This window comes from Oncorhynchus nerka, linkage group LG10 (assembly GCF_034236695.1).
Source record: "Oncorhynchus nerka isolate Pitt River linkage group LG10, Oner_Uvic_2.0, whole genome shotgun sequence".
Classification (NCBI taxonomy): Eukaryota; Metazoa; Chordata; class Actinopteri; order Salmoniformes; family Salmonidae; genus Oncorhynchus; species Oncorhynchus nerka.
Window position 1 is genome coordinate 66,874,406 of NC_088405.1, and position 72,089 is coordinate 66,946,494.

The 72,089-nt window shown below is 41.2% G+C and overlaps 2 protein-coding genes across 5 annotated transcripts in view; both read left to right on the top strand.

The window, feature by feature from the left end:
* Positions 1–44, top strand: part of LOC115135890 (uncharacterized) — a 16,183-nt gene extending 16,139 nt beyond the window's left edge. For all 4 annotated transcript variants that reach the window (XM_029671057.2, XM_029671058.2, XM_029671059.2 and 1 more), the window contains exon 11: positions 1–44. This exon is cut by the window's left edge and continues 2,385 nt beyond it. The gene's annotated coding sequence lies outside the window, so the exon portion shown is untranslated.
* Positions 45–27,489: 27,445 nt separating this feature from the next.
* LOC115135892 (protein Wnt-11-like) lies at positions 27,490–55,403 on the top strand. Its single transcript, XM_029671061.2, has 6 exons — positions 27,490–27,686; positions 29,974–30,169; positions 32,466–32,710; positions 34,647–34,924; positions 36,850–37,142; positions 52,132–55,403. Exons 2-6 carry the CDS (start codon positions 30,087–30,089, stop codon positions 52,304–52,306), a joined length of 1,074 nt encoding a protein of 357 aa, XP_029526921.1. The 5' UTR covers positions 27,490–27,686; positions 29,974–30,086; the 3' UTR covers positions 52,307–55,403.
* The last annotated feature ends 16,686 nt before the right edge of the window (positions 55,404–72,089 follow it).

A 72,089-nucleotide genomic window follows, 5' to 3' on the forward strand; every position in this document is an offset into this window, starting at 1 on the left:
TCATATATATTTGTCCAAAAAAATAATAAAAAGTTATAAAAAGACCCAATGTTCTTATTGTATATAACTTATCACATTGCAGTGTTAGACCTACCATAATGCGTAAATTGATTTTCATGAGTCACAAGGGGGCGCTATAAGCCTTAATTATTTTGTGGACATTTTATTGGCATTTAATTTAGGCTATATTAAGAGTACCCTTGTCTTTATTTATATAGAAACTGTTTGATTATAAAGCATGTTTTAATGAAGTAAGTTGATGTTTTTTGTTGTTGTCAGACTTCAGCTGAATACAGCTGTCCGCTCTGTTGAGGATTGGAGAATGTAAGAATTGCCACACCTTTGATCTGGGATCCAAGGCCATATAAACCATAAAGCTTGCTGTATATCTTACCGGTTTACCATCTTTAATGGGAATATCACAATCTTAGTGTCATGAAGGTGTTCTATAGCTACTCATTGAGTGATGGTGTCTACTGCTTAATGGATATTATTAAAGACAAATCAATCAAACATAATGAACCGGTCTTGACAACTATACAGCAAAGGGAAATGTCTCCATTCTCACAATTGCTTATTGTACTGTAGGCCTATGCACTTCCATCTTCCAACTGTTTTATCCCAGTGGTCACTTTTATTTCTTCACTTCCTACATGGCGTTATTCCTCCTGTTTCAATAACATGGTTATTATGTAATGTCTTGAATATGTTGAGTAGTGCTGCCTGGCCTCGTAACCATACTATAGATATTTTTATGCACCTCCAAGACAAAATCAGCAAAAAAAAAGAAACGGCCCATTTTCAGGACCCTGTCTTTCAAAGATAATTTGTAAATGGTTTTAAACACCGTTTCCCATGCTTGTTCAATGAACCATAAACAATTAATGAACATGCACCTGTGGAACGGTGTTAAGACACTAACAGTTTACAGACGATAGGCAATTAAGGTCACAGTTATGAAAACTTAGGACACTAAAGAGGCCTTTCTACTGACTGTGAAAAACACCAAACGAAAGATGCCCATTATCCCTTCTCATCTGTGTGAACTTGCCTTAGGCATGCTGCAAGGAGGCATGAGGACTGCAGATGTGGTCAGGGCAATAAATTGCAATGTCCATACTGTGAGACGCCTAAGACAGCACGACAGGGAGACAGGATGGGCAGCTGATTGTCCTCGCAGTGGCAGACCACGTGTAACAACACCTGCACAGGATCGGTACATCCGAACATCACACATGCGGGACAGGTCAAGATGGCAACAACAAATGCCCAAGTTAAACCAGGAATGCACAATCCCTCCATCAGTGCTCAGACTGTCCGCAATAGGCTGAGAGGCTGGATTGAGGGCTTGTAGGCCTGTTGTAAGGCAGGTCCTCACCAGACATCACCGGCAACAACATGGCCTATGGGCACAAACCCACAGTCGCTGGACTAGACAGGACTGGCAAAAAGTGCTCTTCACTGTGGGTTTGTCTCACCAGGGGTGATGGTCGGATTTACATTTATCGTCGAAGGAATGAGCGTTACCCCGAGGCCTGTACTCTGGTGCGGGATCCATTTGGAGGTTGAGGGTCCGTCATCGTCTTGGGCAGTTTGTCACAGCATCATCGGACTGAGCTTGTTGTCATTGCAGGCAATCTCAACGCTGTGCGTTACAGGGAAGACATCCTCCCTCATGTGGTACCCTTCCTGCAGGCTCATCCTGACATGCCCTCCAACATGACAATGCCACCAGCCATACTGCTAGAAAGGAATGTAAGTGTTCTGCCATGGCCAGCGAAGAGCCCGGATCTCAATCCCATTGAGCACGGCTAGGACCTGTTGGATCGGAGGGTGAGGGCTAGGGCCATTCCCCCCAGAAATGTCCGGGAACTTGCAGGTGCCTTGGTGGAAGAGTGGGGTAACATCTCACAGCAAGAACTGGCAAATCTGGTGTCCATGAGGAGGAGATGCACTGCACTTAATGTACTTAATGCAGCTGGTGGCCACACCAGATACTGACTGTTACTTTTGATTTTGACCCCCCCTATTGTTCAGGGACATATTATTCAATGTCTGTTAGTCACATGTCTGTGGAACTTGTTCAGTTTACGGTTGATGTCGAAAGTTTACATACACTTAGGTTGGAGTCATTAAAACTAGTTTTTCAACCACTCCACTAATTTCTTGTTAACAAACTAGTTTCAGCAAGTTGGTTTGGACATCTACTTTGTGTATGACACTAGTAATTTCAAAGATTATTTCACTTATAATTCACTATCACATTTCCAGTGGGTCAGAAGTTACTTACACTAAGTTGACTGGGCCTTTAAACAGCTTGGAAGATTCCAGAAAATAATGTCATGGCTTTAGAAGCTTCTGATAGGCTAATTGACATCATTTGATTCATTTGGAGGTGTACCTGTGGATGTATTTCAAGGCCTACCTTCAAACTCAGTGCCTCTTTGCTTGACATCATGGGAAAATCAAAAGAAATCTGCCAAGACCTCAGGAAAAATAAATTGTAGACCTCCACAAGTCTGGTTCATCCTTGGGAGCAATTTCCAATCGCCTGAAGGTACCACGTTCATTTGTACAAACAATAGTATGCAAGTATAAACACCATGGGACCGTGCAGCCATCATACCGCTCAGGAAGGAGACGCGTTCTGTCTCCTAGAGATGAACGTACTTTGGTACGATAAGTGCAAATCAATCCCAGAACAACAGCAAAGGACCTTGTGAAGATGCTGGAGGAAGCAGCACAAATGTATCTATATCCACAGTAAAGCGAGTCCTATATCGACATAACCTGAAAGGCCGCTCAGCAAAGAAGAAGCCCCTGCTCCAAAACAGCCATAAAAAGCCAGACTACGGTTTGCAACTGCACATGGGGACAAAGACTGTACTTTTTGGAGAAATGTCCTTTGGTTTGATTAAACAAAAATATAACTGTTTGTCCATAATGACCATCGTTATGTTTGGAGGAAAAGGGGGGATGCTTGCAGGCCGGAGAACACCATCCCAACCGTAAAGCACGGGGGTGGCAGCATCATGTTGTGGGGGTGCTTTGCTGCAGGAAGGACTGGTGCACTTCACAAAATAGATGGCTTCATGAGGAATGAAAATTATGTGGATATATTGAAGCAACATTTCAAGACATCAGTCAGGAAGTTCAAGCTTGGTCGCAAATGGGTCTTCCAAATGGACAATGACCCCAAGCATATTTCCAAAGTTGTGGCAAAATGGCTTAAGGACAACAAAGTCAAGGTATTGGAGTGGTCATCACAAAGCCCTGACCTCAATCCTATAGAAAATGTGTGGGCAGAACTGAAAAAACGTGTGCGAGCAAGGAGGCCTACAAACCTGACTCAGTTACACCAGCTCTGTCAGGAGGAATGGGCCAAAATTCACCCAACTTATTGTGGGAAGCTTGTGGTCGGCTACCCAAAACAGTTGACCCAGGTTAAACAATTTAAAGGCAATGCTACCAAATATTAATTGAGTGTATGTAAATTTCTGACCCACTGGGAATGTGATGAAAGAAATAAAAGCTGAAATAAATCAATCTCTCTACTATTATTCTGACATTTCTTAAAATAAAGTAGTGATCCTAACTGACCTAAGATGGAATTTTTACTAGGATTAAATCTCAGGAATTGTGAAAATTTGAGTTTAAAATACTTGGCTAAGGTGTATGTAAACTTACGACTTCAACTGTATGTCTCAGTTGTTGAATCTTGTTATGTTCATACAAATTTTTACACATGTTAAGTTTGCTGAAAATAAACGCAGTTGACAGTGAGAGGACATTTCTTTTTTTGCTGAGTTTATGATATGCACTTATGGTTTAGTTACTTTAAGTAAGGAGCTTGGTGGGGGGGATGTGTGGGAGTATACCGCAACAGTCTCACAATCCAAAGGTTGCGTGTTCACGTAGAAGGTAACTAGTGTTTAGTTAACCCTTTCCCTAACCCTTTTTCTAACCTTAACCTAATTCTCCTTTAACGTACATTTTCCTAACCTTTGTCGTTTTAGTTCGCCTAACCTCTTACATAAAATCAATTTTCCCAAAATGTTTAGGCAATGAGCAAATTTCAGGTCTGCTGAGCACAAACTTGGTTGTGAAAATTCTGTACAACTTCCGGCAGGCGTTTACTGTGAACACTGAGGCTGCACCTGTTTTAAGTTGCAGTTTTAACAGTGGCCAAGTAAGCTGCTGTGGCTATTTGATCATAATGTAGGCCTACCAGAGTGCCCTACCAACAATGGAGAAAAAAGCATTCCATAACATTTTAACATGGAAATAGCTGTTCTATTATTCAGACTACAGTATCAGCCAATGTGTGGTGTTCAATGCTGACATTCCATCAGACTTTTGAGAAAACGGCTTTACATTAACCTGTTTATCCACTTGTCCTCCACTTGTTGTCTGATGCAAGAAACTACTTTACAAAATAAAATTCATTATTATTCCCATACCATGCTACTCTCTGCCTATTGGCTATTCAAGACAGTCTCAAAATACAACACTGCCCCTTTAAGACATAATAAAGCACTTTACCTGACTCGCTTTTCAAATATGGCTAGAAACAGCAGTTTTATCGTTGCAATGTGATACAAAAAGTGGCAACGGTGTGCTTAAGGGCCATGCGGATGTCTCCATGCAGTCAGGCAGGCTGTTTGGAGTTTTCAGCCTGCTGCATTTACAATCACTGGCTGGACCAGCACCGGAGAGTTGAGCATAGTTCAGTCTGTATGTGTTGCGTTCTTTCACCTAGTTGTAAACGCAAGCAGAGCAGAGCAGAAACTGGCTACTTTTTAGTTGACTGATGTAACTGTTATTTAACAGAACAAAAATAAACTAGTGTTTATTCGCGGTGTTGAGCTAGTATTGTAACTGACATGTAACGTTAGCTAATGTTTCATCCCCTGTCGACTGAGGTGAATGAATAAGCTACGCTAGATACCACAGCCAGGTCAGCTCTAGCCTCTAGTTATCTGTCAGATAAAGATATGAGGTGTCTATTATTACTATCTAATAGCTGTTGTTTGTACGGAAATGTTTTGTATTTGTAGCCTTTGTTTTGTCAGTTTCAGAAGTAAATTAACTTGGCCAGCTTTTGTCAGTTGATGTACCATTAGAGAGAGAGCTGGCCAAAAGTTAGCTAACGTTAGCTATTCCTTTCTTGCTTCAATCAGACTAGACCTGAATCAAACGATGAAACCACGGGCCATTGGATTGAATATTGATATTCTGACATTTTATCAGTGCAATGTGAGTTTTAGTCAGTGTGGCAATGTAACGTTATTGATCTGTCAGTTTCCCTAGCTAATTCCTTACTTTTCACACTGGCACAGTAATAAACAGCTCTAACATTACAAGCGCCACTGTCATGGTGCACACCAGAGGTCTGCGTAGGACCTATTTCTTCATGCTGCTCCCACTTTTGTCTGACTCCAACCCACTACCGCAAGAACTGGTCCCATACCCAACCGCTTTTAGGCTATGTGACGTATGTCACTTGCCAGCCATGGTCCCAGCAATTGTGCGTCCAATAGGCAATATAAAATGCACAAAAATAACAAATCTGTTCAATAACCACAGATTCTCACATGGTCCCTATATTGTATTACTGGGCTATATCAGCCAATATGCTAGATTTACTGTACCAGTCAAAAGTTTGGGCACACCTACTCATTCCAGGGGTTTTCTTTATTTTTACTATTTTCTACATTGTAGTATAATAGTGAAGACGTCAAAACTATGAAATAGCACACATGGAATCATACATCCACGGACCAGGATGTATACATCCATGGACCAGGATGTCTTGCTCCCAGGCAGACTAAATAACTTTTTTGCCCGCTTTGAGGACAATACAGTGCCACTGACACGGCCTGCAACCAAAACATGCGGCCTCTCCTTCACTGCAGCCGAGGTGAGTAAAACATTTAAACGTGTTAACCCTCGCAAGGCTGCAGGCCCAGACGGCATCCCCAGCCGCGCCCTCAGAGCATGCGCAGACCAGCTGGCTGGTGTGTTTACGGACATATTCAATCAATCGCTATCCCAGTCTGCTGTTCCCACATGCTTCAAGAGGGCCACCATTGTTCCTGTTCCCAAGAAAGCTAAGGTAACTGAGCTAAACGACTACTGCCCCGTAGCACTCACTTCCGTCATCATGAAGTGCTTTGAGAGACTAGTCAAGGTCCATATCACCTCCACCCTACCTGACACCCTAGACCCACTCCAATTTGCTTACCGGCCAAATAGGTCCACAGACGATGCAATCTCAACCACACTGCACACTGCCCTAACCCATCTGGACAAGAGGAATACCTATGTGAGAATGCTGTTCATCGACTACAGCTCGGCATTTAACATCATAGTACCCTCCAAGCTCGTCATCAAGCTTGAGACCCTGGGTCTCGACCCCGCCCTGTGCAACTGGGTACTGGACTTCCTGACGTGCCGCCCCCAGGTGGTGAGGGTAGGCAACGACATCTCCACCCCGCTGATCCTCAACACTGGGGCCCCACAAGGGTGCGTTCTGAGCCCTCTCCTGTACTCCCTGTTCACCCACGACTGCGTGGCCACGCACGCCTCCAACTCAATCATCAAGTTTGCGGACGACACAACAGTGGTAGGCTTGATTACCAACAACGACGAGACGGCCTACAGGGAGGAGGTGAGGGCCCTCGGAGTGTGGTGTCAGGAAAATAACCTCACACTCAACGTCAACAAAACTAAGGAGATGATTGTGGACTTCAGGAAACAGCAGAGAGAACACCTCCCTATCCACATCGATGGAACAGTAGTGGAGAGGGTAGCAAGTTTTAAGTTCCTCGGCATACACATCACAGACAAACTGAATTGGTCCACCCACACAGACAGCATCGTGAAGAAGGCGCAGCAGCGCCTCTTCAACCTCAGGAGGCTGAAGAAATTCGGCTTGTCACCAAAAGCACTCACAAACTTCTACAGATGCACAATCAAGAGCATCCTGGCGGGCTGTATCACCGCCTGGTACGGCAACTGCTCCGCCCACAACCGTAAGGTTCTCCAGAGGGTAGTGAGGTCTGCACAACGCATCACCGGGGGAAAACTACCTGCCCTCCAGGACACCTACACCACCCGATGTTACAGGAAGGCCATAAATATCATCAAGGACAACAACCACCCGAGCCACTGCCTGTTCACCCCGCTATCATCCAGAAGGCGAGGTCAGTACAGGTGCATCAAAGCTGGGACCGAGAGACTGAAGAACAGCTTCTATCTCAAGGCCATCAGACTGTTAAACAGTCACCACTAACATTGAGTGGCTGCTGCCAACACACTGACTCAACTCCAGCCACCTTAATAATGGGAATTGATGGGAAATTATGTAAAATATATCACTAGCCACTTTAAACAATGCTACCTAATATAATGTTTACATACCCTACATTACTCATCTCATATGTATATGTATATACTGTACTCTATATCATCTACTGCATCTTTATGTAATACAGGTATCACTAGCCACTTTAACTATGCCACTTTGTTTACATACTCATCTCATATATATATACTGTACTCGATACCATCTACTGTATCTTGCCTATGCCGCTCTGTACCATCACTCATTCATATATCTTTATGTACATATTCTTTATCCCCTTACACTTGTGTGTATAAGACAGTAGTTTTGGAATTGTTAGTTAGATTTCTTGTTGGTTATTACTGCACTGTCGGAACTAGAAGCACAAGCATTTCTCTACACTCGCATTAACATCTGCTAACCATGTGTATGTGACAAATAAAATTTGATTTTGATTTGAGTAACTAAAAAATTGTTAAACAAACCACCCTTTGCCTTGATGACTGCTTTGCACACTCTTGGCATTCTCTTAACCAGTTTCATGAGATAGTCACCGGGAATGCATTTCAATTAACAGGTGTGCCTTGTTAAAAGTGAATTTATGGAATTTCTTTATTTCCTTATTGTGTTTGAGCCAATCAGTTGTGTTGTTACAAGGTTGGTGTACAAAAGATAGCCCTATTTGGTAAAAGACCAAGTCCATATTATGGCAAGAACAGCTCAAATAAGCAAAGATAAATGACAGTCCATCATTACTTTAAGACATGAAGGTCAGTCAATCTGTAAGATTAAGAACTTTGAAAGTTTCTTCAGGTGCAGTCGCAAAAAACATTGAGTGCTATGATGAAACTGGCTCTCATGAGGACCGCCACAGGAAAGGAAGACCCAGAGTTACCTCTGCTGCAGAGGATAAGTTCATTAGCGTTAACTGCACCTCAGATTGCAGCCCGGATAAATGCTAAGTAACAGACACATCTCAACAACTGTTCAGAGGAGACTGTGTGAATCAGGCCTTCATGGTCAAATTGCTGCAAAGAAACCACCACTAAAGGACACCAATAATAATAATACGAGACTTGCTTGGGCCAAGAAGCACGAGCAATGGACATTAGACCGGTGGAAATCTGTCCTTTGGTCTGATAAGTCCAAATTCAAGATTTTTGGTTCCAACCCCTATGTCTTTGTGAGACGCAGAGTAGGTGAATGGATGATCTCCACGTGTGGTTCCCACCTTGAAGCATGTAGGAGGAGGTGTGATGGCGTGGGGGTGCATTGCTGGTGACACTGTCAATGATTTATTTAGAATTCAAGGCACACTTAACCAGCATGGCTACATCAGCATGGAATTCTGCAGCGATACGCAATCCCATCTGGTTGGCGCTTAGTGCGACTATCATTTGTATTTCAAAAGGACAATGACCCAACACACCTCCAGGCTGTGTAAGGGCTATTTGACCAAGAAGGAGAGTAATGAAGTGTTGCATCAGATGACCTGGCCTCCACAATCACCTGACCTCAACCCAATTAAAAATACATTTAAAAAAATGTACCCCCTTTTTTTCTCCCCAATTTCGTGGGATCCAATTGGTAGTCTTGTCTCATCGCTGCAACATCCTTATGGACTCGGGAGAGGCGAAGAGCCATGCATCCTCCAAAACACAACCCAACCTAGCCGCACTGCTTCTTGACACAATGCACATCCAACCCGGAATCCACCTGCACCAATGTGTCTGAGGAAACACTATACACCTGGTCAGCGTGCACTGTGCCCGGCCAACCACAGGAGTCGCGAGTGTGCGATGAAAAAGGATATCCCTGCCGGCCAAACCCTCCCTAACCCGGACGGCGCTGGGCCAATTGTGCGTCGCCCCATGGGCCTGCCAGTCGCAGCCAGCTGCGACAGAGCCTGGGCTCGAACCCAGAGTCACTAGACCACTGCACCACCCGGGAGGCCCTCAACCCAATTGAGATGGTTTGGGATGAGTTAGACCGCAGAGGGAAGGAAAAGCAGCCAACAAGTGCTCAGCATATGTGGGAACTCCTTCAAGACTGTTGGAAAAGCATTCCAGGTGAAACAGGTTAAGAGAATGCCAAGTGTGTGCAAAGCTGTCATCAAGGCAAAGAATTGCAATTTTGAAGAATTTCAAATGGTTGGTTACTACATGATTCCGTATGTGTTATTTCATAGATTTGTATTCATTTTTAATCTACAGTGTAGAAAATTGTAAAATGAAGAAAACCCTTGAGTTGGTGTGTCCAAACGTTTGACTGGTACTGTAGTTTGAAGAGAACAGGGTTGGAGAGACTTGCACTTTCTCTTGAGCTATTGTTATAGCCTACCTTTTAGGCGTGGGAAGATTTTCAGACAGAAATATGGGTAATCAATATTTAGGCCTATTTCTAGGCAATGTAGTAATCTATAGCCTAATCATGGGCCTATTTAGAAAGTACATTTCCCTGGAAAGTTAACTTCCCCATTCTTCTCTGCCCATGCATAGGCTATAGCCTACTCTATTTAATTGAGGTATGGCTACTGAACTTGAAGCACTTGATGACAGCGACACTTGCTACGTTTTACATAGGCCTATAGGATATAGCCTACCTTTTAGGAGGATGATTTGCAGGCAAAGAAATAAATGGGATATCAATATTTATTGAAAAGGAAAAGGTGCAATGCTCGCTCACCATAGTAGCCTAATCTATGCGTGCGTTGCGCCTTTTCCTTATCAATGTTGATGACATTTTTTGATTGTACTTTGACTCACGTTGGTTGAGCGCCCTCTACTTCTTTCCAGTATCAATATTTATTTACAGACTGTCATAACCTACAATCTAATCATATTTAAGTTAATAGCATATCGAAGTTAATTGCCACTTGATTCTCCCCCCATGTAGGCAGCCTACTCTATTTCAATGAGACCACACATACTAGGCACTTGAACTCTCACGCCCAACAAGGAGAGGAAGGCTACTGAAGTTGAAGCAGAAAATTGTAAATCATGTGAAAAATATGTGCTTTTAATACATTAGCCAGCTAGTTAACGTTACCCACCTAGCTAGAATTCGTAACACATCATATATTTTGCAAATTCGTAACATATTGTATGTTTTGTTATTAGTAACATATAATAAAAATTGTAATTCGTAACATACATTACAAAATGGGTAATGGACATCCACAAATGAATAAATACCATACATACCAGAAATTGTTGCCACCCCTATTACTAGCCTGTTCAACCTCTCTTTCGTGTCGTCTGAGATTCCCAAAGATTGGAAAGCAGCTGCGGTCATCCCCCTCTTCAAAGGGGGGGACACTCTTGACCCAAACTGCTACAGACCTATATCTATCCTACCATGCCTTTCTAAGGTCTTCGAAAGCCAAGTCAACAAACAGATTACCGACCATTTCGAATCTCACCATACATTCTCTGCTATGCAATCTGGTTTCAGAGCTGGTCATGGGTGCACCTCAGCCACGCTCAATGTCCTAAACGATATCTTAACCGCCATCGATAAGAAACATTACTGTGCAGCCGTATTCATTGATCTGGCCAAGGCTTTCGACTCTGTCAATCACCACATCCTCATCGGCAGACTCGACAGCCTTGGTTTCTCAAATGATTGCCTCGCCTGGTTCACCAACTACTTCTCTGATAGAGTTCAGTGTGTCAAATCGGAGGGTCTGCTGTCCGGACCTCAGGCAGTCTCTATGGGGGTGCCACAGGGTTCAATTCTTGGACCGACTCTCTTCTCTGTATACATCAATGAGGTCGCTCTTGCTGCTGGTGAGTCTCTGATCCACCTCTACGCAGACGGCACCATTCTGTATACTTCTGGCCCTTCTTTGGACACTGTGTTAACAACCCTCCAGGCAAGCTTCAATGCCATACAACTCTCCTTCCGTGGCCTCCAATTGCTCTTAAATACAAGTAAAACTAAATGCATGCTCTTCAACCGATCGCTACCTGCACCTACCCGCCTGTCCAACATCACTACTCTGGACGGCTCTGACTTAGAATACGTGGACAACTACAAATACTTAGGTGTCTGGTTAGACTGTAAACTCTCCTTCCAGACCCATATCAAACATCTCCAATCCAAAGTTAAATCTAGAATTGGCTTCCTATTTCGCAACAAAGCATCCTTCACTCATGCTGCCAAACATACCCTTGTAAAACTGACCATCCTACCAATCCTCGACTTTGGCGATGTCATTTACAAAATAGCCTCCAATACCCTACTCAACAAATTGGATGCAGTCTATCACAGTGCAATCCATTTTGTCACCAAAGCCCCATATACTACCCACCATTGCGACCTGTACGCTCTCGTTGGCTGGCCCTCGCTTCATACTCGTCGCCAAACCCACTGGCTCCATGTCATCTACAAGACCCTGCTAGGTAAAGTCCCCCCTTATCTCAGCTCGCTGGTCACCATAGCATCTCCCACCTGTAGCACACGCTCCAGTAGGTATATCTCTCTAGTCACCCCCAAAACCAATTCTTTCTTTGGCCGCCTCTCCTTCCAGTTCTCTGCTGCCAATGACTGGAACAAACTACAAAAATCTCTGAAACTGGAAACACTTATCTCCCTCACTAGCTTTAAGCACCAACTGTCAGAGCAGCTCACAGATTACTGCACCTGTACATAGTCCACCTATAATTTAGCCCAAACAACTACCTCTTTCCCAACTGTATTTAATTTATTTATTTATTTTGCTCCTTTGCACCCCATTATTTTTATTTCTACATTGCACATTCTTCCATTGCAAAACTACCATTCCAGTGTTTTACTTGCTATATTGTATTTACTTTGCCACCATGGCCTTTTTTGCCTTTACCTCCCTTCTCACCTCATTTGCTCACATTGTATATAGACCTGTTTATACTGTATTATTGACTGTATGCTTGTTTTACTCCATGTGTAACTCTGTGTCGTTGTATCTGTCGAACTGCTTTGCTTTATCTTGGCCAGGTCGCAATTGTAAATGAGAACTTGTTCTCAACTTGCCTACCTGGTTAAATAAAGGTGAAATAAAAAAATAGAAAATAAGAAAATATCATGCTAAATGGAGTGTCCCGGATTTACATACAGATTAATACAAAATTCTCTGAGACCAGGTTGGGCCACCAGGGTTGAGGTAATTTCGATTTCAATTCAGTCAATTCAAGATGTAAACCGAACATTAGAATCAGAACATGAGAAAATGAGAATTTAAGTGTACTTCCTGAATTGAAAAAGATTTGACCCCAACCCAGGTGGCCCCATCAAGGATGGGATAATGGTCCCAGCTGTAGACTGTAATCCCGGAGTCAAACAAGTCTCCTGGCTTGTCGGTGACGACCCACAGCACAGCAGAGACAGAGACTGATCTGTTTAATCAGCAGCTGACTGAGGATATGGAGATGTTCCTTTCACACTGAGCTGAGCACCAATAACCAACTCTTTGTCAGGGAGGGTTCTGCTGTTACAGCTCACAGGAAGAATACATTTCCCTTGTAGTCAGGAGCACCACTTTGGTTTTAGAAGTGGAGTGGGATATAACCTGTCGGGGGATCTGGGGGTTCTCCCCAGAATTTTTTGGGGCATCTAAAGCTAATTTCCTGCATTTTTACACAAGCCAATATGCCGTCTCCATTTAGAACAAAAAGTAAGCAGAAATGCCCAGTCATCAAGCTAGGTAAGAGATTGTTATTAAATATGTTTAAGTGTTTAGTAAGACTGAACTAGATCAAAGGTAATTCAATAATTAAATTCAAAAATTGTGTTGCATCTTTAATCAATAGCCTAACAAATGAACAACTCTTAAAGACTTTTGATTGTCTTTATTAAGACCTAAGTCCTCTATATCAAATTTCAGCCAGACCGACCAGCCAGCCCAAGCCGTCTGCACATTCACACCTTTCATATTTTTAATTCCCAATGGAAAGGTTTGGAAACAAAAAACTAAACCAAAGAAACCCACATACACCTCAAATATACATTAACACAGAAACAGCACATCCTCCATATACAGTTAATATCATAGGACTAATGGTACTGTAGAGCTCTGTTTTACTTTCACACAATACAGCTGGGTCACCCCTTCCTGTCCCTAGGGGTCCACCACCCTGTAGCGCCCCAAAACAACACACCCCACTCAGCTTTAGGATCTTAGTGAAACATTCATTACTGGTTTCGGGTGTGTTAGTCCAAGGCCAGAGTGACAACCCACAGGACGACAGACCCCCAGGACCAGGACTGATCAGCCCAGCCACTAGGGATTGCCTAAATAGGTCAAACTCAAATCAAATCTCATTTGTCACATACACATGTATGTGTAGCAGATGTTAATGTGACTGTAGCGAATTGCTTGTGCTTCTAGTTCCGACAGTGCAATAATATCTAACAAGTAATCTAACAATTCCCCAACAACTACCTAATACACACAAATCTAAAGGGGGGAATGAGAATATGTACATGTAAGTATATGGATGAGCGATGGCCGAGCGGCATAGGCAAAGTGTAATAGTTGGTATAAAGTACAGTATATACATGTGATATGATTAATGTAAAATATGTAAACATTATTCAAGTGGCATTATTTAGAGTGCATTGTATAAAGTCACTGGTGATCCATTTATTAAAATGGCCAGTGATTGGGTCTGTAAAAATAAACTCATTAAACTCAACTCAATGTAGGCAGTAGCCTCTCTGAGTTAGTGATTGCTGTTTAGCAGTTGAATGGCCTTGAGATAAAGCTGTTTTCCAGTCTCTCGGGTCCCAGCTTTGATGCACCTGTACTTACCTTGCCTTCTGGATTGTAGCGGTGTGAACAGGCAGTGGCTCGGGTGGTTGATGTCCTTGATGATCTTTTTGGCCTGCCTGTGACATCGGGTACTGTAGGTGTCATGGAAGGCAGGTGATGCATTGTGCAGACCGCACCACCCTCTGGAGAGCCTTGCGGTTGAGGGTGGTGCAGTTGCCATACCAGGCTGTGATACAGCCCGACAGGATGCTCTCGATTGTGCATCTGTAAAAGTTTGTCAGGGTTTTGGGTGTCAAGACAAATTTCTTCAGCTTCCTGAGGTTGAAGAGGATATGTTGCGCCTTCTTCACCACATTGTCTGTGTGAGTGGACCGTTTCAGTTTGTCTGTGATGTGTACACCGAGGAACTTAAAACGTTCCACCTTCTCCACTGCTGTCCTTCCGATGTGGATAGGGGGGTGCTCTCTCTGCTGTTTCCTGAAGTCCACGATCATCTCCTTTGTTTTGTTGACGTTAAGTGAGAGGTTGTTTTCCTGACACCACACTCCGAGTGTCCTCACCTCTGTCCTGTAGGCTCGTGATTGTTGGTAATCAAGTCCACTACTGTTGTGTCGTCTGCAAACTTGATGAGTTGAAGGCGTGCATGGCCACGCAGTCGTAAATGAACAAGTAGTACAGGAGAGGGCTGAGCACGCACCCTTGTGGGGCCCCAGTGTTGAAGGTCAGCGAAGTGGAGTTGTTGTTTCCTACGCTCACCACCTGGGGACGGCCCGTCAGGATGTCCAGGACCCAATTGCACAGGGTGGGGTTGAGACCCAGGGCCTCGAGCTTGATGATGAACTTGGAGGGTACTATGGTGTTGACTGCTGAGCCGTATGTCCGTAAACACACCAGCCAGCTGGTCTGTGCATGCTTTGAGGACGCGGCTAGGGATGCCGTCTGGGCCAGCAGCCTTGTGAGGATTAACATGTTTAAATGTTTTTTACTCACGTCAGCCAAGGAGAAGAGGGGGGGGGGGGCAGTCCTTGTTATCGAGCCGCGACGGTGGCACCGTATTATCCTCAAAGCGGTTATAGAAGGTGTTTAGTTTGTCTGGAAACGTGACGTCAGTGTCCATGATGTGGCTGAATTTCTTTTTGTAGTCCGTGATTTCCTGTAGACACTGTCACGAAACGGCTCAAAGCCCGTAACAAAAGGGAGACAACGTGGAGATGAGGAGTAACAAAACATATATTTATTAAATGAAGTAAACTAAGTACAATATACAATGGTGTGTATAATCAGTAATCAGTAGTGTAAGTGAGTGTTTTGCATGCATGAATGTGATAATGCAGGGTGTTGAAAGATGCTGTCGCAAACAACCCAAAAACCACCAAGAAACACAACAAAATCCATAAAGGTGTCTGCATGGAGAGAGTCTCCTCCATGAATGGGGAAGTGGTGTATTTATCCTGGGAGACACCGGGCCCAGGTGTCGACCCTCCCAACTCCGCCCACCAGCATCCTAATAAGGAAATAACAGAGAGAGAATACGGCAGACAGAGTGGGAGGGTCGTCACAACACTGCCACATATGTCTCATGTCTGAGCCATTGATTTGCGACCACCTTGTCCCTGTACTGGCATTTCGCTTGTTTGATTGCCTAGTGGAGGGAATAGCTATACTGTTTATATTCAGACATATTCCCAGATCCCTTTCCATGGTTAAATGCGGTGGATCGCGCTTTCAGTTTTGCGCGAATGCCTCAATCCATCCACGGTTTCTGGTTAATGTAGGTTTTAATTGTCACAGTGGGTACAACATCTCCAATGCACTTCTTTATAAACACACTCACCGAGTCAGTGTGGCTTCCGATTGGTCAGACCAGTGTTGAATGGTTCTCGTCACTGGTACATCCTGTTTGAGTTTCTGCCTATAAGACGGGTGGTGCAAGATGGCGTCGTGGTCGGATTTGCCGAAGGGAGGGCGGGGGAGGGCTTTGTATGCATCGCGGAAGTTAGAGTATTAGTGGTCGAGGGTATTGCTCAAGCGCATAGCGCAATCAATATACTGGTAGAATTTAGGTAGTCTTGTTCTCAAATGTGCTTTCTTAAAATCCCCAGCTACAATAAATGCAGCCTCAGGATGTATGGTTTCCAGTTAGTATATAGTCCAACGAGGTTCCTTGATGGCCATCTTGGTGTCTGCTTGAGGGGGAATGTACACAGCTGTGACTATAACTGATGAGAATTCTCTTGGTAGGTAAAATGGCCGGCACTTGAATGTAAGGAATTCTAGATTGGGTGAGCAGAAGGACTTGAGTTCCTGTATGTTGTTATGATTACACCATGAGTCGTTAATCATAAAGCATACACCCCCGCCCTTCCTTTTCCCAGAGATGTGTTTATCTCTGCCGGCGCGATGCATGGAGAAGCCCGGGGTCTGAACCGATTCCAACAACATATCCCGAAAGAGCTGTGAAACAGAGAATGTTAAAAGGTACCTCCTCTGATGTGGGCATGTTTTCAATACAGACTCATTTTAGTCGTATTGTATTCCATTTAAGGCATCCAGACCTTATGAAAGTTGCCCAGTATACCCTTAATCTTGTAATAAATCAAATCTAGTGATACATAACTTGACATTGTGGGAGGATAACCAACCTTCAATTCATGGCAATGCATTTCTTAGCCGCTATAAATGCTTGGTTACACAGTCATCAGTATCAACATTTCCAAGAAAACAAAAACAGGGATAAGGGAGAATCTGTAGACATGCTGAGATAAAAGAACATACTCTTTGCCAGAATTAAGCCAGCCTTCACAAGACCATAACATATGCAAATATGTCCCCTTTTGTGTTTTACACCTCCAGCAGAGGAATGACATTTCTGAGTGCATGTTATTCAGTTTCACTGGCATATAGTATTGCAGTAATTTATGTCTGAGATGATATGAACATGACCGGGCATTCAAACATATCTGTATCCATTCATCATCATCAATAGCTTCTACCAGGTCTTCATCACATTTTTGTTTGACATATTTTGTGTCATCGGGAAAATAATCTATCAACGCTTGATACAATTTGGAAATCAACTTTGGAGGTTAGTCAGACTGCCTTAAAGTTGCATCTGGCTTGTCCAGTGTTTGCTGCACAGAGAGAATAAAGTGTTGTATTTGCAAAAATTCTCCACACAGACTGGTCTTCCCTGGCTGCCTGACCCTGCTGAGATCCATGTCACCAACTGAACCTCCTAAAATGAGGCATGATTTTTTTTACCTTGGTTTACATTTATACATGATATTATCCAAGAATATAATCAGTGGTTCATTAATTGAAATTACCATTATTCCCAGATCCTAGACTGTAGCTTGAAGTTTAAGCTGCTGTCCCATAGCTACTGTAGGTCTACCCATCAATTCAAGATGGAACTTTGTATCATTCACTGATATTGTTAATGTAGGTCTACTGCAAAACTCACCTGAGCTCCATAGACTGGTCTTCCCTGGCTATCTGACCCTGCTGGGACCCTTGTCACCATCTGTTTTAGCTGAGACATGATGAGCATAGTGTTGTGTACTGACTGCACTAGAGGGCTGCATTCCCTCGGCATGACTGCGGAGGTTCCAACAGAGATCACTGCTGCATGGTCGGCATTTTACATCTGCGGCTGTCAGACAGACGACTTTGGGATGAAAATATTTTTCTTGTCCCTCAGATAATTTGGAAATTGTCCTCTTTCTGCTTTGTATGCGTTAGCCTACCTATTGTTAGCTAGGCTAGGGGTTAGGATTAAGGTTATGGTTAAGTTTAGGAGTTAGGTAAAAGGGTTAAGTTTAGGGGAAGGGTTAGCTAACATGCTAAGTAGCTAAAAAGTAGTAAGTAGTTGAAAAGTTGCTAATTATCTAAAATGCTGAAGTTGTCGATGATGAGATTCAAACTCGCAACCTTTGGGTTGCTAGACATGCATGTTATGCAATCACCCTAATCAACCATGTTACTTTTGTTTTTGCCTTAAGTAACCATCTGTCTCGTGTAACCATACCAAATATGAATCGGATTTCCATTTACTATGTTACATCTAGTCGATGAGACCATGCTGGAACTTAGCTCTACTCAGTCCCATAACCTCTTGGTATACCTCTCAACCCCTGTCATGCAGAAATAAAGGTGGACCTCATTTCAGGTCTGTTGTACTCCTCTCTTGATCTCTAATGTTGAATCTTTATGGTTGGTTGTTTTTGAGGCCCCTTGCTATACCAAGCGAGAAATGCCTTCTCCAATCAAAACAAGGAATTGCCATAATTGAACTTCTACGCTGGTTTCCTGTTGGAAGTCAAGGTTCTGCACTGATGTAAGACCTGTGGCACTAATCATGTCCATACACTGCTAGTATTTAACCTCACTCTGGAGAGGAATGCAGACGGGCTTAACTAGATTTTATTTCAAGGTTTCTTTTGCAGGGAAGAAATGGCAGCCTGACCAGAATTCAGAACCACCGACAAATAGACCATTTGGTTTGAGTTATTGCAACGCAAAGTCTGCCGATCAGACCCAGAAACACGTTTTTATGCACTCGACAGACATACTGTTGAAATGATATCTCTGTGACATGCATAGGAATACCATTGATTAACCAGTTGCTTCCAAATCTGTGTGCAGTGCTAATATTTCCTAAACCCAAATCTTTCCTAAAGCCAGGGCAGGCATCAGCAATGGGTCACTGATTGCTCTTGTACGGAGGTCGGCCCAGTAAAAATCTGCTCCTTTACCAGCAGAGGGCAAGGAGTACCGGTATTACCTTGTGATTTGAAGTGATTAGGTTACTGCTTTGGTAACCCCTTTTTCTACTGCTGCTCCACTTTCAGAATGAAGCATTACCCATTTATAAAGAGTGCTCCAGTACACTGATACCACTCCACCCATTCTAAGAAGGAAAATAAGAAACATATGTATCTTTCTGATGCGCAGTTTATCTATTGTGCTGCCCAGAGGCCTATGGTCCTGTGGTGGTAGCACTTGCCCTTGTTGGCTCCTCCATCTTTCTCTGGGTCAGTGTTCCTGAGAGTTGTTAGCAGAGTGAATCTGATCTGTGAATGGAAGCACCACGCAAAACGCTGCATAGGTCATCACCTCACCCAGGTGATTTATCTCCATCCTGCCACTGCCCTTATCACCTGCTCTCCCTTTTCCTCCTCTTTCAGTAACACTTTGTCAGACATAATAATATTATGCTCTCATATGATGGTTGGCCTGCAGAAGCCAACACTGCCCTTTCTTTGAGTGTGCATGTGGCGAAAAAAAGGCTTTTCATTTTCCTAACCTTGTGCCATAAAGAAAATATTGATTTGTTTTGTTCAGTATTTGAATTCTCATTATTCTTTTGTTGTATTGATTTATTTGTTTTATAGTCCACCTGAGGTAAAACTCATGGAGGTTTGATAGACTGGTACTGTATAATAGCATTACATAATTTAAACTAAACTACAAATGTATTGGGAAAGCATGGGGCAGACTGATGGAGTTGCAGCATAAGAGAAGAGTGCATGACAAGTGTTTTGCAAGGGACTGTATAATGTGTAGGCCAAATCTTCCACCTGTACCTTTAAATCTAGCCAGAGGGGATTTTTATAAAATGTCCATAAGAAAGCCAATGTATTATACCACTGTATTATATTCAGATCTGATATAGCAACTGAATTAGAGTATTCACATTACACAAAAAGTTGATAAAGCGCCCAGCAGCTTTCCTCAATATTGCCACAGTACTGTCCAGAATGAACGGTGGGCGGGTGATGGGATGGTCACCCAATACCATGTCCAGCTATGAATAAAATGTGCATTGGGTTCTCCCATTCCCACTACTGCTATAACAGTCCTTGGCCTTTTGGTATGATGTTTTCAAAATGTTTGATTTTGCGCTGGCGTTGGTGGGAATGGAAACAGGGACCCCTTTTCTCTCATTCTGGATGATACAGTACCTTTTCATTAATGTCTTATTTTCTATATCCGTGATCTAATTTCGATTATAAACTGGGTGGTTTGGGCCCTGAATTATGATTGGCTGAAAGCCATTGTATATCAGACCGTATAACACGAGTATGACAAAACATTTTGTTTTACTGCTCTAATTACTTTGGAAGCCAGTTTATAATAGCAATAACGCTCCTCTGGGGGTTTGTGATATATGGCCAATATACCACATCTCCTCGGGCCTTATTGCTTAATTCGACTGTGGAATCCTACCGCAGTGCCAGTAGGCACTTGGTTTCTAATTCTGGAGGAATTGCAGAGGTATCCTTGTCCAGAATTAATACAACTGGCCAGTGTGATTCAACTGGCCATTGTGATTTATTTGAGAGGGCGGGAACATGGCCAACTTTATAGCATAAGTTGTCAGGGTGCATGTACACTTCAAGGCTATCCGTACAAGATGCCTGCGGAGGTGGTCAGAAATATCTAATCACAATCAGATCGCAATCCATCTTTTGATTGTTTACACCTGTCGCCAAATGTGGCCACAATCAGAATGTGTACAAGACAGGAGGTATAAAGGGGGCTTTTGTGTCATTGTTTTGATGAAGGCCATTGATGGACTAAACATTCATCTTTTAACTTGAATAAAACAAGTTTTCAATGGTCAGCGAGCATTACGGCTTCGTTTTTAATGATTATCAAATGTTTTGGTTGTACCTTGACTCACGTTGGTTGAGCACCCTCCACTCTTTAATTTTAAATTAATCTGTAAATACACCATTTCACCTTTGAAATTAGTAACCAATGGTGTTGGATTCTGGATCCAGAGAAGGAGGCCTACATTTTCCATGAATGGATTAACAGTCCTAGACACTGTGTAGATGCAGGCCTGAGCACTCCTCCTTGAAGACCACATGAAATGTTTTAAAAAGTGACACCCATCTGTCCGTTGAAAGGACTTAGGCTTCTCAAAGCAGAGGCATAGAATGATTAAGAACAAATCGTACACAAAAGATGTGCTCCAATCTTCTCCTGGGTGTAGAGCATTGGATGATTATCGTTGTTTCTGTGGTGGACCCTGCTGTGAGGTACACTCTGGACTGTTTTCACAAGAAGAGCACCTGAAAATGCATACTTCAATATACAATTTTCACATTGTTAAACTGCACTCAATAAATCCTCTTTGATGATGCGTTTTCCCTTTGTTGGTGTTTATAGGGCAGAGGTCAGTAACAGGCCAAAACCGTCTGAGTGATTTTTTTGGGTCCCCAAACTTTTTATTAAAAAAAAAATGTTTTCGTTTTTTTTCAAAATGACCAGGAATTCAGCAAAACAAATGTTTAATTAGGAAATCTGTTTCCAAGAAACATATTTGATCGTGTTTCAGTGTAATTCAAGGTATGAAATTATAGTTATTTTCAAATACAATCTCTTTCTAGACTTAGTTAGTTGTGGTCAATTTGCAGTGTGCAAATTATTATAATTATGTTCCACCACCGACCATCAGCTCCAATAAAAATCAGCCCGTGGCTGAATCTAGTTGCCTACCCCGTTATAACTCTTTCATTGGTTATGGTGCTGCGTCATGTAGGATGTCGTAGACACAAATGCTTTATATCAGTACAAACTGACAGTAGCATCATGTAGTGTTTCGTGTTTGTTGGTTGACATTTGATGAACAATTAGAAATAAAAAAAATTGTGGGTATGAAATCTATTGTTTTTAAAGTTTTTGGTTCTTCTCGGGCAGATTTTTTAAATGTTGGTTATTGATCTCTTTGCTGTGAATCATAGTTGTGTTTTAAATCATATCTACTGGTGAAAGATAGCACAATAGAGTAATAATTTATGAATTGAAGTTGTTGCCTTAATTGTAACAAGCCGAGCTACAGTATGTCCATATGTGAGAGAAATGTTCTGTGAAAAAGCTAGGACATATGCTTCCAACCTGTAACATCAACAAGAGGACACATCATTCAATTGCATACTATATCAACTTTCAGATGCTTCTCATAATAATGCAACGGCATTCACATTAGTGAGTTGATTGAACTAACAACAATCTTGTAAGCCAGTAGATGGGAGTATGTGAGCGTTGAAACGTGTTTATGCAACACCATGATAAAATCTTCCCGTCTGGTGGTTGTGCTTAGAAACACGGGACTAGAGGGATAGAGGGATAAAAGGCAAGTGTTGACTGGATGCCAGACAGGTAAATCTTTTCATGGGGTAGTTGGGTAGCTGTGACTCAGGACCCATTCAGGCCTGGATCCCAGGAGGTGAAAGGTAAGTGGTCTTATCTTCTCCTGGCCAGCCTCCAGCCTCTTGATATATCTGATACTCTTGAGATAGGGGAGACAATGGGACAACATTGTGAGCTGGAAGAGCCATTCCTATCAAACATTTAAGCATTTTTCCCTCCCAAATGATTAAGCACTGTATTCAGATCACTTTAGGCTCTTTTTCTTGGGTAGAACAAGGCATTGTGAGTTTGTTATACATATACAGAGAATAATTGTACAAAGGCAACCCACTGGTCACAGACGTCAATTCAATGTCTATTCCACATTGGTTTAAGGTAATTTAATTGAAATTGTGTGGAAACAACATTGATTCAACCAGTGTATGCGCAGTTGGCAAGTTGCTTCAACATTAAATAGCAAGATGTTAACTAACTACGAGTAGCTAATTGGTAAAACAAAAGTAATGCTCTCTCACCATTCTGGTTTGCAGGTACTAAATCTAAGCTTTGCTGACTATTATCTGGTAAAAAACGAAGAGTTATTTAATTTGTGTCCAATCAGAACAGCCAAAAGTTTTAATTTCCACTGTGTGTTGGTTAAAAGGTGAGATGGGAGATAAAAGGCCTATGTGTTGATCCTGGCTTACACAGGAATGGAGAGCCTCTGTGTAAAACAGTCAACCCTGAGACGCTGCTATAGTGCTCCAGGGACAATATGCTCTGCTGAAGCCCCCTCCTTCCCCACACACAGTACAACCCATGCCCATTCACAGTTGACTACAATAAAACACATTTTGCCCACTCTGCCAGAACCAGAAACATGGCATAGTGCAGTCACACTACATGCTTAAAGGCCCATTGGGGTCAACAACATGATTTCCTGTGTTTTATATATATTTCCACATGATGAGGTTGGAATAATACTATGAAACTGTGAAAATTATGATAATGCCATTTTAGTGTAAAAGCTGTTTGAAAAGACCGCCTGAAATTTCTGCCTGTTTTGGTGGGATGGAGTTTTGGCCTGTCTGGCGACATCAACAGGTAGTATAAGTATATATACAGTAGACAGTGTGCAAAGCAGTCATCAAGGCAAAGGGTGGTTACGTTGAAGAATCTAAAATCTTAAATGTATTTTGATTTGTTTAACACTTTTTTGGTTACTACATGATTCCATATGTGTTATTTCAAAGTTTTGATGTCTTCACTATTATTGAACCATATGATGCTGTAAATTTAGAAAATTAGTTACAGTTCATATAAGGAAATCAGTCTAGTCTATGGATTTCACATGACTGGACAAAGGCGTAGCCATGGGTGGGCTTGGGAGGGCATAGGCCCACCCACTTGGGAGCCTGGCCCACCCACTGGGGAGTGAGACCGAGCCAATCAGAATGAGTTTTTCCCCACAAAAGGGCTTTATTAGTGACATAAATACTCATCAACTTCATCAGCTACCCATAAGGTGAATGCACCAATTTGTAAGTCGCTCTGGATAAGAGCGTCTGCTAAATGACTTAAATGTAAATGTAGCTGGTCTCAGATGATCCCGCAGGTGAAGAAGCTGGATGTGTAGGTCCTGTGCTGACGTGGTTACATGTGGTCTGTAGTTGTGAGGCCAGTTGGTTGTACTGCCAAATTCTCTAAAACGACGTTGGAGGAGGCTTATGGTAGAGAAATTAACATTCAGTTCTCTGGCAACAGCTCTGGTGGACATTCCTGCAGTCAGCATGCCAATTGCATGCTCCCACAAAACTTAAGACATCTGTGGTATTGTGTTGTGTGACAAAACTGCACATTTTAGAGTCACCTTTTATGTTCCCCAGCATGCTGATGATCATGCTGTTTAATCAGCTTCTTAATATGTCACACCTGTCAGGTGGATGGATTATCTTGGCAAAGGAGAATTTCTCACTAACAGGGATGTAAACAAATTTGTGGACAACATTTGAGAGAAATAAGCTTTTTGTGCATATTGAACATTTCTGGGATATTTTATTTCAGCTCATGAAACATGGGACCAACACTTTACATGTTGAGTTTATATTTCTGTTCAGTATATATATATAGACAGTAAGTTAATAGACCAATATAAATTAGGGGTTCAAACCTCTCTTTCAATAACAGCTACTATTCAGGTTACATATCCCTCCCATTAGGCTTATCCAATTATCATCCTCACTCAGACCACTCCCAGACAATCCTAGCAAAATTCTTGCTTGAAGAATTGCTCTTTGCTATTTTTGTTTATTTTTAGACCATTTTAACTTTTAAAAAATTGTACAAAGATACTTAATTGTTACCCAGAAATTATTTATTATTGAGATATGAACAGCTGCATTGAGCCTTCAATTCAAACTCCAACTGTTGGCTAGATATGTGACTGTCAAAGAACAACCTTGGATTGTACCGTTTGCCAAACAGATTTGGGCCAAAGAATTGTCCTGTACAGAGGGGAAGTGAGCATGTTCTGGTTCGTAAATGTGTCTACCCCACTTGATGAAACCGGTGGTAAGAAACCGGGGGTTAATCCTCCCTTCCCTCTGGAGCAGCCAGTAGAGGATCTGCTAGCATGTTTGGCGCGGGCGGGTAGCAAAGTCAGTGGTTTAAAACATGCATACCCATCTGGAGCCCAGCCCAATCTACACAGGATCTTACTGGTTGTAGAACAGACAGTTTTGTGTAACATCCGCTTTGTGTGTGTGTGTGTGTGTGTGTGTGTGTGTGTGTGTGTGTGTGTGTGTGTGTGTGTGTGTGTGTGTGTGTGTGTGTGTGTGTGGGTGGGTGGGTGGGGGTCTCTGTGAAGCAATCCATTTATTTGCTTTCATATAGTTGCCTTTTAAACAAGTTTCATGATATCTGACCATAAAAGACACTCCTGTGGAGTAAAAAAAACATGGAGTGAGAAAAAGTGGCTGTGATAATGTTGTGTGAGGGCTTGCAAATTTGAGCAATCATCGCACTATTATTGAATAAAACTAACCAAATTATCTCACCACAGTACTAAAAAAGGGCTTTCAGTTTCAACCAATCATCACACATTTACAGCATCATAGGGTTCACTCAAGCCACAGGTCAAACTTTTTCCCCTCGTCAGCGCATTTTCATGTACAATTTGACAAAATCATTGCATATTGCCATGAAATATTTCAGAATTACCACAGCATAAAACGCTGTGAAATGCTGGAGGGACTGTAAAATGTTCTGATACTTGGTAGAGTTCATGAGGCTATTGACCTTCACAAGGGCCCCAGGAAGCAAAACAGCCCCATAACATCCATATTTTACAGTAGGTATGGGGTACTTTTCTGCATATGCACCCTTCTTTAGTAAAAAAAAATAGCCAAAGAGCTCTATTTTTGTCTCATCTGACCCTAGCACCGGTTTCAATCCAAGTGACAATGCCGTTAGGCAAGCTCTGTGCATTTACATTTGTCAGTTGCATAAAGGATTTTTTTCAGGCAACTCTTCCAGAGAGCATATTGGCAAGAAGATAGCATCTAACTGTAGATTTTGAGACTCGGTGACCCGAATATGCGACCAAGTTCTGTAATTCTCAAACCTTGGCCCTTGGATTTTTATTTTCCTCCTGAACCATTTTCCTCATAGTGTGTGGGGACAAGATAGACCTACTAGGCAAGTGTAACACTGTTCCAATGGTTTTAAACTTTTTAAAGTTTGCCCTAATAGTGGTAAGTGGCATATTTAATTTTTGAGCTATTTGTTGTACCCATTGCCTAATTTATGAAGGTTAACAACCATTTGTCTGTTTCGTTTTTGAACACTTTGCCTTTTCCAATGGTGATGAGTGACACAGGGATTTTTCATGCTTGTTACCTCATTTTTATACCCCAGTGAAACAGAAAGCCCTGCATTGTCAAATCTGAATAACTGTGGTCTTGCTTTTAATTAATATTTATCATAAAAATACTTTTCCAGCTTGTCTTTTGTTTTTACAAAGACTGTATCAGGTGTTCAACATTGTTTAAGGCTGAAACACTATTTGGCAAAGTGTCCCATAACATAACTGCTGTCCAGTAATTGAAAGAATAATAACGTTTAATATAAATGTTCAATTATAAATGAATTCATTTAATTATGGGCTGTTTATGCCAGTTTAATAAAATACCATCCCTCTTTTTAATCTGAGTCATTAGGACCAGGCTTTCTGAACTTAAATTGTAGCCTATATGTAGCCTATACTTTGTCATCCTCTCCTTTCTCTCATAAAGTTTTTTTCCTCATAAAAGCAAACACCCGCACTAATTACCGGCGGGGGTTCCCGCTCTGTCAGACAACACACTGGAACAGTGTTAACAGTGGAAACATTCTTAATGAATGTGTCTTAAATGCATGGTTATTAAGGATCGTGGGTATGTGGTTGTTTTATACTGCGGGGAGAGCACTGAGCGTTACGGAATTCTCTGCAGGTGGCGAAGTGAGCAGAGAGAGCTAGGTATATAAAATGTACATGGCGATGCATGGGAACATGAAGCTGTGAAGAGAAACTATAAAGCAATAGTTACCTGTCTTGCTTGTAAAAAATTACGAGGTGACCACGGTGGAATCATATGTGCGTTACATATTTTCAATATTTTGTTTATTATTATCGAATATATTTTTAAAAACTCAGCATAGTTAAATAATAAATTAAAATCAGTTTTTAATTAGATAGATAGTGCTGATAAGAAAACAGCATCAATAGGCCCAATGAAGGTCATGATAGTATAGTATAATACAATATAATAATAATAGGCGAATTAATAAATAAAAATAATGATAATAATAACAATAACAGCAACAATAATAATAATAAAACACATAACAATAACCATAATAATCATAATTATAATAACCATAATAAAAATAGCCTACATGTTATTATTCCTGATTTATATTATATATTAGCATCATTATTGTGAGCGTTAGGCTATTGTTGGCTATTGCTATTGTTGTGGGCAACCTCGAAAATAATACTGCAAAAAAAAAAAATATATATATATCAAACATCAACAATAACAAAAATGTCTATCATGTGTAGAACAAGATTGGACAATGAGTGTCTTATCCCTTTCCTTGGAATTCCAAATCCAATGCGCTTTGTTATGCTAAGTGTGCCTGACATCACCAGTGAGATCAAAGCCGTGCAGGAGTACTTATGAGTTGAGGCTGCCCAACTGCCAAGAGTCAGACACATTCAGCAGCTCGAGACACACCACACCGAAGAACCTGCGAGAGAAGAGAGCCGCTGCTGCTGGGGAGTAAACGATGCTTTCCTCTTTTTGGGATTCATTCGAATTACGAAATTGTGGATTTATACGTGTTTGTGGAAGATATTGAATTCAAAAGGATATTAGGCTACACGGAATTGATACTTAATCATCATTAAAGGTGAGGAGCAATGACATACTGTTTCATCACATGACTATCATAGTCTAAAGTTATCGATAACATGCTTCTTTTTGTTGTTGTTTTAAATCTTGTTTTAAGTTAGGCTATTTAAAGCTTATATTTGATCAAGTTCTACTCTTGTAGTTTGGATAGATTGTATTCAATATATTGTTGGAATAACGACTCGACAGGCCACTTCATGATGTTGAACGTGACTCAAAGTATTTGCATTTGAACTTTAACTTCATTTGATTTGCCTCGCAAAAAAAAGCTCAGACGAAAAAGCTATGACGAAGGCCTTGAGGCCGATAAGTAGAGCTTAATAAAGAACAGTGATACTAGCAAGAGCAGTGTGCGGGTTTCTCTTTCCTTCCATGTTATTCAATTGTTAACATGCACCTGCAACAAAGATAACTCAGCTGTGCAAGTGCCTTTTTGAATTGTCCTCCCGTCCCCACAGGGACTGAATAGAAGGCTTAGAAACAAGAAGACAGCTTCAAACATGCATTCATGTGGGAAATTGAAAGAGAACGATGTGGAAAAAAGTTCCACCGCTTTAGGTTGAGTGGCTGACATGGCTAATAGATGGAATTTAATTGATATTTGTTGAAGATAATCATGGAAAAACAAATAATTTAATTGACAGTTCACCCCACACAAATCCCAATTTAAGCTCTGCATGTATAGAGAAGTTTCCCTCGCATAAACCCAATGCACTTTATGTAAACATTTAATGGGAGCTCGAGATTAATATAACTAGGCTACTAACTAGCTACCACAACTGTAGGGGTCGGGTAGTGAAATGTTAATGTCAATGTTAAAGAAATGTTGACAATGTAGAATCGGATTTTCTTCTCTAGTCTAAATTTATGGTTGATTGCTAGCGCGTATAGGCTACCACATGCGTTTTAGTTTAAATGTCCTACGTGTCTTGTTACGCTCCTGTACAGCATATAGTCCTAACCCAATTTAGATGACAACTCGAAACGGGTCTATACACTTGGATGGATCATCATTACACACATGGTTAATGATGCTTGTGAATATTTGGCCCTGGTGATAATATTGACATATGTCTTATTGTTTGTGGTTATAAGAATTATTAAGCAACTACTCTTCCCACTGTAAATATCACTACAATCAGTAGTGTTTTGTTTTATGCATAGATGTAAAGCTCTGAGATTCACATGGACAATAAAAGGCCCTATCTGATGCAGGTAATGCCATGTAGGCCTAAAAACCTTGTCTGCTGGAGGCTATAGGTTTACTGTGCTGGTTTGTTGTAGCCTTCCACTGATCATCCTAATATCTAAAATTCCTTCTGAGATTTCTCCAAAGTTAAGAATAAATTACAGTCAATTTGTGGTTATATCCTACCTAGCCTAAGTTACATTTTAATTGCTCATTTGTAAAAACAAAACATATATATACAGGATATTTAGTGCAGAATTGGTCGTAGTTGGGCATTATTTGTGGGAGGGTAACACTTTTGGGAAGGTAACCTTTTATCAATTGTGAGAATTTTGTGAGAATTTTTCAGAGAATTTTTGAGATTCTGTCAACTTTCGGGAGAGTTTATGTAATTTACATGATCAGCGTTTCCCAAAAGGATCATTGAAATTTATGAGCAAACTCAGCAAAGTTTATGTGCTGCTATAAACTTTGCTATGCTGAATATGTGTCTTGGTGTTGTTGCAGTGGGAAAGAGGATTCCATAATTAATACATTTATTGAAATAGAGTTTTAGATTTCTCTATTACTTTGACACTATATTTAAAAAAAATGTGACAATAAATAAAACCAATATAGTATAGATGATCTTTTGTTTTGAATATTTGCTGTGGAATGTTGCTTTAAAGTAACTGTCCAGTGTTTCCAGATTTGTATAAATATGACCTATAATTAATGACAATATGAGTAAAATAGTTTTCCCTCCGAATTTTTTGTCATTAATTATGTTAAAATGAAGTTTTTCTGTGTGGGAATGGTGTGGGCATATTCTGGTCATTCAAAATATTCACGCAAATAGACCGCTGATAGGCCAGCTCATCCTCCTCAGGAGGATGACATAATCCTCAATGAGGAAATAGAACAATATTATGTCTGGTCGAGATACAAGTTTGAGGTGTTTTTTCTTCTTCTCCAATTTATGCTTTGGCCACATATATGAGTATAGGAGGAGTCAACAACATTATTTGGATATGAGTTAACAGAATATTAACTTTTAAATGTGAGATTCTCACTGGAGGTGCATTTTAATGGTGCATTTTTCTATTCCACCAAACAGGGGATAGAGGGTGAGACGGTGCCATGACAGTTGACTTGTGATTGCATCTAGAAGAGCCTAGAAGCCAACATTCACCTGCATTACCGTCATCTCTAAGTTGGAACATTATCATCATGAAGAAAATGTCTAACACCCTCCCGCTCTGTCTGCTTACCATTCTGCTGTTGTCCCAGATCTGCTCCGGTATCAAATGGCTGTAAGGACCTTTTCTTTCCTTATTTTTGTGTCTGCATTTTCCTTTATTGTGCACAATGTTGTACAGAAGATGGGGCTCTCCTAATCCTTCTAATTTTTTACTGTATTGCTTCTTAAACTGTTATAGAAAATAACAGAATATAATTGAACTTTATTGTCCATCTGAAGATGACATTTTTTGCCATATTGTCTATGTGGGTAAAAAGAAAGACAGGTTGTGTGTTTTAGTTTGAGTACTGAGATTAAATGAGGTTCACAATTTGTTGCCTGGTGAATGTTAATAAGAAGATTTGAACTGGAATTAGAGATCGGAAAATTAATGCTCTACAGTGGGGATGGGCAACTGGCGGATCAATTTCCAAAAACGAGAAAAAGAATAATAATATATATACACTACATAACCAAAAGTATGTGGACACCTGCTCGTTGAATTAATATGGAGTTGGTCTGCATAGCCAGGCACTAAAATAGAACTAAGTTCTGCAAGTCCCACCTCTCCCATCTCCTCATTGGTTTTTAGGAGCATATATCCATGTGGGTGATTGAAAGATGAACTGAGGTCCACACTCCAGTCCAGTCAGTGGTGGTAATGCACCTTAAAGTTTCCAACCGCCATATAAAGTCCAAAGAAGAAGCCTGAACGAGGATATATTAGAAACAAACTTGGTTTACCCTCAGAGTTCGTTTAGATATTTCAACCTGTGTGTCCTGATCGCATCTGGTGTGGGTGGACAAAATTAACATGCACATTGAAGCACGTGCGCGCCCGGTCTAGTCAGAATGTTATGCTGAAACAGGAAAGAGCCTTCCCCAAACTGTTGCCAGAAAGCACTCGCCGGTCCCGTTTTGTGAGCTTGTGTGGCGTACCACTTTACAGCTGAGCCATTGTTGCTCCTAGACGTTTCCACTTCATAATAACAGCACTTACAGTTGACCAGGGAAAGGTGGCATCCTATGACTTTTGCCACGTTGAAAGTCACTGAGCTCTTCAGTAAGGCCATTCTAATGCCAATGTTTGTCTGTGAATATTACATGGCTGTGTGCTCGATTTTATACACCTGTCAGCAACGGGTGTGGCTGAAATAACCGAATCCACTAATTTGAAGGGGTGTCGACATACTTTTGTATATATATATACTGTACCAGTCAAAAGTTTTGGCACACCTACTCATTCCAGGGTTTTTCTTTATCAAAACTATGAAATAACACATATGGAATCATGTAATAACCAAAAAAGTGTTAAAACAATTCAAAATATATTTTATATTTGAGATTCTTCAAACCCTTTGCATTGATGACAGCTTTGCACACTCTTCTTAAGTGATTTTGGTACATATTTGTATTCTGTTCACAGATGAATGGCCATTTTAAGCCTGCACATGATTTGGAATGGTTATTTAGCATCTGTAGCATCTGAAAGCTATATGAGTAAGTTGTTAATATTTCTCTAGGCTATAACCGTTGAGCAGAAAATGTGCCTCAGAGAGAGAGAGAGAGAGTGAGATTGGGGATTGCATGACATTGTACTAAATCCTATCGTAGAAAGGGTCTCTCCCAGCCTTGATATTGCTACAGGGCCTGGATGTGAACCAGATGGGACCATAAACACTTGTGAGCGCTGGGTTACTAGGAGCACAGGGGTGTCGCAGTTTACCATTAGGCATGGAGTGGCCGCCCCTTCCTCCTAATCCCAAACAGGCCAAGGTGCATGAGGCATTGGCTGGTTCTCACAGAACTCTCTCTCCCTCGCAGTGCTCCTGCAAGACATAGAAAACAAAGATCAGGAACTGACTGACTGACCAGGTTCTCTGGTGGATTTTCTATGAACTAATCTTCTATTCAGTCTAAGTGAAAACAAAGTATGTGTGCCCCCCTTTTAGATTTCCATATTCAGATGACTTATGTCAGAGTAAAGTCTCGGGTGGAATAAAATCCTTTAAACCAATGAAGAGTGTAAATGATGATAGATTAATAGATGTAGCGCCGTCAGATTTGGCTTTTTGCCTATGATGAATAAATTGTTTGGCATGTTCTGGAACCTCCTCTAGTGAACTGAATCAGGAGAATAACCTGATGCCAAGCTGTGGTCTATTATGTTTTACCTGTTCGTGATTTTTGAGAGATTTCCATGGGCATTTCCATTGTATCTCCTAAGTCAAGTGGTTCAAATGCCAAAAATGTTCCCCATTCCAAACAGCTCTCATTGTGTTTGAATGGTTGAAAACATGTGGCTCAGTATATGGCACAAGTAAGAAAATGACATTGTATTGGCTTTTGCATGTCTGTTTCTGTTCCAGGGCCCTATCACACACACCTGTGTCCTTACACATCAACCAGACCCACCACTGCAAGCTGCTGCCGGGCCTCGTGTCCTCACAAGCCCAGCTGTGTCGGAGCAACCTGGAGCTCATGCAGACCATCATCGCTGCAGCTCGCGAGGTCAAGAAGACCTGCCAGAAGACCTTCGCTGACATGCGCTGGAACTGTTCCTCTATTGAAATCCCCAGTGACTCCTCGAGGTATCGACCGGACCTTGACAGAGGTAGGCCTACTGGTCACAATCTATTATTTATGGTGGTTAGAACTAGGCGTAAAATACGGAAAATCAACTCCAGAATACTGGAGTAAACTATGTGAAGATCTATTGACTGAAATGGTGGTGTGAGATCCATTGTGCTCGGTGTGCGAACTATACGCTTTTTTCAAACAAACTAGGAGTGATCTTCTCTGACCAAATGATTAGCACAGCAGAAACTCTGTGTCCTTGGTGGGATTCAAAAATCGAACCTAAGTGTCGCTGGAGATTATTTACAAGAGAGAGTTTAAAGCTTTAATTATCGTCCTTGGTGGTCTTTTGTGCTCTGAGGGCAGAGCTCACTGTGACAAGCAAAGGATACCATTCTTCTTTGTGTCCCCTTGAAAGAAAGAAAATCATCCGCTATCACCCTACCCACTCACCTCCATAATATCTGTGCTACAAAGTTCTTCTCTTTAAATTCCAAGTACTTGATGTAGTTGTCTTCATAGCTTAGATACAGATAATCTTCAAACGTATCTGTAACTTGTGACACTTTGTCTTTTGTGTGTATTTAGTATTTTTTTGTTATAATATTTTATGTACACTTTATGTACACACTTTCCCTGTATGTCCTTCTTGCCAGGTCGCCCCCTCACAAATGAGGTTTTAACCTCAATGGATCTTAACTGGTTAAATAAAGGTTCATTTAAAAAATAAAAATAGTAGTGCCTTTTCTGTTGCACAATAGATTCCACTATGTAAGAGATAGTATTGAGTTGGACAGTGACTATTAGAAGGGATCTAGATATCTTTTTTTTGTGGCATCTCATCCTTCGCAGTTTTAAATCCTTTTTACAGCATACATTACCTAAATACATCTGTCTTTCTATAGTAAAGCATGATGTGAAATATTGCCAGCGATCTCTGCGGAACATACTTCTTATGAATAGGCAGGCTCTTAGTTGCTCCCTTCAGTACAAAGCATTAGTAATGTGCCTACATTTTTTCTATCGATCCTCATTTCATTAAATGCACACTCCTTGCAGTGTTTTGAGAGTCTTTCCGTGTTCTGGACTTGTACCTTGACGGGTTCATTTCCATTGCCAAAAGGATCTTTGCTGAGCCAGACAGAACCAATGCCAGTTCCAGTTTTACTGAGTTTGGGTGAAGATGTAAAAACCCCACAACAAAGAGCTGGCTTCTAATCAAAGGTTTAGTGAGATAGCTCCACGATGATGCGCCTCAGGAGAAGACAGGCTCCATCTGTCAACTGTTAGACCAGTCTTAAGAAGCCCCTGGCAGACTCTAGACGAATGCTCTTCTTCATACAGGGATGTCTTTGATGGCCTGAATGGTTCTTTCTTCCTGTCTCCTACCTCCATCATCCAGCATTGACATATATGCCATCTGTGTGTACACACTTCATTACCTATACATTGAGTGTACGAAACATTAGGAGGTCAAGTTGGCTGGATGTGCTTTGGGTGGTGGACCATTCTTGATACACACGGGAAACTGTTGATTTGAAAAACCCAGCAGTGGTTCAGTTCCTGACACACTCAAACCGGTACTCTGTTTAAAGGCACACATACACAATCTATATCTCAATTGTCCGAAGGCTTAAAAATCATTCTTTAACCTGTCTCCTCCCCTTCATCTACATTGATTGAAGTGGATTTTACAAGTGATATCAATAAGGGATCATAGCTTTCACCTGGATTCACCTGGTCAGTCTGTCATGGAAAGAGCATGTTCCTAATGTTTTGTCCACTCACTTTATAACATCCATATTATTCACTCTGGCTGTATAACCATATATGTCTAGTGACTATGTCATGTTACCCTCACTAAGGGTACAGGTTAGGGTTAAATGAAGGTTACATGAATGAAAAACAATAACAGTTAATCTACAGAAGTCAGTTCCCTCACTTACAAGGATTTGTCTTGTTGTTCTCAACAGGCACAAGGGAGTCAGCGTTCGTGTACGCCCTGTCTGCGGCAGCCATCAGCCACACCATCGCGCGGGCGTGCACATCGGGGGACCTGCGGCTGTGTTCATGTGGCCCCATCCCCGGAGAGATCCCTGAGCCAGGCTACCGCTGGGGTGGCTGTGCAGACAACCTGCACTACGGCCTGGTCATGGGCTCCAAGTTCTCTGACGCCCCCATGAAGATGAAGAAGGCAGGCTCCCACGCCAACAAGCTGATGCACCTGCACAACAGTGAAGTGGGGAGACAGGTAGTTACACACGCAGATCACGGATATACTCACTGTTTATGCTAATCAGATATAGTAGTAGTAGTATTAGTGGTAGTGGTAGTGGTAGTAGTAGTAGTAGTAGTAGAAGTAGGGGTAGTGGTAGTGGTAATAGTAGTGGTGGTAGTGGTAGTAGTGGTAGTGGTAGTAATGGTAGTAGTGGTAGAAGTAGTGGTAGTAGTGGTAGTGGTAGTGGTAGTAATGGTAGTAGTGGTAGAAGTAGTGGTAGTAGTGGTAGTGGTATTAGTGGTAGTGGTAGTAGTGTTAGTGGTAGTGGTGGTGGTGGTAGTGGTAGTGGTAGTGGTAGTGGTAGTAGTAGTGGTGGTAGTAGTGTCAGTGGTAGTAGTGGTAGTGGTAGTAATGGTAGTAGTGGTAGTAGTGGTAGTAATGGTAGTAGTAGTAGAAGTAGTGGTAGTAGTGGTAGTGGTATTAGTGGTAGTGGCAGTAGTGTTAGTGGTAGTGGTGGTGGTGGTGGTGGTAGTTGGAGTAGTGATAGTGGTTTTAGTTGTAGTGGTAGCGGTGGTAGTGGTAGTGGTAGTAATAGTAGTAGTAGTAGTAGTAACAGCAGTCTGGATTGAAAGAGGGATATATGAATATACGGGTGGACATATGAGTAGGGCTCTGGCGGTCATGCCATTTTGTCAACAGGTGATGGTAAAGAAAATACATTAATACAACCACTACCTTCAAAAAAACTGTTTTAAGCAATGAGCCTGATGCAACAGATGAGAATGTTTAGCTTAAAATGTTGATAAACTATTAGGCTATTTCTTAACATTATAAGCTCAGCAAATGCTCACACTGCAGTAGACTATAAGCGCGAATGTTCCATTAGCAGGAAAACACCATTCTCAAAAGTGACCACAAATGTGATAATGTATGTATTTATTTGATTATAAAGGTGCATTTTTATGGTGAAAGTTATCTTCCCCAAACTCACCCGCTGCGTATGTATTCCCTTTAGGCTCTACACCCGTTATAAAGCGGATTAATGTGCTTTATTTTAAGAAGTTATTTGGCCACTTCAGTTGTGATACAAACCTTATCAAAATATATAGGCCTATGGGCTAGGCTACATGTAGTGTGCGACTATGATTTGAAAAAGTCGCAAAAAAATGTATGCGCTGCTTGCCTTAAGCTGGGATTCATTCACACGTGATAATATATCATTCATAAGTGATAGGCTAACATTGTCACCCATCACACTATTCTTGATTTAATCTTGTCTTTACATATACTAAATAATATATGTGTGAAATTAGTTTTGATTTAGAATGGACCATTATCATGCACCTGTCTTCAAACAGGGGCTGCAGAAAAAAATACGTCATCTTTGCACTTAAATAGAGAATGGAGGACGCTTTTCACGTGGTTCATTTTCATGCCAGCCAGGTAGGCTATACTCCTGTTGTAAAGATAAGCAATGTGCTTACTACTAGGAAAGTAGAGAAATAAATATAGTATGCCATACCTATAGAAAGCTGATAGGATCCTCCTCTTTTTAATAGAAATGTTGCTCAACGTGAGCTAATGGGCTCTAATGAAGAGTTTGATTAGATTTTCGATGACATTTGCATTGATGTCAGAGTGATTAGAGGGACAATAGAGTGCGGAGTACCAGGCAGTTAGCAAGTTTGGTAGGCTACTAATGACCATCAGCAGCATCAGAGCTTGGAAAAGCCAAGTTACCCTGACTAAACGGTCAGGTGGAATTGGACTGCCGTCATGACTCCTGACCAGCGGTGTGGTGGTAATACGGTCACCGTAACAGCCCTACATATGAGCATGTACATTTATAACTCTTGTAATTTATAATGCCTTTGGAGAATATTTTACGTATTTTCTGCCATAGCATCAGCCTCAGTAGTAACAGTGTTTGACATTCACATCCTCTATTTCTCCCCCAGGCCCTGAGGGATGCGCTGGTGATGAAATGTAAGTGTCATGGTGTGTCTGGCTCTTGCTCCATACGGACCTGCTGGAGAGGCCTGCAGGACCTGAAGGATATCGCCATGGACCTGAAGACCAAGTACCTGTCAGCCACCAAGGTGGTGCACAGACCCATGGGTACGCGCAAGCAGCTGGTCCCCAAGGACATCGACATCAGGCCCGTTAGGGAGAACGAGCTGGTTTACTTGCAGAGCTCCCCAGACTTCTGCGCCAAGAACGACAAGCTCGGCTCCATTGGCACCCAGGACAGGTGAGACTGTTACAGTGTGTGTGTGTGTGTGTGTGTGTGTGTGTGTGTGTGTGTGTGTGTGTGTGTGTGTGTGTGTGTGTGTGTGTGTGTGTGTGTGTGTGTGTGTGTGTGTGTGTGTGTGTGTGTGTGTGTGTGTGTGTGTGCCTTATGTTCATAAAAGCAGGGTGTGATGGGTGGCACATTGTGGAAGTATATACCGTATAAAATCAGAGGTCCTCTTTTGAAAAACTCTAGATACTCAGTTTACTGGCCTGGCTCTGTCTGGACCAATCCTGTTTGTTTTCTCAAGCGAGTAGTTTGTCCAGGATGTTGATTTAATTAGCTACCACCCACTCTGGTGGCAGACACCATTTTGTTTTAAGAATCTCTGACAAAGAAAGTGGTCCCGGAGATTAGCCTGTCTGTGGTATGTCTGAGCACGTGTCCCTGACATGACCGTTGTGACTTGGGCCCTTGTGTTGCAATCAGACAAGGGTGAGTAATGCGGTTATTCTTAGGGCCTGAGTGCATTCAGCTGATATCGATATGAGAGGTAATGGTCCCCAAAGATAGAATAAGACTCTCTATTCATCTGAAGTGTTTTATTAGGAATTAGAAACTGGTTGGTCCGAGCCCTGAATGCTGATTGGCTGACAGCCGTGATATATCAGACCATATTCCACAGGTATGACAAAACATTTATTTATACTACTCTAATTACGTTGGTAACCAGTCTATAATAGCAATAAGGCACCTCGGGGGTTTGTGGTAAGTGGCCAATATACCACGGCTAAGGCCTGTATCCAGGCACTCCGCGTTGAGTCATGCATAAGAACAGCCTTGGCCATATACCACACCCCCTCGGGCTTTATTGCTTAAATGTATGCTGCATGTTGTTGGTCTGACAACTGTGAGAACTTAGCGGAAAGTAATGGACGTTTTCTTCGTCTGAGGTAAGGGCCAGATATAGAGAGAGGTCTGGGCACCACCCTTCTACAAAAATGTGCTAGCCATCTTTGGCAGCCTAGTGGATTTTCTGCCTTTCGCATGGGTATCCATTTTAGCAGCATATTCCTGAATCTCTGCTATTTGGTTTTGGACTGCAGAAGATGTATTACAAATGTAAAAAAGGAGTAGGTTTTTGTGGTCTGCAGCTCTTGGAGCTGGAAATGCAGACTAACATATGTGGACCATTGAAAACAGTTAATACAAATGTGTCTTTACTGTTCCTGGAGCCAGCTACAGTCCAAATGTCAAGTGTCATGTGCCTAGCCCTGAGCTACTGAGCAGCAGGCCACTTAACAGATACTGTAACCTGAAGACATATTGCGCGTCCTTTATGCCGATTCTTAAGGCACCATCAGCCAAATCAAATCAAATCAAATGTATTTATATAGCCCTTCGTACATCAGCTGATATCTCAAAGTGCTGTACAGAAACCCAGCCTAAAACCCCAAACAGCAAGCAATGCAGGTGTAGAAGCACGGTGGCTAGGAAAAACTCCCTAGAAAGGCCAAAACCTAGGAAGAAACCTAGAGAGGAACCAGGCTATGTAGGGTGGCCAGTCCTCTTCTGGCTGTGCCAGGTGGAGATTGTAACAGAACATGGCCAAGATGTTCAAATGTTCATAAATGACCAGCATGGTCAAATAATAATAATCACAGGCAGAACAGTTGAAACTGGAGCAGCAGCACGGCCAGGTGGACTGGGGACAGCAAGGAGTCATCATGTCAGGTAGTCCTGTGGCATGGTCCTAGGGCTCAGGTCCTCTGAGAGAGAGAAAGAAAGAGAGAAAGAGAGAATTAGAGAGAGCATACTTAAATTCACACAGGACACCGGATAGGACAGGAGAAGTACTCCAGATATAACAAACTGACCCTAGCCCCCGACACATAAACTACTGCAGCATAGATACTGGAGGATGAGACAGGAGGGGTCAGGAGACACTGTGGCCCCATCCGATGACACCCCCGGACAGGGCCAAACAGGAAGGATATAACCCCACCCACTTTGCCAAAGCACAGCCCCCACATCACTAGAGGGATATCGTCAACCACCAATTTACCATCCTGAGACAAGGCCGAGTATAGCCCACAAAGATCTCCACCACGGCACTACCCAAGGGGGGGCGCCAACCCAGACAGGAAGATCACATCAGTGACTCAACCCACTCAAGTGACGCACCCCTCCTAGGGACGGTATGAAAGAGCCCTAGTAAGCCAGTGACTCAGCCCCTGTAATAGGGTTATAGGCAGAGAATCCCAGTGGAAAGAGGGGAACCGGCCAGGCAGAGACAGCAAGGGCGGTTCGTTGCTCCAGAGCCTTTCTGTTCACCTTCACACTCCTGGGCCAGACTACACTCAATCATATGACCCACTGAAGAGATGAGTCTTCAGTAAAGACTTAAAGGTTGAGACCGAGTTTGCGTCTCTCACATGGGTAGGCAGACCATTCCATAAAAATGGAGCTCTATAGGAGAAAGCCCTGCCTCCAGCTGTTTGCTTAGAAATTCTAGGGACAATTAGGAGGCCTGCGTCTTGTGACCGTAGCGTACATGTAGGTATGTACGGAAGGACCAAATCAGAGAGATAGGTAGGAGCAAGCCCATGTAATGCTTTGTAGGTTAGCAGTAAAACCTTGAAATCAGCCCTTGCCTTGACAGGAAGCCAGTGTAGGGAGGCTAGCACTGGAGTAATATGATCAAATTTTTTGGTTCTAGTCAGGATTCTCGCAGCCGTATTTAGCACTAACTGACGTTTATTTAGTGCTTTATCCGGGTAGCCGGAAAGTAGAGCATTGCAGTAGTCTAAACTAGAAGTGACAAAAGCATGGATACATTTTTCTGCATCATTTTTGGATAGAAAGTTTCTGATTTTTGCAATGTTACGTAGATGGAAAAAAGCTGTCCTTGAAACAGTCTTGATATGTTCTTCAAAAGAGAGATCAGGGTCCAGAGTAACGCCGAGTTCCTTCACAGTTTTATTTGAGACGACTGTACAACCATTAAGATTAATTGTCAGATTCAACAGAAGATCTCTTTGTTTCTTGGGACCTAGAACAAGCATCTCTGTTTTGTCCGAGTTTAAAAGTAGAAAGTTTGCAGCCATCCACTTCCTTATGTCTACAACACATGCTTGTAGCGAGGGCAATTTTGGGGCTTCACCATGTTTCATTGAAATGTACAGCTGTGTGTCATCCGCATAGCAGTGAAAGTTAACATCATGTTTTCGAATGACATCCCCAAGAGGTAAAATATATAGTGAAAACAATAGTGGTCCTAAAACGGAACCTTGAGGAACACCGAAATTTACAGTTGATTTGTCAGAGGACAAACCATTCACAGAGACAAACGGATATCTTTCCGACAGATAAGATCTAAACCAGGCCATAACTTGTCTATGTAGACCAATTTGGGTTTCCAATTTCTCCAAAAGAATGTGGTGATCGATGGTATCAAAAGCAGCACTAAGGTCTAGGAGCACGAGGACAGATGCAGAGCCTCGGTCTCATGCCATTAAAAGGTCATTTACCACCTTCACAAGTGCAGGCTCAGTGCTATGATGGGGTCTAAAACCAGACTGAAGCATTTCATATACATTGTTTGTCTTCAGGAAGGCAGTAAGTTGCTGCTGATAGTTTTTTAAAACATTTTCTGGGTCAAGGTTTGGCTTTTTCAAGAGATGCTTTATTACTGCCACTTTTAGGGAGTTTGGTACACATCCGGTGGATAGAGAGCCGTTTATTATGTTCAACATAGGAGGGCCAAGCACAGGAAGCAGCTCTTTCAGTAGTTTAGTTGGAATAGGGTCCAGTATGCAGCTTGAAGGTTAAGAGGCCATGATTATTTTCATCATTGTGTCAAGAGATATAGTACTAAAACACCTGAGTGTCTCTCTTGATCCTAGGTCCTGGCAGGGGTGTGCAGACTCAGGAAAACTGAGCTTTGAAGGAATACGCAGATTTAAAGAGTCCGTAATTTGTTTTCTAATAATCATGATCTTTCCTCAAAGAAGTTTATGAATGTATTACTGCTGAAGTGAAAACCATCCTCTCTTGGGGAATGCTGCTTTTTAGTTAGCTTTTTGACAGTATCAAAAAGGAATTTCGGATTGTTCTTATTTTCCTCAATTATGTTGGAAAAATAGGATGATCGAGGAGCAGTAAGGGCTCTTCGATACTGCACGGTACTGTCTTTCCAAGCTAGTCGGAAGACTTCCAGTTTGGTGTGACGCCATTTCCGTTCCAATTTTCTGGAAGCTTGCTTCAGAGCTCAGGTATTTTCTGTATACCAGGGAGCTAGTTTCTTATGAGAAATGTTTTTAGTTTTTAGGGGTGCAACTGCATCTAGGGTATTGCGCAAGGTTAAATTGAGTTCCTCAGTTAGGTGGTTAACTGATTTCCGTCCTCTGGCGTCCTTGGTTAGACAGAGGGAGTCTGGAAGGACATCAAGGAATCTTTGTGTTGTCTGTGAATTTATAGCATGACTTTTGATGTTCCTTGGTTGGGGTCTGAGGAGATTATTTGTTGCAATTGCAAATGTAAAAAATGGTGGTCCGATAGTCCAGGATTATGAGGAAAAACATTAAGATCCACAACATTTTTTCCATGGGACAAAACTAGGTCCAGAGTATGACTGTGACAGTGAGTAGGTCCAGAGACATGTTGGACAAACCCACTGAGTCGATGATGGCTCCGAAAGCCTTTTGGAGTGGGTCTGTGGACTTTTCCATGTGAATATTAAAGTCACCAAAGATTAGAATATTATCTGCTATGACTACAAGGTCTGATAGGAATTCAGGAAACTCAATGAGGAACGCTGTATATGGCCCAGGAGTCCTGTAAACAGTAGCTATAAAAAGTGATTGAGTAGGCTGCATAGATTTCATGACTAGAAGCTCAAAAGACGATGCACGGGGGGATATGGTCACTAGTGTAGTCAGGAGCTGAGGCCTCATTTAACACAGTAAATTTATCAGGCTTAAGCCATGTTTCAGTCAGGCCAATCACATCAAGATTATGATCAGTGATTAGTTAATTGACTATAATTGTCTTTGAAGTAAGGGATCTAACATTAAGTAGCCCTATTTTGAGATGTGAGGTATCATGATCTCTTTCAATAATGGCAGGAATGGAGGAGGTCTTTATCCTAGTGAGATAAAGTGAGATCCCACCGCCATGTTTAATTTTTCCCAACCTATGTCGAAGCACAGACACGGTCTCAATGGGGATAGCTGAGCTGACTACACTGACTGTGCTAGTGGCAGACTCCACTATGCTGGCAGGCTGGCTAACAGCCTGCTGCCTGGCCTGCACCCTATTTCATTGTGGAGCTAGAGGAGTTAGAGCCCTGTCTATGTTGGTAGATAAGATGAGAGCACCCCTCCAGCTAGGATGGAGTCCATCACTCCTCAGCAGGTCAGGCTTGGTCCTGTTTGTGGGTGAGTCCCAGAAAGAGGGCCAATTACCTACAAATTCTATCTTTTTGGGAGGGGCAGAAAACACTTTTCAACCAGCGATTGAGTTGTGAGACTCTGCTGTAGAGCTCATCACTCCCCCTAACTGGGAGGGAGCCAGAGACAATTACTCGATGCCGACACATCTTTCTAGCTGATTTACACGCTGAAGCTATGTTGCGCTTGGTGATCTCTGACTGTTTCATCCTAACATCGTTGGTGCCGACGTGGATAACAATATCTCTATACTCTCTACACTCGCCAGTTTTAGTTTTAGCCAGCACCATCTTCAGATTAGCCTTAACATCGGTAGCCCTGCCCCCGGGTAAACAGTGTATGATCGCTGGATGATTTGTTTTAAGTCTAATACTGCGGGTAATGGAGTCGCCAATGACTAGAGTTTTCAATTTGTCAGAGCTAATGGTGGGAAGCTTCGGCGTCTCAGACCCCGTAAAGGGAGGGGTAGAGACAAGAGAAGGCTCGGCCTCTGACTCCTGCAATCGTTGGTGGCAGTCTGCAAGGGGACGTGTGCCACTGATGTGCCGTGTGGTGTGTGCTTCCAAGAGGGTCCCAGAGTTCTAGGGATGTTTTAACCGCCCTACCCCACACCTCCTCCTCGCCATCACATGGCCTCATCACAGCATTATACTCCTCACCCACACGATCCCTAGACACTCCACAAGAGCTAGTGGGATACCCTGACGGAGCCATATTCAGTGGTGCACACTTCAGGATGGCCTTATCTGTGTTTACTCTTCAAGTGAATTCTAATCTCACTACTCCTCGCCATGGATAGCTTTGACCCCATTGACAGTTGTGTAAAGTACTTAAGTATAAATACTTTAAAGTACTATTTAAGTAGTTTACTATTTATATTTTTTACTACTTTTACTTCGCTTAAGAAAATATTGTACTTTTTTCTCCATACATTGTCCTTGACACCAAAAAGTACTCGTTACATTTTGAACGCTTAGCAGGACAAATAGTCAAAATTGTCAAATTCACACACTTATCAACCGGACATCCCTGGTCATCCCTACTGCCTTTGATCTGGTGGACTCACTAAACACACATGCTTCATTTGTAAATTATGTCTGAATGTTGGAGTGCGCCGTGGCTTTCCGTAAAAAAGAAGAAAAAAAAGAAAATGTGCCATCTGTTTTGCTTAATATTAGGAATTTGAAATGATTTATACTTTTACCTTTGATACTTAAATATATTTTAAACCAAATACTTAGACTTTTATTCAAGTAGAATTTTACTGGGTGACTTTTACTTTTACTTGAGTCACTTTCTATTAAGGTATCTCTTAAGTATGACCGTTGGGTACTTTTTCCACCACTGCCCTTTGATAATACCTGGAGTGGAGTAGCAGCAAACTTGAAGCCTACTCAGTTAGGGACAGAAATGTTGGACGCCTCTTCTGTAGAAAGCTGTCTTTTACAAGTGTCCTATAGTGACGTTGTTTGTGGGATTAGAATGTGTTCTGTAATAATAGGAAATGCATAACAAGTTACATTTCAATAATATCCCCGGAGCTGAGGGATGATCAGTGTCTCAAATGCAACAAGCACTGTGGGTCTTGCGTGTGACGGCACCATCGAAGGATGTGTTTTAATTCAGAATGAGATTAGTAGCTCTGACTGTGATTGACAGCTGTGTGAGAGTGATGTGGAGTTAACAGACTGTGCTGTCCTTTTGATCCATTAACTTGCACCAGATAGGACAGATTTTCCCTGACAAAACAAATCTGTGTAGAGCTATTGTTAATTGTTCCATCCCAAAGGCCATTATTGTAAGGATGGGAGAGCATAATATACAAGGAAATTCTCAAAGCTGCTAATGAGAACCTTGACGACCTTGAACCCAGCCGGGGGGGATTCCGGTGGGGTGCCCCCACCCAGGCAGTGGCAGTGCTGGCAACAGTAGCTGCAGTAACACATGGGGAGGGAGTCACACTCGGACATTCAGAGAGGGGGCATATTATTGTGGCCATGGTGCCACAAAATCAAAGGTCTGACTGCACGGAGAGATGCTTAGAATATGATCACTACGGGGGAACATGTTGTGGGTGTTTCAGGGGAAAGGAGTATATCTGACCTCCATCACCTAGGACCTGACAATGGTTAATCAAATCTCCCCATTTCTTTGCTCAGTTTTGCAGGCCTTCTCATACAACTGCAACTGTATATGCATTCGTAAATCAAGACCTTTCTTGAGTTGGGCTCTAGGATAGTGCAACTGTTGAGTCTATGGTTGTTGTGGGGGAAAGGGGTTGAGTGTGTATGAGTGTGTATGAGTGTGTGTGTATCCCAACTGTTGCGAGGGAGTAAAAGATGTTAGGGACAATATAGGATGAATCACAATAATTGTTTGGTAAAATAATAATTGCTTGCGATAATGTAATTTTGGTAATGGCGAGACTGGTGAGAGGTAAAAATCCTTTGCATAAATTACCTACATTACTACAAACATTAATAGCTAATTATGGAAAATAAGATAAACATGATTTTTTAAATATATATACAGTATGTATATACATTTTTTTAATGGCTATATATAATACAAATCAAGGTGAGGGCGATGGAAATGCATTTGGCGGTTGATTTGCTCTATTCTGTGGGTGGCACTGTGTGTTCTTTTCGAAGGATGGGTCCCTGTGTCTTCAGGGCCATGGGATCTAGAGGAGCGGGGGTGGTCTGCCAGGCATTGGGATGACAACCCAACTCGGGATGAGGAGGGGTTTTAGTGGGTGGAATAGTGGGGACCAATTGGAGGTTTACTTAGCAGCAATGCAAATATCCTGGTACAGCTATATTGACACCCAATCATCATGTTCGTTTTTAATGGTACGTTTACAGACATATATTTTGATAAATATAATTGAAACTTGTGTCTCATTATGGTAAGTGGTGAAATAAGTATAGCCAGTTATAATTGTAATGGCTTAGCAGATACTACGAAAAGACAATCAGTATTTACCTGGCTAAAAGAGAAGGAATATAATATCTATTGTTTACAGGAAACTCATTCAACAATTTTAGATGAAGTTTTGGGGAAAAAGGACTGGGGGGAAATATATTTCTCCCATGGGAAAGAAACTCAAAAGGGGTGATGATATTAATTAACAGTCATTTTGATCTAAATGTGCAAATTGTCCAAACAGATTATCAAGGTAGATGGATCATTTTAAATATGTTATTGGACAATAAACAGATATGGCTTATTAACCTATACGGTCCAAATAATGATAATCCAAGCTTCTTTGAAAATATTTATAAGAATTTATCAACTCTACAAGCAACACTAGACTATATTATTATGGTGGGAGATAGTAATACCGTTTTCAATACCTCTATGGAAGGAAATCACACTACAAACTATCACCCTCAGGCACTTAAGGAAATCATGAATGTCATGGATATATTGGAATTAGTGGATATATGGAGACGTAAATACCCTGACCTAGTGAGATATACATGGCAGAGGCTTTATCAAGCTAGTCGTCTTGATTACTTTCTTATGCCATTCTCTCTGGCACCAAACGTTTAAAAAGTGTCGATAGGGGACAGAATGCGGTCGGATCATCACATAATTAGCATATATATGTTACTCTTACAGAATTTCCACGTGGGCGAGGATATTGGAAATTTAATCAAAGCCTACTGGATGATAACTTGTGTATAACTAGCACAGAATAATTTATAATGGACTTTTCCCAACATAACATAGGTACAGCAGATCCCTTTATTGTATGGGACACTTTTAAGTGTGCATTTAGAGGCCATGCAATTCAGTACTCATCTATAAAACAAATGCAATTTAGAGATAAAGAGTCCATAATAACAAAGGAAATAGAGGGACTAACAGTGCAGGCAGATAGCAATAAAAACGGTACCATAGAGGCACAGAATAAGTTTAGAGGAAAAACAAAAAGAAATGGAGGAACTTTTTCAAGAAAGATCCAGTGTAATATATTATAAAATAAAGCAAACTGGATGGAATATGGGGATAAATGCACCAATTTTTTTTTCAATCTTCAACATAGAAATGCTACCCCCAAAAATGTATTGAAACTTGTTACAGATGATGTAGTCATGCATGATTCACCGAACAATATTTTGAAAGAGGAAGTAAAGTACTTTAAGAATATGTTTTCGTTTCAGTCTCTTCCATCTCCACCAATCAAAGCTAATTGTATGGATTTGTTTCCTATTAATAATGTAAAATTAACATCTGTACAGAAAGACTCATGTGAAGACCAAATTACAGAGGAGGAACTTCATGATGCAATTAAAGCCTTTAAGTCTGGGAAAACTCCAGGTCTGGATGGCATAGAAGTGGAAGAATAACAAACTTTTTTTATATACTCATAGGACCATTATTAGCATGTTTTAACCACTCCTATATAAATGGTAGATTATCGGACACGCAACAAGAAGGTCTGATTTCATTGTTACTGAAACAGGATTCAAGTGGTATATACTGTATAAAGATCCAGTCCATTAAAAAAAATGGAGGCCTCTTACACTTCAGTGTTGTGATGCAAAAGATTATAGCTAAATGATTGGCGCATGGAATTAAAAAGGTATTGTCAGATATTATTAATCCTAATCAGACGGGTTTTTTACATGGTTGATACATTGGAGATAATATAAGACAAATACTGGGAACAATAGAATACTATGAAATATCGGGGAAACCAGTCCTCGTTTTCATAGCTGATAAAGTACAACTGGAGTTTATATATAAAGGCCTAGAATATTTCAATTTTGTAGAATCTCTTATAAAATTGGTTAAAGTTATGTGTAAGATAGTAAATAATGACTACATGTCGGAAAGTTTTAAACTGTCAAGAGGAGTAAAACAAGGTTGTCCACTATCGGCATATCTATTTATTATTGCCATCGAAATGTTAGCTGTTAAAATTAGATCTAACAATAATATTAAGGGTTTAGAAATCTGTGGCTTAAAAACAAAGGTGTCATGGTACGCTGATGATTTATGTTTTCTTTTATAACCACAGTTAGAATCCCTCCACAGCCTCATAGAGGATCTAGATACTTTTGCTAACCTCTCTGGATTAGAACCAAATTATGATAAGTGTACTATATTATGTATTGGATCACAAAAAATGCAACTTTTACATTACCGTGTAGTTTACCAATAAAATGGTCTGACAGGGATGTGGACATACTCGGTGTACATATCCCGAAAGAAAGAAATAATCTAACTCCACTATATTTTAATAGAAAGTTAGCAAAAATAGATAAGCTCTTCCTACCATGGAAAGGAAAATACCTGTCTATTTGTGGAAAAATCTCCATGATTAACTCTTTAGTCATATCACAGTTTATCTATTTGCTTATGGTTTTGCCTACACCTAGTGACCTGCTTTTAAAATTATATGAACAAAAAATATTCAATTTTATTTGGAATGGCAAGCCAGACAAAATTAAACTGGTCTATTTATGTAGCGAATATGAATTTGGAGGGCAGAAATGATTAAATATAAAAGCATTAGACCTCTCACTAAAGGCATCAGTCATACAAAATTAATACTTAAATATGAAATGGTTCTCAAGTAAATTAGTAAGAATGTCACACCCCATGTTCAAGAATGGCCTTTTTTCCCTTTATTCAGATTACAACTGCTCACATTTGATTATTTGAAAATGAAATCCTCTCTACAAAATATTGTTCTTTTTTAAACAAGCCTTAGAAAGTTGGTTGCATTTTCAGTTTAATCCACTTGAAAGGACAGAACAAAAAATACAAAAAATATTGTGGTTAAACTCAAATATACTAATTGATAGAAAGAATGTATTTTTTGATAAAAAAAGTTTTACTTTTTGTAAATTATATCATTAACAGGACTGGTGGAGTTATGTCACACATGCAGCTAACACAGACATGTGGAAATGTCTGCTCTACCCAAAATTACAACCAACTAATTGCAGCATTACCACAAAAATGAAAGAGGCAAGTAGAAGGGGGAAAGAGTAAGGAACTTGTCTGTCGACCCTGCATTAAAGACCATAAATGGTTAAAGAAAATTGTGATAAATAAAAATATATACCAATTTAATTTAAGGACCAAGAAATTGACAGCTGTGCCATATAAATTGCAAAATAGTTTGGGAGAGATATTCGAGATATTCGATACCGATTCCATGGCACATGGTTCATGAATTCACATAGTTCATGAAAACAACGCCGGATTCAAAACTTCAAATTTAAATTATTATTCAAAATTCTTGCAACCAATATAATGTTATATACATGGGGGATACAATCTTCCCAGTTCTGCAGAATTTGCTGTGAGGAGGCAGAGTCATTAGATAATTTATTTTGGTACTGTCCATATGTAGCTCGTTTTTGGTCACAGGTCCAGGAATGGCTGAAGAATTGCAACATTTACCTAGAACTAACGCTGCAGATAGCAATACTGGGTGATTTGAAAAGTCATAGTCAATCGATCAATAATACAATAATTATTTTAGCAAAAATGTTTATCTTTAATTTACAGTCTGTAGAAGCTATGAGATTAGAAAGGTTCAGTACTTTTCTGAAGAATCACAGCACAGTTGAAAAATATATGGCAAATAGAAATCCAAAATGGATGGTGTTAAGAGAAAGATGGGAGGGGTTGAATGAAGCTGAAGGTTGGGACTAATAACAACAAGATAACCAATGTAAAACATACAGGGTCTGTAAAATGTGTATAGGTTCAGAAATTTTGAAATAGCACAGTTACAAATAGAAATCAAACTGGATGGACATCAGAAATAGAGGAAGGAGTAAAAACAATATATATATAACTATTGTAAAATAGAATGTAGATTGTGTCTGTAAATGTGTATGATACGTATAAACTGAAGGTAGAAGCCTAAGTGTTATTGTTTATTAGTTTACTTCAATTGTGGGAGGGGTGGTAGGGTTTGCGGGGAATAATAAAGGTATATTCTAAAAAAAAGTGTGCATATGTATGTATGTATGTATGTATATATGAATGTGTATGTATGTACAGTTGAAGTCAGAAGTTTACATACACCTTAGCCAAAAACATGTTAACTCAGTTTTAAATTCCTGACATTTAATCCTCATAAAAATGACCATGGCCAATTAGGATCACCACTTTATTTTAAGAATGTGAAATGTCAGAATAATAGTAGAGAGAATTATTAATTTCAGCTTTTATTTCTTTCATCACATTCCCAGTGAGTCAGAAGTTTAAATGCACTCAATTAGTATTTGGTTGCATTGCCTTTAAATGGTTTACCTTTGGTCAAACGGTTTGGGTGTTCTTCCACAAGCTTCCCACAATAAGTTGGGTGAATTTTGGTCCATTCCTCCTGACAGAGCTGGTGTAACTGAGTCAGGTTTGTAGGCCTCCTTGCTCGCACACGTTTTTTCAGTTCTGCCCACACATTTTCTATAGGATTGAGGTCAGGGCTTTGTGATGGACACTCCAATATCTTGACTTTGTTGTATTTAAGCCATTTTGCCACAACTTTGGAAGTATGCTTGGGGTCATTGTTCATTTGGAAGACCCATTTGCGACCAAGCTTTAACTTCCTGACTGATGTCTTGAGATGTTGCTTCAATATATCCACATAATCGTCTTTGCTCATGTTGCCATCTATTTTGTGAAATGCACCAGTCCCTCCTGCAGCAATGCACCCCCACAACATGATGCTGCCAACGGTTGGGATGGTGTTCTTCGGCTTGCAAGCCTCCACCTTTTTTCCTCCAAACATAATGATGGTCATTATGGCCAAACAGTTCCATTTTTGTTTCATCAGAGGACCAGAGGACATTTCGCAAAAAGTACGATCTTTGCCCCCATGTGCAGTTGCAAACCATAGTCTGGCTTTTTTTATGCTGGTTTTGGAGCAGTGGCTTCTTCCTTGCTGAACGGCCTTTGAGGTTATGTCGATATAAGACTCGTTTTACTGTGGATATAGATACTTTTTTACCTGTTTCCTCCAGCATCTTCACAAGGTCCTTTGCTGTTGTTCTACGATTGATTTGCACTTTTTGCACCAAAGTATGTTCATCTCTAGGAGACAGAACGCGTCTCCTTCCTGAGTGGTATGATGGCTGTGTGGTCCCATGGTGTTTATACTTGCGTGCTATTGTTTGTACAAATGAACGTTGTACCTCCAGGCGTTTGGAAATTGCTCCCAAGGATGAACCAGACTTGTGGAGGTCTACAATTTATTTTTCTGAGGTCTTGGTTGATTTATTTTGATTTTCCCATGATGTCAAGCAGTCACTGAGTTTGAAGGTAGGCCTTGAAATACATCCACAGGTACACCTCCAATTGACTGAAATGATATCAAGTAGCCTATCAGTTGCATCTAAAGCCATGACATAATTTTCTGGAATTTTCCAAGTTATTTAAAGGCACAGTTCACTTAGTGTATGTTAACTTCTGACCCCCTGGAATTGTGATAAATAAATAATTATCTGTCTGCAAACAATTGTTGGAAAAATTACTTGTGTCATGCACAAAGTACATGTCCTAACCAACTTGCCAAACTATAGTTTGTTAACAAGAATTTTGTGGAGTGGTTGAAAAACTAGATTTAATGACTCCAAGCTAAGTGTATGTAAACGTCCGACTTCAACTGTATGTGTATGTGTATGAATGTTTACATATATATATATATTTGGGTATGTATGTGTATGTACTGTATGCACTGCATGTATGTATATGGATATATATATTTACCCCAAAATTATATGGGGGATTGGTAATGATTTAGACAATTACATTGATGGAAGCAACAATCTATCCTCAATATTAAAGCTGATCCACCCCCTAAAAATAAACAAAAAAGAAAAAGGTAAAAAGAAAATAAATAAAGGAGTCTGTCCTACATATTCCAATGACTCACCCTCCCTCCCTCCTTCCCTCCCTCCCCCCTCCCTACCCACCACCCCTTCCCTCCTTTTCCCTCTGTGTCAGCAGCCTTCAGCCATCCTCTTAGTGTCTCTGTCTCCCACCATGCTGGCCATTAACACTCTGCTATTATAAATCAATGCAATTATGTGGAGAGGGTTAAATAGAGGGAGGGCTCCCCTGTATATTCACTCTGATTTATGATAGAGCTATTTTCTGCTCACTTAAGATGCCCCTGGGCTTAAGAAATTAAAGGGTCCCAAGCAAAGCATCTGCTGCCCTCAGACAAAACACGTGGAAGAATGTTTGGGTGAATGCACAATAAGCATTTGTCAAGCTCTCCCTTTTAAATACATTTGTGAGGCTTGGGTTGGACTTTTTGGGGTTGATATTTGAGAGAGGAACTATTCTAAGATCAATGAGGTTTTTTGAGCGGGGAATTCATTGGAGAGACCATGTGTATCTGTGTATGTGTAAGTGCGTGTGTGTAAATATGTTAGGGACCTTGAGGGCTTTCCATTGGCCAAAATGTATTACCGGTGTATAGAATGGTTTGTTTCTCTGTCATTTGTTTTGGGGCAGACAGTGTCATTTATGGATGCAAAAAAGGATTAAACATAATTTTAACTTGCTCTCTCTGTCCATTCCAGGCAGTGCAACAAGACGTCCATCGGCAGCGACAGCTGCGACCTGATGTGCTGTGGGCGAGGCTACAACCCCTACACAGAGAAGCTGGTGGAACGCTGCCACTGCAAGTACCACTGGTGCTGCTATGTCACATGTAAGAAGTGTGAGAGGATTGTGGAGAGATACGTCTGCAAATGAGTCCATGTTGTCTACTTCATCCATCCAGTCTCTGGGCTGGGGCACAGATAACCAAAGCACTACGTTTCCAAGATGGCTTACTTTTGTCTTAAGCTTTAGCATGTATATTTTGACAAGAAACAGTTTATTTTTGTTCATAATTCTTTATTAAACTCTGACCCACAAGCTGGACTAAAAAGTTAAACATTTTTACGAACGTGGACAAATGGGTGTTGTGACAATGCCTATCGGTTTACGTGAAGACCACCGTCCTCAAGGGTTTTTTCTTTCCTTACACTTTCCTTACACTTGCTATACTTGGATATCAAAAGTATATTTTCATATACCTTTATTAAAATAAATGATATTGGATGTTTGTTTTTTGTACTTCTGGTCACGCTCTGATGTTGACGTTCACCGTATCCACGGAGTTCAAAGGGTTCTGAAGGATCCATCTTTTTTATTGCTCAAATGATACTTGTTTTTTCAAGAGAGAAAGACACGCAAAGAAAGAGAGGAAAAAGGTACAAAACACACAAAGGGAACTTCAAGTACTTTCAGTCATGGAACTTTTTTAGTAACTGGTGTTGAACTGTGGACACTTGAACTCGAATGGGGACTCGCCTGCAGACAGGAAGTTCTGTGTGCATCCTCAGAAAAAGGAAAAATAACTCCCAGTGTTAGAAACAGCACATCATCCCTATAATGTCTGACATGCAGGTAGTCCAAAGCCTAACGCTCAGAGCATGTGAACAGAACACATCGGTCTCATATAATCCTGTGTTATTATGAACCACTCTTGAGTGGATGTACATACTGTCTTTTTGTATGCTGAATTAAATAATTAAATATTTATAAACTAATTAAAGAATCTTTACCAAGCTCGTTAAAAATTTCCCAAGACCGCACATTTACCAGCATCATCATCATCATGGTGAAAAACTTGTTGGTCATTTAGAAAAAACTTGTCAAGAGAACTCCATAATCTCACAAATTGATGTTTTTGGAATAGACTAGCTATATTTCTTCCCCTCGAAGCATTACTGTTTTAATCTCCAAGTGTTAAGAAAATAAACATTTCACACAATCATCTGTGAACCTATGATAAATGAACACACTTGTGATGCGTTGTAGTGTTTCATCTCAAGGCCAATTGGGATCAACCTCTCAATTACAAAATACCTGGGAAACTGTTTGTTTGGACATTCCTCACTGTCACAAAGACCATTGTAAGAAAGCTTTAATTCTATCACAGGTTTAGCCTAACGCTCATATGAATTAGGTGAGATCTTGGAAGTGGTTAAACCTCCAATAAAAAAACAAAATAAATCTAATTTATTTGAATACAAAGGGTTAGGTTGTTACTAAAAGGAAGTATTACCCTCTGACCAAACCTTGTGTTGCCTTGTGGTTCTCATGATTCTTAACAGACACAAATAGCTAGTGAGGGCTTGAAGCTAAGCATCTTGGCCAATGCTGTGCTCTGACACATTGAGGCTCCAACCTGCACAAGCCGAACATAATGTACCACTATTGACCTAGCCTGCCCATGGGGGCACAGATGCTGCCAATACAGCTACAGCAATATAGAACAGCAGGGGAAGTATGTTTAATAGAACGCAATCATTGGTACATGAGCTTTTTGGAGGCCTTTTATGAGCTCGGTTTGTGTTTGCAGCGGTCAATAGTTGCTAACAAATTGGTTGATAGGCATGTTTTAACTGATTAAAGTCTTTCTATTTGAGGAATTATGAGAAATGTACAGCGGAGTGGATTCCAGATACACTGGCGTGTTTGAGTGGTAAGGCGAAAGTAGCCGACTGTAAACGGAAGTTGACAGTAAAGTCAGGGGAGGTACAAATGCACCGACAGCAAGTTGGACAACTTCTGCTGTTTCTAGGAAATGTTACAATGGGAGACATGGCAGGGTAGCCTAGTGGTTAGAGCGGTGGACTAGCAACTGGAAGGTTGCAAGTTCAAACCCCCCAGCCGACAAGGTACAAATCTGTCGTTCTGCCCCTGAACAGGCAGTTAACCCACTGTTCCTAGGCCGTCATTGAAAATAAGAATTTGTTCTTAACTGACTTGCCTAGTTAAATAAAGGAAAAATAAAAATTGCCTTTGTTATTTTCGATAAAGGTGATGTTATCAAAATTACACTTCTACCCAAAGCTAAACATGATCAACATGTTCTAAAGAATTCATATTTTGATGATAAGGAAATAAGATACCATGCCAAGCTCTTTCTAACATTCACAGGACTTGTTTTGTATTTTTGTGATGGTTTTCTCATAATATTAGCAGGTAGTGAGTGCACAGGCTGCTAGAATGAGAACATACAGAGCCCTCTGTAATTATTGGCACAGTGAAGCATTTTGTCTTCTTTTGGTTCTGTACTACAGCACTTTAGATTTGAAATTATACGGCGATGAGGTTAAAGTGCAGACTGTCAGCTTTAATTTCAGGTTATTTTCATCCATATCGGGTCAACCGTTTAGGAATTACAGCAAAGCTATCAACAAGGCAAGGGGTGAATACATTGATGTGTCTGAAATATAAAATATTTGTTTAAGACTTTTTTGGTTACTACATGATTCCAAATGTGTTATTTCATAGTTTTGACGTCTTCACTACTATTCTACAATGTAGAAAATAGTAAAAAATAAAGAAAAACCCTTGAATGACTAGGTGTGTCCAAACTTTTGACTAACACGCAATGATTGCATCAAGCTTGTGACACTACAAATTTGTTGGATGCATTTGCTGTTTGTTCTGGTTGTGTTTCAGATCATTTTGTGCCCAATAGAAATTAATAGTAAATAATGTATTGTGACACTTTGGAATCATTTACATTGTAAATAAGAATAGCATATGTTTCTAAACACTTCTAAACATGTACATTAATGTGGATGCTAGCATGATTACGGATAGTCCTGAAATGAATCGTCAATAATGATGAGTGAGAAAGTTACAGACGCACAAATATCATACCCACCAAAAAATGCTAGCCTCCCCTGTTACTTGCCATTACTTCATGCCTTGTACCTTCCTCATTATTATTTGTGATTGTGCAACATGGAATTATAACAGATGTGATTAAATGGAGTCCACAAAGATTCTTCCTGTATGGTAATTGATTGCATGTCATCATCACTATAGACTGCAGTGAATTTATTTAATTCTCAACCTTGATGTTGCTTTTGTCAGTAAGCATGTAAAGAACAGCATTTTATTCAATCACATGAATGACAAAGCACTCAGGGTAAGTTACTGGGTAAAAAACATGACAATAATTATACTACACACTACATGTACATCAGTTCACATAAATTACTGGGTAAACAATATGCCAAGTAATATGCCAAGCACTCAAATGCACTTGGTATTGAACCCACGACTGTTGTCTGGGGTACTTCAAATCAAATCTAGTATAATTTCATGTAAACAACAGGTGTGGACTAACAGTGAAATGCTTACTTACAGGCCCTTCCCAACAATGCAGAGAGAAATAATAGAACAATAAAACACGTAACAATAACGTAATAGTAGATACACAATGAGTAACGATAACTTGGCATTATACAAGGGGTACCAGTACAGAGTAGATATGCAGTGGTACGAGGTAATTGAGTTATATATGGACATATAACTAGGAATAAAGTGACAGATAGTAAACAGTAGCAGCAGCGTATGTGATCAGTCAAAAAAGTTTGTGCAAAAAAAGTCAATGCAGATAGTCCGGCTAGCTATTTGGTTAATTTAGCAGTCTTATGCCTTGGGGGTAGAAGCTGTTCAGGGTTTGGTTAATTTAGCAGTCTTATGCCTTGGGGGTAGAAGCTGTTCAGAGTCCTGTTGGTTCCCAACTTGGTGCATCGGTACCGCTTGCCATGTGGTAGCAGAGAGAATAGTCTGGGTGGCTGGAGTCTTTCACAATTTTTAGGGCCTTCCTCTGACACTGCCTGGTATAGATGTTCTGGATGGTAGGGAGTTCAGCCCCAGTGATGAACTGGGCTGTACGCAATACTCTCTGTAGCGCCTTGTGGTCAGATGCTAAGTGGTTGCCATACCAAGCGGTGATGCACCCAGTCAAGGTACTCTCAATGGGGCAGGTGTAAAATGTTTTGAGGACCTGAGGACCCATGCCAAATATTTTCAGCGTCTTGAGGGGGAGATGTGTTTTCGTGCCCTCTCCACGACTGTGTTGGTGTGTTTGGACCGTGATAGATCCTTAGTGATGTGGACTACCGCCCTGTCGATGATGAGTGCTTGGCCTTCTGTTTCCTGTAGTCCACGATCAGCTCCATTGTCTTGCTGAAGTTGATGTCCTGGCACAACACTACCAGGTCTCTAACTTCCTCCCTATAGGCTGTCTCATCGTCGTTGGAGTTGTGCCCTGCCACACAGTCATTGGTGAACAGGGAGTAGAGGAGGGGACTAAGCATACACCCCTGAGGGGCACCCGTGTTGAGGGTCAGTGTGGCAAATGTGTTGTTGCCTACCCTCACCACCTGGGGATGTCCCATCAGGAAGTCCAGGTTCCAGTTGCAGGGGGATGTGTTCAGTCCCATGGTCCTTAGCTTAGTTATGAGCTTGGAGGGCACTATAGTGTTGAACGCTGAGCTATTGTCAATAAACAGCATTTTCACATACTGTAGGTGCCTTTTGTCCAAGTGGGAAAGGACAGTGTGGAGTGCAATAAAGACTGAGTCATCTGCAGATTTGTTAGGGCGGTATGCGAATTGGAGTGGGTCCAGGGTGTCTGGGATGATGGTGTGGATGTGAGCCATGACCAGCCTTTCAAAGCATTTCATGGCTACAGATGTGAGTGCTACGGGGGGATAGCCCTTTAGGCAGGTTACCTTGGTGTTCTTGAGCACAGGGACTATGGTGGTCTGCTTGAAACATGTAAGTCATACAGACTGGGTCAGAGAGAGGTTGAAAATGTCACTGAAGACACTTGCCAGCAGGTCAGCGCATGTTCTGAGTACACATCCTGGTAATTTGTCTGCTCATTAAGAGTCCATTTCCCGGACACAGATTAAGCCTCTAAAATTGCCAGTGTAGAAATCCCCTAAAATAACCCACATGTAGCTTACAATACGCATTCTATTTTATTCACACTTAATAGACAATCAACAATTTTGCATTTGTTTGGTGACAGCAATATTACATACAAGACAAATTGTAGACTATAACATGGGACACAACATTACATCTAGATAGGTACAGTAGGATATTTCATTTATTTATGTATGTAGTCCTATGTAATTAGATCCTAAGGATGTAAGAATAAAGTAAACATTGCATTGATAACAACCAATGATAGTTGGCGACATCAACCATTTATGAGCATGTAGTGCCTTTTGCTTCCAAAAAAGCAGAAGGTTGTCTCGAACAATGCTTTGGTTCCGACTCCAAGTTGCAGTTGGTGAGGAGCAAACGGTTTAAATGTCCAGTCAACTGCAATCAAAAGATCATGACCTTTGATCAAGTGGTTGTTGTAAAGGTCATGCAGTTGACATGTTGTTGCAAGTCGGACAATTTTTATACCATAATGCAACACACTTTGAAAGGCGGTGACCAACGTTGGTCAACATTTTGACAAAAGCGATCCGCTCGAACGCACCCACAATGTTTCCTGTAATCCAGACAAGCCAGTGTCATGGATACATAACCCTCTTTTCATGCTGTGTTAGAACAGTACATACTGTATATAGAAACACAGTGTAGAAGGAGTGAACAATGGACACTATCTACTTAGGTTCACAGGACGCCCTTTGAAGATTCCATCTGTCAGCATTCCAAAAGCAGTGCCAGCAAGTAAGAATGGACACAATCTGTCGTGATGGGGAATGGGTGTGGGGGGTAAATGGGTGTTGGAGGAGGGAGCGCGTGGAGAGCTAGAGTAGAATAGTGAACAGTGAGTCCACTAAAGCCACGCTTTCAAAGACTGTGTGCATTCTGGTCTCATAGACTAGATGTAACATAGAAAATGGAAACCGGGACACTCAAATTAGTATGATATGTTACGTTTGGTATGGTTACATAAGACAGAAGGGTTACTTAGGGCAAAAACTAAAGGAGGGTGGTTGGACTGGGTGGGTAGGCGTATAACACAAATGTCTAGGAACACAAAGGTTGCGTGTTTGAATCTCATCTCGGACAACTTCAGCATTTTAGCAACTTTGCAACTACTTAGCATGTACGATTACCCTAACTCCTAACCCTACCTTTAACCCTTAACCCTAAGCCTAGCTAACGTTAGCCACCTAGCTAAAGTTAGCTAGAATTCGTAACATATCATACGTATTGCAAATTCATAACATATTGTAAGAATTGCAATTCTTAACATATCATACATATTGTAATTCGTAACATATCATACGAACTGTAATCCGTAACATATATGAATTGTAATTCGGAACATATCATCCGAAATGGATGAAGGACATCCGCAAATTAATACAACGTAACATATCATACTAATTTGAATGTCCTGGATTTTCGTTTACTATGTTACATCTACCCCTGAGTCCATGTTGGTGTGTGTGGGTGTGATGTGAATGGACAGTATATGGCTGTATGTTGACTCTTGACTTGGAGTGCAATAGTAAACACCATCCTTTCACAAGGCCTCCACTTGACCCTTTGAACAGAAAGCTAAAGACAGTGCCCTTTTACTAATGGTAATATGAAGGATTTTCCACAGCCTGGCCTTAGAGCCATACGAAGTAGACTATACGTATTTTTGAGCACCTCCAAGACATATTTGATTTGTAATGTACTAATGGTCTAATGGTGTACACCAGGTATTCCAAACTGGGGTATACCAAATAAAAATCTGATTCACATTTGAAAAAATAAAGAAAATAATAATTAATTCAAAAAATAAATATAAATTCTTCACATTTTCAAACAGTACATTTATATTTTCCAACGGGGCTATACATTTGGGTGAGGTTTTTTTATCACCTGAGTAGCCTTTTCTCTGCCAAAAATAAAAAGTGTTCAGCAAAATAACAACACAATGTCAGATACAGGTAGCCTAGTCAAATAATTAACATCCAATCACATTAACCGTTACTCTCTTGTGAGAAACCATCTCTCTTGCGCAGACATTTAGAAACAAAACGTGACAATTTAAAAAATAAGCCCCGTGAGTTTTTTGAGCGAGAATTAAGACGACTTACAAATAGTAAGATGTATTAAAGCAACAGATACCATTAATAAGAAGGGGCTAGAAGCATCTTATATGGTGAGCTACCGGGTGGCTAGGAGAGGCAAGCCCCATATTTGATTTGATTTGATTATTGTGGAGGACTTCATTATTCCTGCTGCTGTGGGTATGGCTGAGACAATGCTGTGGGAAAAGGCCCAAAAGACTATACAGACAATTCTTCCATCAAACAACACTGTTTCAAGACGCATCAGTGACATGGCAGGAGATGTTTTGAAACAATTACTGCTTCGCATACAAGCCAGTGAATTATATGCGTTACAGCTGGATGAGTCAACAGACGTGGTGGGCCTGGCACAGCTCCTGGTATATGTAATTTATGTTTATTAAGGAAGACATCCTCTTCTGCAAACCACTGGAAACCAGGACAACATGAGAGGATATTTTTTAAAGTACTGGACAGCTTTGTGACATCAAATGGATTTGGTGGTCAAGATGTGGTGGTATCTGTACTGATGGCGCAAAAGCCATGACAGGGAGACATAGTGGAGTGGTAACGAACGTGCAAGCAGTTGCTTTCGACACCACTTGGGTACACTGCAGCATCCACCGAGAGACTCTTGCTGCCAAGGGAATGCCTGACAGCTTGAAAGACGTTTTGGACACTACAGTGAAAATGGTTAACTTTGTTACAGCAAGGCCGCTGAAGTCTCACATATTTTCTGCATTATGCAATGATATGGGCAGCGAACATGTAACACTTTTACAACATACAGAAGTGCGCTGGTTATCAAGGGGTAAAGTATTGACATTTTTTTTAAAATTGAGAGACGAGCACAAAGTTTTCTTTACCGACCATAATTTTCACTTGTCTGACAGCTTGATGACGAGTTTCTCACACGACAGGCCTATCTAGGTGATGTTTTTTCTCACCTGAATTATCTGAATCGAGATTTACAGGGACTCTCTGCAACTACGTATATTCAATGTGCGGTACAAAATTGAGGCTCTGATTAAGATGTTGGAGCTCTTTTCTGTCTGCATTAACAAGGACAACACACAGGTCTTTCCGTCATTGTATGTTTTTTTGTGTGCAAATGAACTAAAGCTTTTCGGACAAGCGAGCTGAGCGAGCTGGGTGTGCAATTACACAGGTACTTTCCCAAAACGGATGACACAAACAATTGGATTCGTTATCCCTTTCATGCCCTGCCTCCAGTCCACTTACCGATATCTGAACAAGAGAGTCTGATCGAAATTGCAACAAGCAGTTCTGTGAAAATGTAATTTAATCAGAAGCCACTGACAGATTTTTGGATAGGGCTGCGCTCAGAGTATCCTGCCTTGGCAAATCGCATTGTTAAGACACTGATGCCCTTTGCAACCACGTACCTATGTAAGAGTGGATTCTCGTCCCTCACTAGCATGAAAACTAAATACAGGCACAGACCGTGTGTGGAAAATGATTTAAGACTGAGACTCTCTCCAATACAACCCAACATTGCAGAGTTATGTGCATCGTTTCAAGCACACCCTTCAACATTATACCAGTTTAATATGCTGCCTGAATGTAATTCACTCCCATATCAGCTAAAAATAAAATGTCATAATCTTTGCTCCTGGATAAAATCCACACGGCTAGCAACTCTTTTTACAGTTTCAAAATATCCTAAAATAGGGTAGTTATTATTTCTAAACAAAATACCTTTGGTGGGGATTCTAAGAAGGCTACAATGTTGTTTGGTTTATTGTCTGAACAGTTGTTAGGTTTATATTTGGGTATCAACACAAAATATGCTACTTTGATGCATAGCCTATAGATCAAGGAACGGCGTTTACATTTTCATCACTTTTGTTTTCATGGATTTATAGCAACACTGGTGATTATTTTTTAGAGCAGTTTAAATTGATAGAATAGACCTAAAGAGAAAGAGGAATAAAATACATTTTTCTGGTTCCATTTCAACCAAGAGAATTTGGTGGTAAAATACAGCCTCGTTGAGAAAGGGTGCGTTCCACAGCTAAGGCATGGTGAAGCAACAACCAATGGTTGTGTGCCATGTCATCAACTGTGTCATCGACTGACAAATAGCTGTAACATATGATTAGGTTAGCTGATACTTAAATACCTATCCAGGCATTGTAAGAGCTGTCAGGCATCAGTAACGTCTAAGCATAGGAATGCGCTCAAAGGGCGATATTTGTTACCAATGCAAAATAGACTGTTCTATGATGCATAGCCTAAAGATCAGATCAATGAACCAAGCGAGTTTGGTGGTAAAATACAGATTCATTGCCTACACACACACAACACAACCCACACGGCTGTGCAAGGAACTCTCCATCCCCTTACAGTATTTGAATGGAGCAAAACTGTGTTGTGAGCAGCATAAGCAGGACTACATAAGAAGCCGCCCGTTTTTGTGAGAATTTTTTTTTTTTTAGATATACTGCGTTACGCTCCGGATCATTGCATTGTGTAAGATCTGCAGAGTCTCTAAGACGGATGATACAATACGTCTTCTAATTCGTATGAAATTATACAACCGCTATTAATGTAGCCAAACGTAATATATTGTACTAAATGGAGGGAACAGATATAAATCCTACGAATTTGTCATGACTTCCGCCGAAGTCGGCTCCTCTCCTTGTTTGGGCAGCGTTCGGTGGTCGACGTCACCGGTTTTCTAGCCATCGCCGCTCCATTTTTCATTGATCCATTTGTTTTGTCTTGTTCCCTGCACACCTGGTTTTCATTCCCCAATCACACTGCATGTATTTATTCCTCCGTTCCCCCTCATGTCTTTGTGTGAAATTGTTTGTGTTACATGTTAACCTTTTTGGGATAGGGGGCATCATTTTCACTTTTGGATGAATAGCGTGCCCAGAGTGAACTGCCTCCTACTCTGTCCCAGATGCTAATATATGCATATTATTATTAGTATTGGATAGAAAACACTCTGAAGTTTCTAAAACTGTTTGAATGATGCCTGTGAGTATAACAGTACTCATATGGCAGGCGAAAACCTGAGAAAAATCCAACCAGGAAGTGGGACATCTGAGGTTTGTAGTTTTTCAAAGCTTGGCCTACTGAATACACCGTGAGATATGGATAAAGTTGCACTTCATACGGCTTCCCCTAGATGTCAACCGTCTTTAGAAACTTGAATGAGGATTCTACTATAAAGGAGGGGCTCATGAGACCTCGTTGAGTCAGTGGTCTGGCAGAGTGCCTTGGTCTCATGACGCGCACTCCCGACAGAGTTACCTATCGTTCCAGTGCTATTCTGAAGACAAAGGAATTCTCCTGTTGGAACATTATTGAGGTTTTATGTTAAAAACATCCTAAAGATTGATTCCATACATCGTTTGACATGTTTCTAAAGGACTGTAACCAAACTTTTCGAGTTTTTGTCTGGATGAAGTGCCTGCGCCTCATGAAGATGGATTACTGGGCTGAACACGCTAACAACAAGTGGCTATTTGAACATAAATGATGGACTTCATGGAACTTTATGGAACTAATCAGTCATTTATTGTCAAACTGGGATTCCTGGGAGTGCCTTCTGATGAAGATCATCAAAGGTAAGTGAATATTTATGGTGTTGTTTCTAACTTTTTTGACTCCAAAATGGAGGATATTCGTCTGGCTGTTTTGGGTTTTGAGCGCCGTTCTCAGATTATGCTTTTTCCGTAAAGTTTTTTTGAAATCTGACACTGCGGTTGCATTAAGGAGAAGTCTATCTTTAATTCTGTGAATAACACTTGTATTTTTTATCAATGTTTATTATGAGTATTTCTGCAAAAACACAGGATGTTTTGGAATCAAAACATTACTGCACGTAAGGCGCCAATGTAAACTGAGATTTTTGGATATAAATATGCACATTATCGAACAAAACATACATGTATTGTGTAACATGATGTCCTATGAGTGTCATCTGATGAAGATCATCAAAGGTTAGTGATTAATTTGATCTATAATTCTGCTTTTTGTGACTCCTATCTTTGGCTGGAAAAATGGCTGTGTTTTTTCGACTTGGCTATGACCTAACATAATCATATGTTGTGCTTTCGCTGAAATCGTACACGATGGGTAGATTAACAAGATGTTTATCTTTCATATGCTGTATTGGACTTGTGTGTGAAAGTTACATATTTCCGAAAAATATTTTTGAATTTCGCGCACTGCCTGTTCAGCGGAATGTTGACGAGGGTTTCCGTGCTCTAGAAAGGTTAACTGTTGACGCGCCAGACTGGTTTGCTTATACCGTGTTGTTCACGAGGTTGTTTATTGTTAAACATAAATTATTGTGACGGTTTTGTGCGTTTTGCACTTTTGCCTATGGGCTGGAGGTTTTGACGCAGTTGTGTCCATCTGTTGGTTTCTCCTGCCTCAATAAAGTGTGCGCCTGTTCACAACTCTCTGCTCTCCTGCACCTGACTTCGCTACCAGTACGCACACACCTCACAGAATTACCCTGAGACTAGGTTGTTTCCATTGTAACAAAATATTTACTCTAATAAGTCTATAAATCCCCTAAATGTATACCCAATATAAAAAACAACAATATGTGAACACAATAATGAATTCAGTCTAATAATAGTCTTGCTGAAAATCATTCTCTGAATTTTTTTACCAGAGATTTACAATGCCTTAGAATCACTTGTGAGTTCTGTCAGCATGCTTCAATTCCACTGACCTCTATCTGACCTTTCTTGTTTCTATTTTTTTTGTACCTCTTTTTTCTCCCAAATTGCGTGGTATCCAATTGGTAGTTACAGTCTTGTCTCATCGCTGCAACTCCCGTATGGACTCGGGAGAGGCGAAGGCCGAGAGCCGTGCGTCCCACGAAACACAACCCAGCCAAGCCACTCTGCTTCTTGACACAATGCCCACTTAACCCGGAAGCCATCCGCATCAATGTGTCGGAGGAAACACCATACACCTGGCGAATGTGTCAGCGTGCACTGCGCCCGCCCTGCCATAGGAGTCGCTAGTGCGAGATGGGACAAGGACATCCCTGCCAGCCAAACCTTCCCCTAACCCGGATGACGCTGGGCCAATTGTGCGCCACATCATGGGTCTCCTGGTCACGGCCAGCTGCGACAGCGCCTGGACCCAGAATCTCTAGTGGCACAGCTAGCACCCCGATGCAGTGCCTTAGACCAATGCTCTACTCAGGAAGCCCTATCTGACCTTACTACGTCTAATTGAACAATATGGTTGAAATATCTCACAGAATAACAGAAATTAAGAAGACTTGACAAATACTTTCACTCCGTGAAACAATTCAGATAATCCATGAAAGTGTGGTTGATTCTACCCACATGAATAAATACTATAGTTTATTACTATAGTTAAACGGTGTCACGTTCTGACCTTTATTTCCTTTCTTTTGTATTTATTTAGTATGGTCAGGGCGTGAGTTGGGTGGGCAGTCTATGTTTGATTTTCTATGATTTGGGATTTCTATGTTTCGGCCTAGTAAGGTTCTCAATCAGAGGCAGGTGTAATTAGTTGTCTCTGATTGAGAATCATACTTAGGTAGCCTGGGTTGCACTGTTGGTTTGTGGGTGATTGTCTATGTTAGTGGCTTGTGTCAGCACAGGTCTCATTTGTAGCTTCACGGTCGTCATTGGTTTATTGTTTTTGTTACTCTTTTGTATAGTGTTGCAGTGTTCAGTCTTTATTAAAATTCACTATGAACACATACCACGCCGCATTTTGGTCCTCTGATCCTTCTCGCCTCTCCTCTTCAGATGAAGAGGAGGAAGACCGTGACAAACGGTAGTGTTTAAGCACACTCTAGTGTTTTTACGGACTGTAGTATACTGTAGTATTTACTATGGTATTCTAAATTATACTACAAAATTCTATAGTAAGTACTACACATATCGAGGGATACTGTGTAGTTTACTGTAGAATACTATTAGTAAGTACTATAGTATTCTCTAGGAAACTGTAGTATTTTTTCATGTGGGTATCCATTTTAGAGAGGACCACTAGTGGCTAAAAGAAAATAAACTTGTTACACATTCTGTCTGTTCTCTTTCTTTCTACACAAAGTCCAGAGAGAAGCGGACGAGGAGCTGTGAGCTTATGTGAACAGAATGGCCAGGCAGTTTTGTTGCTCAGCCTTTCACCACCACAGCAGCTTTAGAACACCCGTAGTCCCAAGACATTAAAAATCAACACAAACTAATTGTCGCTAAAGTTAACATTTCTATGTATTTTTCAGAGATATATGTTTAGCCAGAGCGATGGTAGTAGAGTTGGTATGACCCTGGCTCTGCGTGAATTGGCCTGAGAGTTTAATGGGCAGCAGTGAAAATCTCTAGGGGTTGATGTCAGCCAAGACCATAATAATGACCGTCACCTTTGTGTACCCTATGGTCTAGATACTTGCTGTGAACGAAGGAGACAAAGAATTTGACTGGAGTAGTAAAGGCTTTGAGATGTACTGACCCATACTGTAAATGGACTTTTGTGAGCCACTCACCACCCACCCTCCAGCCCTTTGTAAATAGGGCACAGCAGTATGTGCTGTTAAATGCTGCTTTTGTTGTTTTCTGAGATCAGGCAGCTGGCTGGTGCTCCAGGGCAGTTAGGATGTGTCCTGAGGCATCTTGCCTGGGAGATAGCACAGGAACATCCCAGATAAAGACTAACTGGTAAGATGGGTGAGATGGGGGATCAGGGGAACTGGTGAAGGAAGGTTATGGAGGTCGGTTTAGTGGAGAAATATGTAGATATAATGGGTACTTTCCAGAGAGATAGAATTACAGGTTATTCTATTTCTATGGTGCTTTCCCCCAAAAATCAAGTCAGTCAACGATCATCATAGACACAATACAGATGCTCTCATAATATTGAAGATCAAGATTCTTGACATAGAGAGCAGTCATTATTGACAGTGTCTCAGCACTAAAATAAGTAGTTACGAAGGAGTTACGAAACATGCCATGTGATTTAGATAAAAGGACACCATTCATGTTAATTAATGTCTTTAGATACTTGTTCCAATTGCATTAACCTCTAAATACCCTAACAAAAAAACATTTATTTCATCCATTTTAGAATAAGTCTGTAACGTGACAAAATGTGAAAAAAGGGAAGGGGTCTGAATACTTTCCGAATGCTCTAAGATCACTTACATCACATGAAAGCATGTGTTTTTGGAACACTTCACGTGTTCACGTATAATTCATGTGATTTTTCAGTAAGGGTGTTTCTATAATGGAAACAGATTTTCATTACACAAAACTAACTTAAGCTGACAACCATGTATTGCCTCGTTGTATGATACTGCTTTTTGACACTGTTACGATTAAACTTAAAAAGTGAACATAAATCTCCATGCATTGAGAACATCCGTGTCTTTTTAAAGGTGTGAGTCAATGGTGTATTACCAAAACAGAGTGAAGAGAAAGTAAGATAGCAAGACGAAAAGAGAGGGAGCGAGGACGAAAGAGGCACAGAGAGCTAAGTGCTTTGGGAAAGGCTAACAGCGAGCCGTGTAATCACAGTGGATCTGAACAGAGGGCCTACAGAGAAGTCTGCACCCTGAGGAGTCAATAAACCCAGTGGGAAAATGGCTAACTAATTGACATTACTGAGCAGGGTTGAGGACACGCACACATAAACATACACACGCAGGCACGCACGCACACACACACACACACACACACACACACACACACATACACAGACACACATACCCAACCACACACACAGTTATATAGACCCCGTGAGTTTGCTGTGTGTCTTTTGACTCACCGTATTGTTATCCTGAAGGGCCACCGTAGTTTGGCTAAGCATTGTTGTTATGCTATTTCAGTAACGTGAGCATGTTAGAGTGATAGCTAAGAAACCCGAGCCGTTTATTAAGAACAAAATCTCATTCTTCCAACACAACACTGTCATTTCAGCACCATGTGTGATGTATTTATCCTGATGGTATTATAATGTGATATACAGATATACAGAAGGGGTCTTTAATGTTAAGACTGGCACAAGCCTACTGCTCTCAGGAATTCTTGGGCTGAAACACAGACGTAACATTTTTCCCTTACTCGTTTCGATGTTCATACGTTGCTATGTTCGTCAGGCTAATACCTTCATATTGCATGATAGGAATTTTACTGTCTGGAGTAGCTAATTGGATAGGTAAGGAACCATACTCTAACTGCCACTGCCTTGGTACGAATCCTTTACACTGCTGAACAATAAGGGTGCTTTCCAGTTCTAACAACCTTTTAGAAGACTATATATGACTTAAAGTGGGTTGCCCTCATGAGCTCACTATATGACCCAGTCAGTCGCATTCCTTATATCTGGCCACTTTCTCTGGTTCCCAAATGAATGGCTGAGGTATAGAATTAAGACGTCCCCCCTCCTAACTGCAAATCAAGTGCATCACAGTAATTTAATCAACCTGCCCTCCAAATCTTTCAACCTGTGCTCTGTTTTCATAATCTTTTGTAGAGTAATAAAAATAAAGGATTTTAAGTGATTAGGGGGAAATTAAATATATAAACACACACACACACACACACACATTTATTTAAATATATCTTCCCATCCAATGTATGGGTAGGTTTGAGTAGCCAGATTCCCCGCTACTTTAATTGCTTCCATGTTTATTTCAGTGGATGAGGTAATGCCATCTATTTAGTGAAGATTGAGTAGAAATTGCAGTCTGTGAAGCCATTATGTGTGATTATGAGTGTTTGCAGTAGTGATTTCTACTGAGGATCTTGTGAATTGTCTGATTAGAGACATGAACTGGGAATAGGTGGCAATTCCTATTTTTTTCCACACTAAAAATACAAATCTCTCAGTATAGATTTTTATGATTTGGTAACCAAATATGAACATCAATCATCTGATAATCCACTATAGAAAATTGTAGTACACTGAACAAAAATATAAACAACATGTAAAGTGTTTGTCCCATGTTTCATGAGCTGAAATAAAAGGTCCCAGAAATTTTCCATACGCACAAAAAGGTTATTTCTATCAAGTTTTGTGGACAAATTTGTTTACATGTCTGTTATTGAGCATTTCTCCTTTGCCAAGATAATCCATCCACCTGACTGGTGTGGCATATCAAAAAGCTGATTAAACAGCATGATCATTATACAGGTGCACCTTGTGCTGGGGGACAATAAAAGGCCACTAAAATGTGCATTTTTGTCACACAACACAATGCCACAGATGTCTCAAGTTTTGAGGGAGCATGCAATTGGCATTTCTGACTGCAGGAACGTCTACCAGAGCTGTTTCCAGAGTGAATGTTCATTTCTCTACCATAAGCCGCCTTCAACGTCGTTCTAGAGAATTTGGCTGTACGTCCAACCGGCCTCACAACCGCAAACCACATGTAACCACTTCAGCCCAGGACGTCCACATCTGGCTTCTTCACCTGCAGGATTGTCTGAGAGGGGGGGGGGGGGGGGGTACTGAGGAGTATTCATATCTGTAATAAAGCCCTTTTGTGGGGAAAAACTTATTCTGATTGGCTGGACCTCACTCCCCAGTGGGTGGGCCTATGCCCTCCCAGACCCACCCATGGCTACACCCTTGCTCTGTCATGTGAAATCCATAGACTAGGGCCTAATGAATGATTTCCTTATATGAACTGTAACTCAGTAAAATCTTTGAAATGGTTGCATGTTGCGTTTATATTTTATTTAGTATATGTCTCGTGAAGGTGCTGAAATCATCCCTTTTCTATGACTCTGAAGTTTGTGGTAGAATGAAGTGGCCCTTAGGCACAGATCTAGGATCCGTTTACTCAGCCTACATCCTAGTGGAAATTCACAGGCCACTATAACATACCTGTGTCTGATGTGACTGATTTACTGGGCCATATTGAAAGTGTTTGGAAATGAAACCCAAATAAAGTGGTGAAGCTAGATGCACACCAAGCAGCTAGCAGACACACTCTCATTACTTTGCTCGCTGCCCTCAAAATGGCCCAAGATTAAAATCTTGTTAGGGTCCAACCAAACACTGGCTCCTTGTCTACTGAAGGCAGATCCTTTAAGCTGCCCTAAAAGAGAGGTGCCTATGATCGCACAGCAACCCCCTCTGTTTTCTGAGTCTGAACACTGCAATGAATCGGCCAATGTAACAAAAATGTATTTTTTCCTCTGGTGAGAATGCCCTTAAAGAAAAACAACGAGTTCACATTTGGAAAACACATCAACTTCACATAAGATCACGTGTTCACTTGAAAACATTTGTTTTTGGAAGACTTCACACCGGTTCACATGTACAATTCATGTGTTTTTTCCTGTAAGGTTGGGTATGTATAATGTGCAACATGATATGTAATGCAGGAGTATTTGTCTTTATTTCGGAGGATAACAGGCCTAGATGACGAATGCGGTGCACCATCTTAATTTGGCCCTATATGTTATTCTAGAGAGGGTCTGTGTTTGCTGAGGCAGGGGGGAGTTACTGTGTAGTGGTGGGGGTGGAACAGAGGATACTGAAGAGAGACGGGGGAGGGGATGGTACAGGCCAGAGTGGTGAGATGAAATCAGGGTCTTCCTTCTGAGTGTGTCTCTTTGTTTCCATCCCCAGTCCTTGGCTGATTAGACTTTACCAACCCTCTCTGTTCTATGCTCCTATAATACCCAGTGTCACGAACCGGCTCAAAGCCCGTAACAAAGGGAGACAACGTGGAGATAAGGAGTAGCAAAATATATATTTATTAACTAAAGCAAATAAATATAATATACAATGGTGTGTGTAATCAGTAATCAGTAGTGTAAGTGAGTGTTTTGCATGCATGAATGTGATAATGCAGGGTGTTGAAAGGTGCCAAAGCAAACAAACAAAAGGCCACCAAGAACCACAACACAATCTACAAAGGTGTCTGCATGGAGAGAGTCTCCCCCATGAATGTGGAAGAGGTCTATTTATCCTGGGAGACACCTGGCTCAGGTGTTTCCCATGTAGCTGACGACCCTCTCAACTCCGCCCACCGGCATCCTAATAAGGAAACAAGAACAAAGACAGAATACGGCAGACAGAGTGGGAGGGTCGTCACATTCCCCCCCATAAAACCGGGGACCAACAAGGACCCCGGAACAACATACTGGCCTCTGCGTCCCAAATTGACACAGGCCTCTGCGTCCCAAATTGACGAGGGGTTATGTGTTCACACCTCCACCTGCACCAACCAACCTCCTCCTCCCCAGACCTCAGCAACCTTTGTGCATAGGAAGCAATATTTTAAGAGGAAAGAAGAACACAAGACCAGGAGGGAACAGACAGGAAAGATAGAACATGACAACCCGAAACAATGGTCAGTCATGTAAACATTCAGGAACATGGCACAAAAGACCAACAGCTACAAGCTCCAACGAAAAGAACATCAGGGTCCTTCTTAATTTTTACAACTCACAACGATTCATAGTCACTTCCAGCGATTCATAGATTTCACGTGCCCTACTCGTCAGTGGCACCTGCCAATAGCCTTTTAACAGGTCAAATTTGCTCACAAACTTAGCTGCACCGACTTGATCAACACAGTCCTCCATCCGAGGAAGAGGAAATGAATCTGGCTTTGTGACACTGTTTATCTTACGGTAGTCCGTACAAAAACGGTTTGTTCCATCCGGTTTCCTGATCAAGATACAGGGAGAAGCCCAACTGGAGAAAGAAGGCTCTGCTATCTTACTCTCCAGCATGTACTTGACCTCAGCATCCAGACAACGTAGTTTCTCTGAAGAAACTCTATAGAACCGCTGACGAATGGGGTCAGCACCTCCAATGTCAATATCATGTTCTATTAAGTTTGTTTTCTGATACACCTACACGTACAAACTTGGAAATCTCTGAATCAGACCAACCATCTCTTTCCGCCCATCAACAGGTAGGTGAGTGAGAAGACTGTCTAAAATATCCAGTGTTTCTGAATTTTTCAATCTACCCTGCAATATACAATCGTCAGGACCAGGAACATCTTCCTCCTCATGCACAGATCTAGCACGACAAGAACCCAAGGAAACAACGGTATCAGCCAAAAGAACAGGTTTTACCGTCCTCTGTAGAATCTCACTGTTCAGTCTCAGAGGAACGTGCATAATAGGGTTTTAACAGATTTACATGGCACAGCTGGTGTGCTTTCCTCCGTTCTGGAGTGGCAACTAGATAATTTTGCTCAGTGTACTGGTGCACCACTGTATATGGACCTTGAAACTTGGCTTGAAAAGGACAACCAACAATTGGCAGCAGAGCAAGAACCTGGTCACCTGGACTAAAGTGACGAGGCTCAGTTCGGCGATCAAATATGCCCTTCATCCTCTCCTGTGAAGATGATAACTTCTCTTTAGCCATTTCACCAGCGGTGTACAGCCGTCGCCGGAAATCACACACATACGATAACAGGGACTGAGGAGGCTCGGGAGACTTCCAGTCATCCTGGAGAACAGATAAAAGTCCACGCACCCTATGTCCAAACACAAGGTCATTTGGACTGAAACCTGTGCTCTCCTGTGAAACTTCCCTAGCGGCTAACAGTAAACAAGGCAACCCCTCCTCCCAATCCTTATCCATCTCAGTACAATAAGCTCTCAACAAAGACTTAAGTGTTTGAAGGAAACGTTCCA

What these genes read in the sequence shown, in the direction of transcription:
- LOC115135892 (XM_029671061.2), top strand. Translation starts at nt 30,087, where the DNA reads ATGAAGAAAATGTCTAACACCCTCCCGCTCTGTCTGCTTACCATTCTG. An exon ending in ACAGTGAAGTGGGGAGACAG is followed by an intron (nt 34,925 to 36,849) that starts GTAGTTACACAC and finishes TTTCTCCCCCAG; the next exon opens with GCCCTGAGGGATGCGCTGGT. An exon ending in TCCATTGGCACCCAGGACAG is followed by an intron (nt 37,143 to 52,131) that starts GTGAGACTGTTA and finishes TGTCCATTCCAG; the next exon opens with GCAGTGCAACAAGACGTCCA.